General features: G+C 44.6%; 1 protein-coding gene across 1 annotated transcript; it reads left to right on the forward strand.

Moving 5' to 3' along the window:
* Nucleotides 1-19666: 19666 nt before the first annotated feature.
* Nucleotides 19667-54240, forward strand: LOC134413190 (vomeronasal type-2 receptor 26-like). Its single transcript, XM_063147319.1, has 6 exons — nt 19667-19893; nt 44358-44649; nt 45523-45759; nt 50258-50467; nt 51526-51652; nt 53336-54240. The coding sequence occupies exons 1-6, from the start codon at nt 19667-19669 to the stop codon at nt 54238-54240; spliced, it is 1998 nt and encodes a 665-aa protein (XP_063003389.1).
* The last annotated feature ends 17849 nt before the right edge of the window (nt 54241-72089 follow it).

The raw sequence follows: 72089 nt of genomic DNA on the forward strand, positions 1-72089 counted from the left end.
AACATACTCAACATTTTAGACTATTGAGAAAGCAAAGGAAGGAGACGCTTTTGCAACAGAATGCCGGCGTTTTATTATATTCACACAAACAAAATAAAAGTACCAACACAGGTTTCAGATGCTTTTATTAGGTTATGGTTTCAATAGTTTCTCAGGAGAGAAAAATTAAAGTACATAATAATAAAAAACAGTCTACCTTTCTATTTGATACCTATCCTCCCATTAATTTATCTTATTTTAAACCTGCCTAATAATTAATGTTAAATTCCTACTGGGTATTTATAGTGTCGGACTCTTTCTTTTAAATATATATAGCAATTTATTACTTATTCCTTGCTTTTAAGATTTCTGTATTATGGTGATATTTAAGTTTTATAATAAAATAATAAAATTCAATACGCAACAATGAAAACGTGCAATGAGGAAACTTGGTAAGGTGTATTTAACCCAATCACTGCCAACAGTTCCTCTAAAACACCTTTACCCAAGCTGGTCCCTCACCCACCATTTCACAGTTAAACACATTGTGATTTACTTCTGTCCACTTTGCAATAAACCCTTAAAAAATGACAAAAACTAACTCTTACAACAATGCTCTTCGGGCAATTCACAACCATTAAAACCCTCAAAACACATTGCAAAATAAAATGCAATACACAAGAATTAAAACCATAAAATGTTTTGCAATATAAAATGTAAAAGCGCAGTCCTGGTAAGGGATGTGTAACCCTATCACTGACAACCACTCAAGTTCTAATCCAAACTTCACCAATCCGGAGTCCTCGCATTCCACAGTTAAATGCATTGGGATTTACCTCTGAACAAACACAAATCGGACCTTGCGATAAACCCTAAAAAAAAATGACACAAACCAACTCTTACAACTAATTTCTTTGGGCAGTTCACAACAATTAAAACCACAAAATACTTTGTAAAATAAAATGCAGATCGCCAAATGCACATAAACAAATTTTGGAAGGATGCAAAACATTTCAACATAAGATGATACATTATAGCATGAAAAATGGCACTTTCAGAGAAACTTAATAAACTTTTTAGAGTAATGTGACAAAAGGAAAATGACACTTTTGCAACAGAATGCTTTTATTACATATACACAAGCAAAATAAATGCACACGGACAAAAATAAATACACCAACTCAGGTTTCAGATGCCTTTATTAGATTGTTATATTAATATCTCAGGAGAAAAATAAAATAAAATTCATAATAAAAACATTTCTTTTGATTTAATATCCTCTCTTTAATTTATATTTTAAATCTGCCTAATGACTAATGTTAAATGTGTACAGTAAATGCAATATACAACAATTAAAACCTCCATAATCCACGAAGAACATTACTAACCTGTGACGTCCCCATAAAAGGGGACACTGCCTGTGTGCAACACAGCACTTAGTCAGCCAACCCATGAAGAGATGGCAAGTAGACTGCTAAGTCCTTACACTTAGCGCATAACGTTCTCCATGGAGGGCCAGCCTTGCTTGCAAGTGACCATTGCTAACCTGTGATGTCCCCATAAAGGGAACGCTACCTGTGTGTAACACAGCACTTAGTCAGCCAACCCATGAAGAGATGGCAAGTAGACTGCTAAGTCCTTACACTTAGCGCATAACGTTCTCCATGGAGGGCCAGCCTTGCTTGCAAGTGACCATTGCTAACCTGTGACGTCCCCATAAAGGGAACGCTACCTGTGTGTAACACAGCACTTAGTCAGCCAACCCATGAAGAGATGGCAAGTAGACTGCTAAGTCCTTACACTTAGCGCATAACGTTCTCCATGGAGGGCCAGCCTTGCTTGCAAGTGACCATTGCTAACCTGTGATGTCCCCATAAAGGGAACGCTACCTGTGTGTAACACAGCACTTAGTCAGCCAACCCATGAAGAGATGGCAAGTAGACTGCTAAGTCCTTACACTTAGCGCATAACGTTCTCCATGGAGGGCCAGCCATGTTTGCAAGCGACCATTGCTAAACTGACACATCCCCATAAAGGGGACATTACCTGTGTATAACACAATCCAAAGTCCAGGTCTGGCCCAAGGTATTTTGCTGCCTGAAGCAATCCCAAAAACTGTGCCACCCCACACAACCCAATAAAACATGACTAGATATTTAAACAATTGCTAGTAAAGAAGCAACAGAACTAACAATGTCTGAGAAAAGATGTACGTAGGACTAAGCTAAGCTGAGTTTTTATCATTCTACTCTAACACAGGTACAGTCTTGCACTCACCTTGTCAGAAGTCTTCAACTGATGTTAATGATCCTGATGAGATGCATCATTCCTATGAACACTTACCTTGCAAAAAGCCTGTGGGCACAAACTCTTACAACCAGGCTCTTTGGGAAATTCACAACTATTAACCCCCCATGCATAATTATGTCGAATACATCGACATCTCTGGCCATTAAGCCAATTAACACCAGCTGTCTGATTGTATCCTGGTGTCAGGGCGATGATGTTATCATTTACCTTGTTTACTGATAATGCAGTTGCAGCTTTTTGCAGTTAAATTTATTTTGACCTCACTGTTTACAATTATCCCACTATCTGTATTGTTCTATGTTGTTCCCTGCCTCGATCCAGAGGGAGAGGCGGTTAAGAAATAAAATTATTATTATTATTATTATTATTATTATTATTATTATTATTTGGATTCCTGCATTGAGCAGGGGGTTGGACTTGATGGCCTTATAGGCCCCTTCCAACTCTACTATTCTATGATTCTATGAGCCTGGAATTATTTTTTTGTGAACTTCCCAGAGAGCCCCGGCTATGGGACAGTATAAAAATTTAAGAAATGAAATAAAACACAATAAATTGCAACACACAACAATTAACCCCCCAATTTGAATAGTAAAATCAAACACAATACATAACAATTAAATCCCCAAATTGCGTAGTAAAAAAACAAACACAATATACAATAATTAACCCCTCAAATTGCATAGTAAAATCAAACACAATACACAACAATTAACCCCTCAAATTGCAATACACAATACACAATTAAACCACCAAAATGCATAATAAAACACAACACACAACAATTAAAACCACAAAATATGGAATAAAATGCGCTTTTACATATTATATTGCAATTAGGAAGCAAGGAAGGAATCTTGAGTTTACATTTTATATTGCAATTAGGAACCAATCTTGCGATGTCCAGCCCTGTCTCTACCAATGACGCCCTTTGAGGAACTCACAACAATCAAAACCACACAACAATTGAACCTCCAAAATGCATGTTCAAATAACACGCAATACACAGTTAAAATCACAAAATCCATAACAAAAAATGCAATACAAACCACAAAATGCTTTATGAAATAAAATGTGCTTTTACATTTTATATTGTAATTAGGAAGCCAGGAAGGAATCTTGGTAAGGGGAGTTTAACCGTATCACAGCCAGCCATTGCTCCTCTAAACCACCATTCCCCAACCTGGTGCCCTCCCATTTCACAGTTAAACACATTGGGATTTACTTCTAATTAAACACACATAGGATTGTGTGATAAGCCCTAAAAAGGGGCACAAACCAACTCTTTGCAGTGAAGCACTTTGGGCAATTCGCAACAATTAAAACCACAAAATGCATGAATGCTGGCCATGCCTGCTAGGGCATCTTCACTTAACCTGAGACATTCCCATGAAGGGAACACTGCCTGTGTGTAACACAGTCCCAAGTCAGGTCCTCGTGAAGAGGAGGCAAAGAAGTCCGCTAAGTTCCAGCACTTAGACCATAACGCTCTCCGTGAAGGAGGGTCCTTGGAAGGGCACCATAGCTAACCTGAGACATCCCATAAAGGGGATGCAAACTGTGTCTAACACAGTTCTAAGTCCGGGTCTGGCCCAAGGAGTTTTGCTGCCTGAAGCAATCCCAAAAACTGTGCCACCCCACACAACCTAATAAAACATGACTAGGTAATGAAACAATTGCTAGCAAAGAAGTAAGAGTACCCACAATGTCTTACCTTGTCAGACGTGATGGGAGTGGGCCTGGTCCTCGAAGTCTGCAAGCGAGGAAGCTAGGAAGCAATCCCAACCGCACCATCGCTGCTCTAACCCACCCTTGCCCTGGTGCCCTTCCATTTCGCAGTTAAACACATTGGGATTTACTTCCAATTAAACACACATAGGATTGTGTGATAAATCCTAAAAATGGCACCATCAATTCAATTCTTTTTATTACAGTCAACAGACCAATAAAACACATGAAAACACATAATAAATATTTAAAATACATGGAATTAAAACAGAGTATGATTGCATGAAGCCTCCTTAAAGTTCTGTACTAGAAGCAAAAGGAAGTCCTGCTCCTCATTCCCTGCAAGGGGAAAGGGCAAAGTTGGCACTAACCAACTCTTACAATTGAGCTCTGTGGGCAATTCACAACAATTCAAACCACAAAACGCATCATTAAATAAAATGAAATACACAACAATTCAAACCACAGAATGCATCATCAAATAAAATACAATATAAAATGTGAAAGCACGTTTAGGAAGCCAGGAAGGAATCTTGGTAAGGGGTTTAAGTTTAACCCTATCAGTACCAATCATTCTTTCTCTAAACCAGACCCTATTGGCCCTGTTCAGAAGGCTCCTTAAACCCCACTGGTTCAGACTTTTTTGTTAACAAAAAAGCCTGAACCACCGTAGTTTAAGGCACCTCCTGAACAGGGTCATTGGGGTTTACTTCTGATTAAACACACGTAGGATTGCGTGATAAACGCTAAAAAAGTTACACAACCCAACTCTCACAATAATAACCATTCAAACCACAAAATTCATTACAAAATAAAATGCAACCCACAACAATTCCAACCCCAAATGCATCAGAATATAAAATGCAACCCACAATTCCAACCCCAAATGCATCAGAAAATAAAATGCAACCCACAACAATGCAAAACACAAGAAACATTATAAAATGAAATCCCAGGCACTTAGCTTTCTTTGATGCAAGTAGATCAAGCAGACAGACAAGCTGAGAAGAGAAGTGAAAACGTACAATTACACACAAGAACAAATAAAACACTTAAGACTAATGCAAACTAAAACTTACTAATTGCAATCTCCAAAGAGACACCTTTAGTTTTCAGATGTCCCTCAAACAGAAGCTGCATTTCAATAGGGCTTTGTTGGCTCATTTGCTGTTCAGGACAACCAGGAGGAGAAGGGGAGCAAAGCCACTGGCCAAGTAATTCTCTGACCATCCCGGCCATAACTACAGCAGACTAGCCAAGAGAGCAGAACCCTATTTTATTCCTTTATTATATATTTATACTGCCCAACAGCCAAGGCTCTCTGGGCAGCTCAAATCATAATACACAAAATCAAGAATAACGATTTTAAAATGTCATATAAAACCAATGCAAGTTATAGTCCAGGGAAAGCTTGTCTAAACAGGTACGTCTTCAGGAGGCGTTTGAAGGAAGTTACATTTTCCGCCACCCAAACTGCACGAGGGAGGGTTTTTCCAGAGGGTGGGAGCTGCTACAGAGAAGGCCCTGCCGTTGAGGATCTTCATGACGACAGTTTGTTCTTCTTGGAACGAGAAGCAGGGCCCCCCTCTGATGATCGTAAATGTCGCCCGCGTGTTGAGGCTTGCCCCCAAGTGGCAGGGCTGGTGGTGTTTTTTAAAATGAGCCTCTTCCAGGTGAGGCTCCGGCCCAATCCCCCCACCACACAGTCCCCAGAGGCCAACCCTTACCAGCCAAGCTGCAGATTGAAGCCGTCCAGGTCAGCAGGCAGGCCAAGCGAGAAGACACTCTTGCTAGCAGGTAAAACGCAGCTGAGGCAGAGGGCTGGGTGTCTCACGCTGCCAGTTGGGCCTTTGTGCTGCTCCCAGGAAGGAAGGACACGGCAGGGCTAGGTCTTTTATGAGCCACTTCCAAGTGAGGCTCTGGGCCAATCCAGCCACCACAGAGTCCCCAACAGCAAACCCTTAGTGGCCAGCTGCAGGTTGAAACAGTCCCGGTAAGCAGGCAGGCCAAGCAAGAAGGCGCTATGCCATGTGGTGGCTGTGCCCGGCTATGCCCCCTCGTGGTGACTGTGCCCGGCTATGCCCCCTCGCGGCGACTGTGCCCCCTCATGGTGGCTGTGCTCGGCTGTGCCCCTCGTGGCGGCTGTGCTCAGCTGTCCTCCCTCGTGGCAACGTGGCAGCTGTGCCCCCCCCACAAGGCGGCTATGCCCGGCTATGCCCCCACGAGGCGGCTATGCCCGGCTATGCCCCTATGAGGCGGCTATGCTCCTACGAGGTGGCTATGCCTGGCTATGCCCCTACAAGGCGGCTATGCCCCTACGAGGCGGCTATGCCCGGCTATGCCCCCACGAGGCGGCTATGCCCAGCTATGCCCCCACGAAGCGGCTATGCCCCCATGAGGCGGCTATGCCCAGCTATGCCCCTACGAGGCGGCTATGCCCAGCTATGCCCCCACGAGGCAGCTATGCCCAGCTATGCCCCCATGAGGCGGCTATGCCCCCACGAGGCGGCTATGCCCGGCTATGCCCCCACGAGGCAGCTCTGGTTTTTTTAAATGAGCCACTTCCAGGTGAGTCTCTGGCCCCACATGGCCAGTTGGGCCTTTGTGCTGCTGGCCACAGCAGGGCTGGTTCTTCGTTTGAGTCTCTCCCCTGCGCAAACTCTCCACCCAACTGAGGTCCTGGAGGAGACGGAGAGATTATGCACACGCTGGCTCTGTTGCTGCAGCTGAACGGAGTCTGGCTCGTTGGCATTCACAGCTGGTCCTTCCTTCTCTTGAGTAGACCCCTTCAGTCTCCGCCCATTCGATGCTTTGCAGCACTGAAAGCAGCTATTAAAAAAAGAAGGGGAAAAGAAACTTTAAAAGGACTGGTTCCTTCTCCTCATGAGCAGGCTTTTGCTCCTGAATAGAAATTTTCAGCCTCGAGCCTTTGTGTAGTCTGTAATGCTACAAAGTGGCATTAATATATAATATATATAGTGGGGAACTGGTTCTTCCAAAGCTGATTTGGAAGCGCTTTTATGTCGATGGATAGTTCAGGAAAAATGGTTTGGGAGACAGATTTGAAGGTACAAATAGGACAACAGAGCTGGGAGGGACTATGGCAACAAAGAGCGTTGAGAAACATGTCAGTGAGAATAAAAGAGAATTACTTTAAAATTGTATGGAGGTGGTACCTAACCCCGGTTAGATTAAATAAGATAAATAATCAGCATTCAGCAAATTGTTGGAGAGGATGTGGAGGAAAAGGAACGTATTTACATATGTGGTGGGAATGCAAATATGTACAAAAATTGTGGAAGATGGTGTTTTTGGAGATTGAAGAAATTGTGGGAATGAAGATAGAACGAACACCAAAAGTTGCATTACTGTCACTATTTGAAGATTTAAAATGTAAAAAAGAAATTAAGGAACTGATAACGAATTTGCTGACTGCAGCAAGATTGATTGTAGCTAGGAACTGGAAGATTCAAGGGGAATATTGTATTGAAGAATGGTACAAAGAAGTATGGGATATAGCTATTAATGATAAATTGACTTGTAATATTAAACTGAGAAGAGGTATAGCTAAAACAAATGATTTTGAAGGAATTTGGAAACAGTTCCTAATATTTGTGTTTTCTAAGGGAAGTGGGAAACCGCCAGCAGAAGAAAGTATGAGATTTTGGACTCCGGGATGAGATCCCGAGGTGGGGGGTGCACTTATATGTTAAGTTTGATGATGTTATATAGATATGATATTGATGTTATTCAACATTTATGTAGTATGTTGTTGTTTTTCAATTGTAATGGTGTATGTTGAAGTATTGTAGAAAATAAAAATATTTGTTTAAAAAAGAAAAGGAAGCGCTTTATAAGTTTTGACAACTGTTGGGCCCCAGGACACACTGCATATACAGGTTTCAAAACGTTTTCAAAGTGCTTTAAAGCGCTTTAAAAGCAATAGTGTAGATCCCGCCTTTCTCACACAAACTAGGTGCTTTTCCTACTGAAGCAATGCCCCAGTCCTTAAACCCCTTTACCTCTTGTGTTTGGGAAAGGGGGAGGATTGGGCCCCTTCTGTAGCTGAAAGCTCTAGATTGAGGAAAACCAGGACTTGTGCTCTTTTTCTGTTAACTTCATTATTTTATGACATTTAGATACTGCCCCATAGCCAAAGCTCTCTGGGCGGTTTACAAAAGTTATAAACAACGAACATTAAAAACAAATATACAAAATTTAAAACCACCAAAAGTTTTTTTTTTTAAAAAAAAAAAAACTTTGGGGTGCGTGATTTTGACTGGGTGATTTGTCTTAAAAGGGGACATGGAAGTTTTGGGGGTGGTGTGTGTGGGGGTCCCTGAGAAAGATTAAGGACTGAAAGTGTGGGGTGCAGGAGAAAGCAAGAACTCCAGACCTCAGGGGACCCTAATATTTACTATAGGATTTTCAAGATTGCTTGGTGGCAACTCTGAAGGACGACAAGCAGCAACAGTGATTTTTTAAAATCACTGATTAAATCGCTGATTAAAAATCCATGATTTAAAAAAAATCCCAAAAAATGGATTTTTTAAAATTTAAATTTGATGCTTTTGATATGTTTTTTGAGGAAAAATCTATCTAAAGATAGTTTTCTATTTAAGATACATTATAGTTCAAAGGTTATTCATCATGAAATAAGGATTCGTTTTTAACTACGTAGCATGAGGCATTTTTAATTTTTTGGTAAATGAATTCCATGAATCCATTCACAATGTCATGCTCTTCCAGAGGGTTCTGTAAGGTTATTTTTCACCTTCCAATAAAGTACAGCAGAAAAGTGGTCAAATATGAATGATTAACCTATTAAACTGGAGACAGTTTACCTCACAATAATTTCATAATTATCTATCTATGATGTGTTTCTAATAGTATCACCAAATATGATGCTGTTAGAAACTATTAGATACTATTTTTTTATATAACTGTAAAACTATTCTGAAAAGTTGCTATTCTAAAAATGAAACCTTCATCTGGTTGTAAATATTAAGCTTATACCAGCAAGAATGGGTCTTTGGTAACTCTGAGTTGTGTAAAATTTAGCAAGGAAGAGCGCACTTTTTTTGGGGGGGGGGTCACCTCAAAGTCTTTCTGAGTAGTGATTTAAATCATGATTTAAATCAAATCCACCTTACAAGCCTCTTAATAAATACTTTTTTCCCTTTCTTTTTTTTACTTAAGGCCATATTCCCTAAACCCTCACTCAGGTCCACCTCGCCTCCTTCTGGCTCCCAGCAATTGTGAGACTGAAGCCAGCTGTTATTAATTGCATTCTGATTATTATTATTATTATTTATTTATTTATTTATTTATTTATATAGCACCATCAATGTACATGGTGCTGTACAGAGTAAAACAATAAAATTCCTTCTGAGGGGATTTCTCTCTCTCTCCTCAGCACTGGGGTTTCTTATTCATGGCAAATGCCTCTTATTTAGGGTGCCCATATGAAAAGGAGGACAGGGCTCCTGCATCTTTAACAGTTGCATAGAAAAGGGAATTTCAGCAGGTGCCCTTTGTATATATGGAGAACCTGGTGAAATTCCCTCTTCATCACCACAATTAAAGCTGCAGGAGCTATACTAGAGTGACCAGATTTAAAAGTGGCCAGGGCTCCTGCAGCTTTCACTGGTGTGATGAAGAGGGAATTTCACCAGGTTCTCCATATATACAAATGACACCTGCTGAAAATCCCTTTTCAATACAAGTGTTAAAGATACAGGGGCCCAGTCCTCCTTTTCATAGGGTCACCCTACTCTTATTTCAGGGCTTAAGGAGCTCTCTTGTTCCAAAGCAGCTCTTTTGCAAGTGAGAAGTAGCGGCTCCATTTTGAGGCAGCCCAAAAGCCAAGGCGTCTCCGTCCCCCCTTGGGAGAAAAGCCCAGGGAACAGGGCTGAGAGGAATCAGGGAAGGCTGAACCAAGCAATTCAGTCCCTAACTGACCTCTTAAAAATGCATTCCCCAAAGGCAAAAGTGTGTGGTTTTATTTTAAATTTGAGCAGAATATGAATGCTGGATAGCCAGAGTGATCATTAGTGACACACCTGGTCAGTCTGCACACCTGTCTTTTAAGGCAGCCATTAGCATGTAAGGCCATCTTTTGTTAAAAGGAGGTTTCTGGCAACTACAGCTATTATTCCCTTTGCTTAGATGGGATGGAAAGGCAGCCCAGTCTTTCTCCCATATCAAGGAGCATCTTTTCCAGGGCTTAGGACCCATGGCACTGCACTTCTCTGAACTGTACAAGTACCCTCAGGTTTGGGAGAGTTCAGACTCCCCTTCTTCCCAGAGGCATTTTATTTATTTATTAAAACATTTACATCCCACCCTATATCACAAGGATCTCAGGGGCAGCGTACAGATAAAACCATACATATAAAATAGAATAAATATACAATCCTAAAACAAATTAAAACATTAACATGTTAAAACCAATATGAAATTTTAAAATCCAATTAAAAGAAGACAGTGTGCCTTACCCCACACACACACTCCCCAGGGCAAGGTGCAACACTGCTGCTGAAGTCACTGAGACTCTCTTCCCAGAGGAAAGGCTCCTGCTGAAAGCACTAGGCTTCTTGCTTGCCAGAGCAAAGTGCCATTGGTGGGTGTCTTGCCTCTTCTAGTCAGGCCACACACACACACACACACACACGTTTTCCTTCCTCTTCACTGGCCTGGCTCAGACAACACGCTAAACCATGCTGCTTAACCACAAAATGGTTAACGGAATTCCATTAACCATTTTGTGGTTAAGCAGCATGGTTTAGCGTTTTGTCTGAGCCAGGCCACTGAGCTGCAACACACAGTAGTTGCAGTCTATAGGAAAGGGCTTCAGCAAAGGGAAAGGTGTCTTGCTCTTTGGGGTTCCCTCCCCTCTTCCCCCTACATGGTGTGTGCATGAGTGTATGCTCTAAAAGTTCCATCACACCAGTTTGTGTTTGTTAACAAAGGACAGTACTTGCCCATAGAGAAACCATATTTGCCCATAAGGATCCAATACAAACCACTTGCCCATAGAAAACAATGGGACAGAATTCTCCATAGAGAAACCATACTTGCCCATAGGGATCCATTGCAAATTCTGTCCTATGTTTCCCTATGGGCAAGCATGGCTTCTCTATGGAGAATTCTGTCCTATGTTTACCTATGGGCAAGTGCTTCTCAATGGATCCCTATGGGCAAGCATGGCTTCTCTATGGAGAATTCTGTCCTATGTTTCCCTATGGGCAAGTGCTTTTCCATGGATCCCTATGGGCAAGCATGGCTTCTCTATGGACAATTCTGTCCTATGGATCCCTATGGGCAAGTGCTTCTCAATGGATCCCTATGGGCAAGCATGGCTTCTCTATGGAGAATTCAGTCCCATGTTTCCCTATGGGCAAGTGCTTTTCAATGGATCCCTATGGGCAAGCATGGCTTCTCTATGGAGAATTCTGTCCTATGTTTCCCTATGGGCAAGTGCTTCTCAATGGATCCCTATGGGCAAGCATGGCTTCTCTATGGAGAATTCTGTCCCATGTTTCCCTATGGGCAAGTGCTTTTCCATGGATCTCAATGGGCAAGCATGGCTTCTCTATGGACATTTCTGTCCTATGGATCCCTATGGGCAAGTGCTTCTCCATGGATCCCTATGGGCAAGCATGGCTTCTCTATGGAGAATTCTGTCCTATGTTTCCCTATGGGCAAGTGCTTCTCAAAGGATCCCTATGGGCAAGCATGGCTTCTCTATGGAGAATTCAGTCCCATGTTTCCCTATGGGCAAGTGCTTCTCAATGGATCCCTATGGGCAAGCATGGCTTCTCTATGGACATTTCTGTCCTATGGATCCCTATGGGCAAGTGCTTCTCAATGGATCCCTATGGGCAAGCATGGCTTCTCTATGGAGAATTCAGTCTCATGTTTCCCTATGGGCAAGTGCTTTTCAATCGATCCCTATGGGCAAGCATGGCTTCTCTATGGAGAATTCTGTCCTATGTTTCCCTATGGGCAAGTGCTTTTCAATGGATCCCTATGGGCAAGCATGGCTTCTCTATGGAGAATTCTGTCCCATGTTTCCCTATGTGCAAGTGCTTTTCAAAGGATCCCTATGGGCAAGCATGGTTTCTCTTTGGGCAAGTACTGTCCTTTGTTTTAGTACGTCCCTTTGTTAAACAGCTCTTGCTTCCTAATCAACTGCCTTTAGATAGAGGAAGGACTACAAAAGTGGAGCCTCCAACTGCTGGAAGTGTTTACCTGAGACCTGAATTAAGTTTAAACATTAACACTGTTCTGCCTCTAAACCAGCAAGTAATATCGGATTACAGTCACCAGAGAGTAGACAAAGAATTGGAAGCCCAGACACTTGCGCAAGCTGCCTGTGTGAAGCCAAATATTGGTACCACTGAACTTTTATTTTTAAATGCACCTTTGGCTTCTCAACATTACAGGTGAAACAAATCCAGACCAATCAGTTTGCAGACAGAATGCTCACCCATGCCAACACCCTAGGAGGCAGTGAGACAGTTATATTTTTGTGCTTTTAATAACCTTCCTTTGTTTAGAAAACCTTGTAGTCAGACTCAAGACTAGAAAGGTGTAAATCCTACTGATCTTAGTGGGGCTTACTTCTAAGTAGACATATTTAGGATTGTGCTGCAGCTCTGTTTTTAAGGTGACACAAGATATACACACACATACTCCATGTTTACCAAAAGAACAGTTTGCTGGTTGCTGCATCATTTTTGCTTGAAAAAAGGGGGGATTTAGACACCCTAATATAAGAAGGGGCAGATAAGAATTGTTTTAGGAAGCCCTCTGGAAAAGGTGCTACTGAATCCTTTTTAGCCAGGAAGGACCTAGGGCATTGCAATTTTCTCCTGATCCTGCTGGAGCTCAGATTTTGGGTGTGTGTGAGGAGAGAACACACAGAGGCCTGGTTCAGACAACACGCTAAACCATGCTGCAGCCAGAGACACACAGTATCTCTCTCTTTAACATTTGATTTTAGCAATCCTGTGTTGGTATCAGTCTTAATTATAGGGCTGATGGAAGGGACAAGTAATAACCCAGGCCAATGTTCCAGAAGACAAGTTTCAGAAGCTCTGGCAAATGCAGGAGGGATCTAGATAACAGGCACAGGGTCAAGACACAGGCAAGCAAGCCAAGATAATGGCCCTGTTCAGAAGACATGTTAAACCATGGCTTTAACCACAGTGCTTAAACCTGTGGTTTAAGGTATCTTCTGAACAGGGCCATAGAGTCAGGTAAAGCAGAAGTAGTCCAACAGAGTTAGGCAGCCCAATACATACACAATCCAATAGCAGGGTCAAGCAGAAGTCCAAGTTGGGTTCAAGATGGGCGAAGAAACCAGGAGAAGTTGGGGAGAGGCTGTTTCCAGCAGCTAGCAAATGCTGACTGCTGGGCTTTTCCTAATAAAGGCTGCTGAGCCACACCCAGACTCAGCTGCTGCTGAAATTCCCTCTTCATCCCAACAGTTAAAGCTGCAGGAGCTATACTAGAGTGACCAGATTTAAAAGAGGGCAGGGCTCCTGCAGCTTTAACTGTTGTGATGAAGAAGAAATTTCACCACGTTCTCCATATATACAAATGACACCTGCTAAAATTCTGTCTAATGTTTCCCTATGGGCAAGTGCTTTTCAATGGATCCCTATGGGCAAGCATGGCTTCTCTATGGAGAATTCTGCCCTATGTTTCCCTATGGGCAAGTGCTTTTCCATGGATCCCTATGGGCAAGCATGGCTTCTCTATGGAGAATTCTGCCCTATGTTTCTCTATGGGCAAGTGCTTTTCCATGGATCCCTATGGGCAAGCATGGCTTCTCTATGGAGAATTCTGTCCTATGTTTCCCTATGGGCAAGTGCTTTTCAATGGATCCCTATGGGCAAGTAGGGGTTCTCTGTGGAAAATTCTGCCCTATGTTTCCCTATGGGCAAGTGCTTCTCAATGGATCTCTATGGGCAAGCATGGCTTCCCTACGGAGAATTCTGTCCTATGTTTCCCTATGGGCAAGCATGGCTTCTCTATGGAGAATTCTGCCCTATGTTTCCCTATGGGCAAGTGCTTTTCCATGGATCCCTATGGGCAAGCATGGCTTCTCTATGGAGAATTCTGCCCTATGTTTCCCTATGGGCAAGTGCTTTGCCATGGATCCCTATGGGCAAGCATGGCTTCTCTATGGAGAATTCTGCCCTATGTTTCCCTATGGGCAAGTGCTTCTCAATGGATCTCTATGGGCAAGCATGGCTTCTCTACGGAGAATTCTGTCCTATGTTTCCCTATGGGCAAGCATGGCTTCTCTATGGAGAATTCTGCCCTATGTTTCCCTATGGGCAAGTGCTTTTCCATGGATCCCTATGGGCAAGCATGGCTTCTCTATGGAGAATTCTGCCCTATGTTTCCCTATGGGCAAGTGCTTTTCAATGGATCCCTATGGGCAAGCATGGCTTCTCTATGGAGAATTCTGTCCTATGTTTACCTATGGGCAAGTGCTTCTCAATGGATCCCTATGGGCAAGCATGGCTTCTCTATGGAGAATTCTGCCCTATGTTTCCCTATGGGCAAGTACTTCTCAATGGATCTCTATGGGCAAGCATGGCTTCTCTACAGAGAATTCTGTCCTATGTTTCCCTATGGGCAAGTGCTTTTCCATGGATCCCTATGGGCAAGCATGGCTTCTCTATGGAGAATTCTGCCCTATGTTTCCCTATGGGCAAGTGCTTCTCAATGGATCCCTATGGGCAAGCATGGCTTCTCTATGGAGAATTCTGCCCTATGTTTCCCTATGGGCAAGTGCTTTTCCATGGATCCCTGTGGGCAAGCATGGCTTCTCTCTGGAGAATTCTGTCCTATGTTTCCCTATGGGCAAGTATGGCTTCCCTATGGGCAAGTACTGTCCTTTGTTTTAGTACGTCCCTTTGTTAACCAGCTCTTGCTTCCTAATCAACTGCCTTTAGATAGAGGGAGGACTACAAAAGTAGAGCCTCCAGCTGCAGGAAGTGTTTACCTGAGACCTGAATTAAGTTTAAACATTAACACTGTTCTGCCTCTAAACCAGCAAGTAATATCGGCTTACAGTCACCAGAGAGTAGACAAAGATTTGGAAGCCCAGAATCCTGTGCAAGCTGCCTGTGTGAAGCCAAATATTGCTACCACTGAACTTTTGTTTTTAAATGCACCTTTGGCTTCTCAACATCACAGGTGAAACAAATCCAGACCAATCAGTTAGCAGACAGAATGCTCACCCATGCCAACGCCCTAGGAGGCAGTGAGACAGTTATATTTTTGTGCTTTTAATAACCTTCCTTTGTTTAGAAAACCTTGTAAGTAGACTCAAGACTAGAAAGGTGTAAATCCTACTGATCTTAGTGGGGCTTACTTCTGAGTAGACATATTTAGGATTGTGCTGCAGCTCTGTTTTTAAGGTGACACAAGATATACACACACATACCCCATGTTTACTAAAAGAACAGTTTGCTGATTACTGCATTATTTTGCATGAAAAAGGGGGGTTTAGACACCCTAATATAAGAAGGGGCAGATAGGAATTATTTTAGGAAGCCCTCTGGAAAAGGTGCCACTGAATCCTTTTTAGCCAGGAAGGACTTAGGTCATTGCAATTTTCTCCTGATCCTGCTGGAGCCCAGAGTTTGGGTGTGGGTGTGTGTGAGGAGAGAACACACAGAGGCCTGGTTCAGAGAACATGATAAACCATGCTGCAGCCAGAGACACACAGTATCTCTCTCTTTAACATTTGATTTTAGCAGTCCTGTGTTGGTAGCAGTCTTAGTTATAGGGCTGATGGAAGGGACAAGTAATAACCCAGGCCAATGTTCCAGAAGATCTGGCAAATGCAGGAGGGATCTAGATAACAGGCACAGGGTCAAGACACAGGGAAGCAAGCCAAGATAATGGCCCTGTTCAGAAGACATGTTAAACCATGGCTTTAACCACAGTGCTTAAACCTGTGGTTTAAGGTATCTTCTGAACAGGGCCATAGAGTCAGGTAAAGCAGAAGTAGTCCAACAGAGTTAGGCAGCCCAATACATACACAATCCAATAGCAGGGTCAAGCAGGAGTCCAAGTTGGGTTCAAGATGGGCGAAGAAACCAGGAGAAGTTGGGGAGAGGCTGTTTCCAGCAGCTAGCAAATGCTGACTGCTTGGCTTTTCCTAATAAAGGCTGCTGAGCCACACCCAGACTCAGCTGCTGCTGAAATTCCCTCTTCATCCCAACAGTTAAAGCTGCAGGAGCTATACTAGAGTGACCAGATTTAAAAGAGGGCAGGGCTCCTGCAGCTTTAACTGTTGTGATGAAGAAGAAATTTCACCACGTTCTCCATATATACAAATGACACCTGCTAAAATTCTGTCCTATGTTTCCCTATGGGCAAGTGCTTTTCAATGGATCCCTGTGGGCAAGCATGGCTTCTCTATGGAGAATTCTGCCCTATGTTTCCCTATGGGCAAGTGCTTCTCAATGGATCCCTATGGGCAAGCATGGCTTCTCTATGGAGAATTCTGCCCTATGTTTCTCTATGGGCAAGTGCTTTTCCATGAATCCCTATGGGCAAGCGTGGCTTCTCTATGGAGAATTCTGTCCTATGTTTCCCTATGGGCAAGTGCTTTTCAATGGATCCCTATGGGCAAGCATGGCTTCTCTATGGAGAATTCTGCCCTATGTTTCCCTATGGGCAAGTGCTTCTCAATGGATCCCTATGGGCAAGCATGGCTTCTCTATGGAGAATTCTGCCCTATGTTTCTCTATGGGCAAGTGCTTTTCCATGGATCCCTATGGGCAAGCATGGCTTCTCTATGGAGAATTCTGCCCTATGTTTCTCTATGGGCAAGTGCTTTTCCATGAATCCCTATGGGCAAGCATGGCTTCTCTATGGAGAATTCTGTCCTATGTTTCCCTATGGGCAAGTGCTTTTCAATGGATCCCTATGGGCAAGTAGGGGTTCTCTATGGAAAATTCTGCCCTATGTTTCCCTATGGGCAAGTGCTTCTCAATGGATCTCTATGGGCAAGCATGGCTTCCCTACGGAGAATTCTGTCCTATGTTTCCCTATGGGCAAGCATGGCTTCTCTATGGAGAATTCTGCCCTATGTTTCCCTATGGGCAAGTGCTTTTCCATGGATCCCTATGGGCAAGCATGGCTTCTCTATGGAGAATTCTGCCCTATGTTTCCCTATGGGCAAGTGCTTTTCCATGGATCCCTATGGGCAAGCATGGCTTCTCTATGGAGAATTCTGTCCTATGTTTCCCTATGGGCAAGTGCTTTTCAATGGATCCCTATGGGCAAGTAGGGGTTCTCTATGGAAAATTCTGCCCTATGTTTCCCTATGGGCAAGTGCTTCTCAATGGATCTCTATGGGCAAGCATGGCTTCCCTACGGAGAATTCTGTCCTATGTTTCCCTATGGGCAAGCATGGCTTCTCTATGGAGAATTCTGCCCTATGTTTCCCTATGGGCAAGTGCTTTTTCATGGATCCCTATGGGCAAGCATGGCTTCTCTATGGAGAATTCTGCCCTATGTTTCCCTATGGGCAAGTGCTTTTCCATGGATCCCTATGGGCAAGCATGGCTTCTCTATGGAGAATTCTGTCCTATGTTTCCCTATGGGCAAGTATGGCTTCCCTATGGGCAAGTACTGTCCTTTGTTTTAGTACGCCCCTTTGTTAAACAGCTCTTGCTTCCTAATCAACTGCCTTTAGATAGAGGAAGGACTACAAAAGTAGAGCCTCCAGCTGCAGGAAGTGTTTACCTGAAACCTGAATTAAGTTTTAACATTAACACTGTTCTGCCTCTAAACCAGCAAGTAATATCGGCTTACAGTCACCAGAGAGTAGACAAAGAATTGGAAGCCCAGAATCCTGCGCAAGCTGCCTGTGTGAAGCCAAATATTGCTACCACTGAACTTTTATTTTTAAATGCACCTTTGGCTTCTCAACATCACAGGTGAAACAAATCCAGACCAATCAGTTTGCAGACAGAATGCTCACCCATGCCAACGCCCTAGGAGGCAGTGAGACAGTTATATTTTTGTGCTTGAATAACATTCCTTTGTTTAGAAAACCTTGCAGTCAGACTCAAGACTAGAAAGGTGTAAATCCTACTGATCTTAGTGGGGCTTACTTCTGAGTAGACATATTTAGGATTGTGCTGCAGCTCTGTTTTTAAGGTGACACAAGATATACACACATATACCCCATGTTTACCAAAAGAACAGTTTGCTGGTTACTTCATCATTTTTGCTTGAAAAAAAGGGGGGTTTAGACACCCTAATATAAGAAGGGGCAGATAAGAATTGTTTTAGGAAGCCCTCTGGAAAAGGTGCTACTGAATCCTTTTTAGCCAGGAAGGACCTAGGGCATTACAATTTTCTCCTGATCCTGCTGGAGCTCAGATTTTGGGTGTGGGTGTGGGTGAGGAGAGAACACACAGAGGCCTGGTTCAGACAACACGCTAAACCATGCTGCAGCCAGAGACACACAGTATCTCTCTCTTTAACATTTGATTTTAGCAGTCCTGTGTTGGTAGCAATCTTAATTATAGGGCTGATGGAAGGGACAAGTAATAACCCAGGCCAATGTTCCAGAAGACAAGTTTCAGAAGCTCTGGCAAATGCAGCAGGGATCTAGATAACAGGCACAGGGTCTAGACACAGGGAAGCAAGCCAAGATAATGGCTCTGTTTAGAAGACATGTTAAACCATGGCTTTAACCACAGTGCTTAAACCTGTGGTTTAAGGTATCTTCTGAACAGGGCCATAGAGTAAGGAAAAGCAGAAAAAGTCCAACAGAGTTAGGCAGCCCAATACATACACAATCCAATAGCAGGGTCAAGCAGGAGTCCAAGTTGGGTTCAAGATGGGCGAAGAAACCAGGAGAAGTTGGGGAGAGGCTGTTTCCAGCAGCTAGCAAATGCTGCCTGCTTGGCTTTTCCTAATAAAGGTTGCTGAGCCACACCCAGACTCAGCTGCTGCTGAAATTCCCTCTTCATCCCAACAGTTAAAGCTGCAGGAGCTATACTAGAGTGACCAGATTTAAAAGAGGGCAGGGCTCCTGCAGCTTTAACTGTTGGGATGAAGAGGACAGACAGCCCAGTGGCTTCATTGGGCGCTTGCTGGGCCAGTCAGAAGGTTGTGCGGCACTTCAAGCAAGGGCGGGTGGCAGCGGCAGGCACAGCTGAACCCATCCCTTGCACTGCTCTAGCCAGGCACCAACTCCTCCCTTCCTGACTCCATCAATCCAGGCCCATGAACTTCGGCACAGATCTGGAATCCATCTTGGATGTCAGTGCTCAGAGGTACACAGGCCAAAGGGCTGAAGCTGGCAAGTCAAGTCAAGTCCAACTGGCCCATGGAGAAACAAAGAGTGATGCAAGCCTGTTTTTGTCCCTCTGACGTGTGAATGGAGCTCAGTGCTTTGGGGCTGTGGTTATTTTGCTACCCTGGGAGGATCAAACCGACAGTAATTGTTCAGGAACCCCCCATGGATTTGATCTAGCAAGTCAATAACAAAGAAATCCAGGGGAAAATATGTTTTAAATACGTTCGCTCCGAGCCTTTCCACGTGGTGTCATATCACTTGGTTCCTTCGTTGCTAAGACTGAGTACCCCTGTGCCACCGATGATTGTGCGGCTGTTGCTGCTCCTGTTTGGGAACCTGCCTCGGGCCGCCCAGAAGATGCTGAGGACCACGTGCACCGAGATCCGGCCTTTCATCATCCAGAATAGCGATTATTACAGGCCGGGAGACCTCACTGTCGGTGGGAATTTACTGCTGGGTAGTTATTTTTATGACAAGGCACAAGACTTCCGTAGTTCAGCCCCACCAAAAACCTCCACGATTCCGGTGTAAGTTTCCACGAGAGGAATGTAGGATGGATGCTTTCCTGCTTTGATGTCAGGTTATTTATTTATTTATTTCTGTATTTCTTACATTTATAGCCCACCTTCTTTCCTCCTGCAAGGAACCAAAGGCGGCATACATGATCCTCCTCCTCTCCATGCTCTCCTCACAACAACCCTGTGAGGTAGGTTAGGCTGAGAATCAGTGTCTGGCCCAAAGTCACCCAGTGAGCTTCCATGCGCCATGCAAAAACCTAGCTCCTTGCACTCACTTCTCAATCTCAGGGTTTCCTTTTCAGAAAGAACAGCTCCCCCATCCTGAGTCCCCCTGTGTTCTTGGTATTCCCCCCTCCCCCCCCAAAAAAATGCAATTTGAAGATTAAGTGTGAAATGACACTTGCTGCCCCTGAGTTCTTTCCTACTTAATTTTTGCGAACCGCCCAGAGAGCTTCGGCAATTGGGCGGTATAAAAATGCAATAAATAAATAATAAATAAATAAATGGCTGAGTGGGGACTAGAACCTGGATCTCCCGAGTCCCAGTCCGACACTCTAACCACTACCTCACACTATCTCCCCTTGGAGTAGAGGGTTCCTTCCAGGGATATGCAAATATGGGCTCTGATTAAAAAAAAAGACAGAAAGTATTAACAGTTAGTAGTATATTGATTGCAAGGAACAAATTTACAGCAGGGGGGCTTCAAACATAGTGAAAAATGCAATAATTGCAACAATCACAGCTTAGCTCCCATCTCCATGAAGAAAATACCAGAAGAGAAAAGAAAATCTCTATATGTGACTATTCTTGCTCACTTCTTTATTTCTATATGACAAGGCTTTTCCAAAATTGACTCCCAAATACTTCTTTCTGCTCTACTGCACTGAGTGGCAGTGGCTTTTGTTCCGTGTTCTACCTAGAAATTCTGCGGGAGTTTAAACCTGGGAGCTTCCGAGTGTTCTTTTGGTTCTTTGCATAAAAACAAAGCAAAATGTCAATCCACATAGCTCTGGATAAAGCAGGAACACTGGGAGGTAAAAACTAGGGATGTGCTCCGCTTCTAATCGGACCGTAGAAGCAGGAGCGGAGCGGGGGGCTTCGCCTGCCCTTAAGGCGGAGGCGAAGAGGATTGGGGGGCCGGCGGAGCGTGGCGAAGAGGATCGAGGTGAAGGCGGATCCTTCACCTCGATCTGGAGCTCCGCCGGAAAGGTAAGTGGGGTTTACCGGGCCCTGCGGCCCAGACTTCCTGGTGGAACCGCGGGCTCAATTGAAGACGCCGACGGACCACGGATGGAGGCAGGTAAGGTCCCCCTCTCCCTTGGTCCCTTACCGGGCTCTGCCACCGTTGCCGCATGGGCGGCGATGGCGGCAGGGCCCGGTAACCCCCCCCATGGGGGGGGGGAACGGAGCTCCGATCCGGATCCGGAGCTCCGAGCGGAGCGGAGTGGGCATAGGCGGAGTGGGGGCAGGGCAGAGCGGCCCGATCCAAAAATGGCGGATCTGAAAGTGAAGCGGAGTGGGGGGTCCGTGCACACCCCTAGTAAAAACATAAGAACCTCAGAAGAGCCATGCTCAATCAGACCAAGGGTCCATCAAGTCCAGCACTCTGTTCACACAGTGGCCAACCACCTGTTCACAAGGAACCCATGAGCAGGACATGAGTGAAACAGTACTATCCCACCCATGTTCTCCAGCAACTGGTGTGCACAAGCCCCCTGCCTCCAATACTGGAGGTACCACATAGACATCACAACTAGTAGCCACTGATAGCCTTCTCCTCCAGGAATTTCTCCAACCCCCTTTTAAAGCCATCCAGATTGGTGGCCACCACTACACCTTGTGGTAGTGAGTCCCATAATTTAACTCTGCGCTGTGTGAAGAAGTCCTTCCTTTTATTTGTCCTGATCTCCCACCAATCAGTTTCATGGGAGGACCCCGATGGGTTCTAGTATTTTGAGAGAGGGAGGACAATGTCTCCCTATCCACATCTCCACACCATGCATCATTTTGTCCACCTCTGTCATGTCTCCCCTCAGCCTCCTTTTTTCCAAGCTAAACCATCCCAGCGGTTGTAACCTTCCCTCGTAGGGGAGATGCTCCACATGCCCTTTTGTACACTTTTCCCAGCTCTACAATATCTTTTTTTAGATGTGGTGACCAAAACTGAACACAGTATTCCAAGGGCTTTGCTAGACCTGCCGGGATAAGCCGGCAGGGAAGCGGGGCGACAGCACGCTGATGTTAGCGCGCGCCGCCCGGGCTTCCAGATGCGGAACGCGCAGGGACGTCGGATCCCTGCAGCGTCCGCCATTTTTTTTAAAGTTTAAAGGGGCCACGTGCGGCCCGAAGACTGCGGAGAAGGTAAGGGTTTTTTTTAGTTAACCCCCCCATCCGCTCCTGTGTCGTCTCTCCTTCTCCCTCCGTGTGTGTGTGTGTCTGTGCTGTGTCGTCTCCCCTTCTCCCTGTGTGTGTGTGTGTCTGTCCTGTGTCATCTCCCCTTCTCCCTGCGTGTGTGTGTGTCTGTCCTGTGTCGTCTTCCCTTCACCCTACCGGGATCTCCCCCGGCCGATGGGCACAGCGCTCAGCGCTGTGGCCAGTCCGCGGCTTTTTGCGGCTACTCACGAGTAAGCGAGTAGCCGCAAAAAGCCACGGAAGTAGCTAGACGTTCCCCAGCCCCTGCCTCAGGCCGGGGCTGGGGAAAAGGCGCGCCATAAGTGACTTCGCTTATGGCGCGTTAGAGGAGGCTTCAGTGCGGTCTGGAGCCGGATTCCCCTGTGCGTCATGTGGAAGCACAGCAGGGAAACCGGCTCTCAAGGCGCGCTAAGGCCTCGTCTAGGAACGCCCCATGTGTGGTCACACCATAGGTTTGTATGAAGGAAATATTATCCTTGCAGTTTTATTCTCAATCCCTTTTCTAATAATGCGTATCATGGAGTTTGCCTTCTTCATAGCGGACACATGCTGGGATGACGTTTTCATTGAGCTGTCCACCGCAAAACCAAGATCTCTTTCTGGGTCGGTCACTTCCAGTTCAGATCCCACCAGGTTTCACTTGGTTGTTGTTGTTTTGCTCCAGCATGCATCACCTTACACTTGCTTACATTGAACTACATCTGCCATTTGGATGTCCACTTTCCCAGCTTGGAGAGTTCCCTTTGGAGCTCTTCACAATCCCTTTTTATTTAAACTACCTTAAATAATTTGGTGTAAACTTCCAACTTGGTCACTTCACTACTCACTCCTAACGCCAGATCATTTATGAACGAGTTGAAAAAACTGATCCTAAAATAGAGCCTTGTGAGACCCCACTATTTACTTCCCTCCATCAGGAGAATGGACCATTTATTTCTACTCTCTGCTTTCTGTTCTTTAACCAGTTACTGATCCATAATGGGACCTCTCCTCTTATTCCACTAACTGCTCAAGAGTTTGGTGAGGAACTTAATCAAATGCTTTTTGAAAGTCCAAGTAAACAATGCCCACTACATCTCATGTGTCTACATATCCATTGACATTCTTGTTTCACTATGGAGATATTTTGAGTATGTAGTAATGGATGCTGACAAGTTCCTGAAGGACAGGTCTACAGGCAGTTATTAGTAGTGCTGTGCACAGACACACACACACACACCCGATCCGCTCTGGATCCTGATCCGCAAATTCCAGATCAGGTCCACTCTGCCCCACGTCAATCCGCCTATGGTCCGCTCCGCTTCGCTGCGGAGCTCCAGATCCGAATCGGAGCTCCATCCACCCCCCCTTAGACTTGCATTGAAATCCAAATGCCTATAACATTTTCTCTGTTAATGTTAGAAACCTCTAAATCGCCACCATGAGAGCTTATCCATGTATCCACCTTCATGCCCAGTTGGAAGCAAATCCAAGGCGCCAGTGATTTTGGGGGGATTTTTGAAAATATTTGAAAATCCCCCACCCCATTTTCAGAAATCCAAATATCTCAGGGATTTTTAAAGCTGCAGACAGCTAAATGGGCTTTCCTTATTCATGGCCATTTCAAAGGAAATCCCAACATGCCATGAATTGGGGACTATTTAATGATAAACCTAAATATGAATATTCTTCCACACTTCAAAAATTTACTTGGAACTTCAAGAAGTCTAAACAGGGTGAGTGCAGGAAGGACTAATTCCCTGAGTTAAAGCATGTTCAGTTCCTTTATTGTTTGTAGCCAATGGCCATTACAATGTCATATGAACCATTAAAACATTAGTCTAATTGGTACAATTAAATGGTTAAAACAAGTTAAAACATTAAAACTAAACAAGGCCTCAGATAGTTGCCTTCGTCTTAAATCAGTAGAGTATACCCTTTATGATATTATCAGCCTTAACTGGGATCAAGGTCTAGGCCTGCCACAAAATCACTTCTTAGCTTCAATGCTGCTAAAGCGAATAGAGCCACCCAATAATAATAATAATAATAATAATAATAATAATAATAATAATAATAATAATAATAATAATAATTCATTTCTTACCCGCCTCTCCCTTTGGATTGTGGCCGGGGAACAACATTAGAACAGGAGTCAATACATCTTTAAAATTCTTGATTTTACATTGATCTGGATAGGCCTGCCGGAAAAGGCTAGTCTTTAAAGCTGCCTTAAAATCACACAGAGAGTTAATTTTACGAATCTCCTCCTGCAGGCCATTCCACGATCTGGGGGCAACAGAAGAAAAGGTCCTCTGGGAAACTGATGTCAACCTAGTTTTAGCTGATTGAAGTAAGTTCACCCCAGAGGACCTGAGTGTGCGGGGCGGACTATATGGGAGAAGGCGATCCCGCAGGTAACCTGGACCCAAACCATTTAGGGCTTTAAAGGTGATGACCAACACTTTGTACTTTGCCCAGAAACTAATTGGCAGCCAGTGGAGTGATTTTAATGTTGGGGTAATATGCTCACCCCTAGATGTGCCAGCTGCCATATTTTGAACTAGTAGAAGTTTCCGAACTAGGTACAATGGTAGCATTTCTTAAATGCTAAAACACTGTTAAGTTGATGAATCTCCTCCCTCAGGCCATTCCACAGTCTGGGAGCAGCAGAAGAGAAGGTCCTCTGGGTAATACCTGTCAGTCTGTAATTTTTACCACAAACACTATATCCTACATTTTAATCAATCGTTCTTCCAAGGTCATCCAACATTAGGGCTTGCACTGTTTCGCCCCAATTACAGGATATTGTTAACTGAAGTGCAGGTAGCAAATATGGAACCATTTCCATAACCTGAAAAGTGGAACAGCAATAATGAAAAGTCATAACAAATAGCAACATTATAAGTGTGCTGAATTAGGGCTATTCTCCAGCGGGGCTCTTCACGTGTACCTATGACTGTGAAATGCATCTAGCAAAACTCTGTGTGCTGGGCTGGATGGAACCCCACCCCCCCGGGTCTCACCCAGCCGTTGTTCATCTGTGTTCTTTCTACTAGATTTTTCAATGACAAACTGATGGAGGAGGCTGCTTATAATTAATAAGCCTGTTAGTGGAAGGATCCTGGCAAACTTTTCTTTGTTAAAAAACAAAAAACAAAACTGTCTTATTTGTATTGTTGCATGTTGGTTAACCTGTAATCCTGTGCATCCTGAAAGATGGAACACTTAAAAAAATTAAGATAATAAATAAATCATAAATGTGCTGAATTAGATCTCTGATCTAGTCGAGCTCTTCAGATGTTCCTATGAAATGAATCTAGCAAGACTCTTGTGACTCTGTGTGTCAATAAAACAGTCTATGAATCCTTGGAGTAAATGGCTTTGGTCTAGAAGGTTTTGTGTCTGTAAAAAAAGGGGTTGAACAAGATGGACTTTTTAACACTCTGCTTCTCACCAGTTCCATTAGGATCCTCACCCACATCCCAATCTCACTTTCAGAACAGTAGTCAAGAATTACCAGCACATCCTGGCCTTGACATTTGCCATCACTGAGATCAACAAGGATCCATCTCTCCTTCCCAACACAACGCTCGGCTTCCGCATCTTTGAACACATGAACCTTGTCAGAGTGATTCATGAGAATAGTCTCTCTCTGCTTTCCACTCGGGGGCAAATGTTACCCAATTATAAATGTGACAGGCAAGATCAACTGCTCTCTGTTGTTGGGGGTCTCAACTCCAGAACCTCAAAGGAGATTGCCTCCTTAACAGGCATCTACAAGATCCCACAGGTAAGGGGATTCAACTGGAGATACTGTAGGTGTCGGGGACCACCAGAGCTGAGGTCCACTAAGGTGGACAAGGCAATCTTTGAAAACAGATCTGTCCATGCTGTGGATGTGCACCCTTCATTTTGTATGGCAGGAGTGGAGGGCCTCCTGATTTTGCTATAGTTAGGGTACCCCCCCCTCCTATAGTTAGGGTACCCCCCCCCATGAAATTTGTCAGTCTTCATGTATTGAGCTATTGGCAGTACTAGTCCTAATGGCCATATGCTACCTCTGGCAGGTTCAGAGGAATGCACATGAGTTGGTGATGAACACTGGGAGGATGTGATGGCATTCATGTCCTCGCTGTGAGTTTTGCAGGCAGCGGGTTGGCCACTGTGTGAACAGAACGCTGGACTACATGGACTTCTGTCTGATCCAGGAAGGCTCTTCTAATGTTCTTACGTTCCTATTTCCATTTTTAATAGCCTTTGTTTCAGCCACTTAAACAGAACGTTTTTGGAACGAAAGTTATTATGTTGATATCCAAACTAATGGAGGGCCTTAAAGACTTAGGGCGTTGCTAGACGAGGCCTTAGCGCGCTTTGAGACCTGGTTTCCCTGCTGTGCGTCCAGATGACGCACAGGGGGATCTGGGCCCAGGCTGCACTGAGGCCTCCTCTAACGCGCCATAAGCGAAGTCGCTTATGGCACGCCTTTTTCAGCCGGGGCTGCGGAACGTCTAGAAAGGTCCGTGGCTTTTTGCGGCTACTTGCTTACTCGCGAGTAGCCACGAAAACCCACGGACTTGGCACAGTGCTCATATGAGCGCTGTGCCCATCGCGCCAGGGGGGGTTGATCCTGGGGGGGGAGATGGGGGAGGGAAGGCCGGACCGGCAGGAGAGGGGGATGGCGGAGGGCGACACACGGGGGACGGCAAGGGGATGGTGGAGGGCGACACACGGGAGATGGCGAGGGGGGCGGAGGACGACACACGGGAGACGGTGAGGGGGGCGGAGGGCGACACACGGGAGACGGCGAGGGGATCGTGGAGGGCGACGACGGGGACAGCAAGGGAGGGTGGATGGGGGGGCTTAAGTAAAAAAAATCCTTACCTTCTCCGGCGGCTTCGGGCCCCACGTGGCCCCTTTAAAAAAAAAATGGCCGACGCTGCAGGGCTTCCGTCGTCCCTGCGCGTCGGCCGTCTAGGAGGCTGGGCGGCGCGTGTTAAAGTTAGCGTGCCGTAGCCCCGCCTCCTGGCCGGCTCAGCCGGCCTGGTCTAGCAAGGCCCTTAGAGCCTCACTTTATATTTAGATACCCATTTTTTTTAAAAAGATGTCATCCTTCAGGGTAATACTTCATGCATCTGAAGTTGGCTGTAATAGTCCAAGGGAGTATATTTATATTCATTTTATATTCCTCCTTGGTAGCACTTTATGTATATGAAGTCAGCTGCTGTAGTCCAGGGAAGCTTATGACATTTAAAACAAAAACTGTTATTCTTTAAAATGCCACCAAATTCTGCTGAAACAGACCAAAAATAAATTCCTTCCTTCAGCTCGGTTATGGCTTATTTGACCCTGTTCAAGGAGAGAAAAGGGTGTTTCCTTCCTTCTACCGGATCGATCCCAATGAGATTCCTCAGTATGTGGGATTAGTTCAGCTGCTCCTGCATTTCCAATGGAACTGGATTAGTCTGGTAGCTCCCAGTGATGAGCATGGTGAAAATTTCATCCAGACTCTGACACCAATGCTCAAGCAGAAAGACATCTGTGTGGCCTGCACCAAAATGTTCGAGATGATGAACCCACTACATTGGCTTCGAATAAAATTTGGCTTCATTCCTCTTTCTTGGTTGGAGTCTCAAGTGATGATTGTTTTTGGGGACTTCACTCTTATAGGACAATTAACCATGTTGTTGGATAGCTATAAACAAAAAAACAGGACCCCATTTAGGAGGGTTTGGGTTATGACATCCCATTGGGAAATGGCTGCAGTGGGATACCCCAAAGGCATGCCATTTGTCAAAACCCTCCATGGGGCTTTGCACTTCAGAGTCCACAGAAGGGATGTGCCAGAATTCAAGCATGTCCTCAAAACCTTAAATCCATTCCGGCCACAAGGAGACGTCTTTCTCCCATTCTGGTGGGAATGGGTATTTCGCTGTAAGCTCCGGATATCTGGCCTAGCTTCTCCAAGAGGAAAGTGTACTGGGAAGGAGAAGCTAGAGGACGTGCCAGATTCTGTGTTCGAAATGAGCATGTCCGATCGCAGCTACAGCGTGTACAATGCTGCTTATTCTCTGGCACATGCACTACATGCCGTGTCCTCATCTGGATCCAAACGTGGACTGATGGACAAAGGCAAGAGTCTTTGGAATGTTCAGCCTTGGCAGGTAATGTCCTCCTCCAGATTTGCTGATTTTATGAGATGTGGCTTGGTGGCTTATCAGTGGTTCTAACCTAGAAGTAATGGCTGATCCAGGGAGAAGGGCTATTAGTACATTCTAGACACATTGTGTGGCTGCAAAAAAAAAGCAAATGCTATTTTGAGATGCATTAATAGAAGTATAGCATGAGGTACTGGTTCCCCTCTATTCAGCACTGGTTGGCCTCATCTTGGGTATTGCATCAAGTTCTAGGTAATTGATTCCATTGTCACACTGCTCTTAACAGTCAGGAAGTTTTTCTGATGTCCACACAGAATCTGGCTTCCTGTAACTTGAGCCCGTTATTCCGTGTCCTGCACCCTGGGAGGATCGAGAAGAGATCCTGGCCCTCCTCTGTGGGACAACCTTTCAAGTATTTCATAGAATCATAGAATAGTAGAGTTGGAAGGGGCCTACAAGGCCATCGAGTCCAACCCCCTACTCAATGCAAGAATCCACCCTAAAGCATCCCCGACAGATGGTTGTCCAGCTGCCTCTTGAAGGCCTCTAGTGTGGCCTCCCTAGGTAACTGATTCCATTGTCGTACTGCTCTAACAGTCAGGAAGTTTTTCCTGATGTCCAGCCGGAATCTGGCTTCCTTTAACTTGAGACCATGATTCCATGTCCTGCACTCTGGGAGGATCGAGAAGAGATCCTGTCCCTCCTTGGTGTGACAACCTTTCAGGTATTTGAAGAGTGCTATCATGTCTCCCTTCAGTCTTCTTTTTTCAAGTCTAAATATGCCCAATTTTTTCTGTTACTCCTGATAGGGCTTTGTTTCCAGACCCCTCATCATCCTCGTTGCCCTTCTCTAAACCCCCTCTAGATTGTCTGTGTAGTGGAATCGCTCTGTTTGACTCAGCGATTCCCCGGCCAGAGAAGGGGGGTCTGACTTAACCAGCCCAGACACACACACCTTCACTGCCGCTTGTTAACCCATTAGAGTCTAGGTTCTCAAGGAAATCATGCCACACTCCAGAAATACGGACCAAAATACTTTTATTCTTCACACAAATGCACTCCCATAAGGGTCCACACATTAAGGTAAACACATAAGATGTTTGGGGGAAGAACACGGACAGAGGAATAACACACTCAGGGCAGTATGGACTTAATACCTCCCCCTCCCCCAATCTAACCAAATTGGATTCGCACTCACTTCCTACTAGCCACCCCCAGCTGTAACTCTGGCAAGGTCCCTTGCCCCTTGTACCCAAACTTATTCTAAAACAAAACACTTAACTCTGCAACTCAACCTCTTGTTGCTTTATGCCACTCGAGCTAAACTCTTTCCCTCAGCACCCACGTGGGGGTTCAGCCATGGAGTACTGACAAAGAAGAGGGACTCCGAACAATGACAGTCACAGCATGTTAGGGGACACCAAAATGCACCCACAAATATCTCATTTTCTATGTCTCTCTTCCGTTTCAGATTCTTGCTTCTTTGAGGAAAATCCGATTTAACAACAGTGCTGGGGAGGAGGTCTCTTTCTCTGAAAATGGCAAGAGATATGATATCCTGAACTGGATCTCCTTCCCAAATGGATCTTTTCAGCCTTTGAAAGTTGGAGGAGTGCATTCTGGGGCTCCCCCAGGCCAAGACTTCACCATTCACTCTAATATGATTTTGTGGGCTACAAAGGTGAGGTTTAAGTGAATGTTTTGGGTTCATGAGGGAACTAAAGAACGATCCATTTCTATCACTTAAGGACCGATGTTGTTTTTCTAGATGAGATGAGACCAAAGTCCCATTGAGTCAAGGGAGGGCTCATTGTTCAGTGGTAAAAAACCATCTTTGGATGCAAATGTCCTAGATTCAGTCCATGGCAGCTCTGCAGGTAGGGATGGGAAATGTCCCCTGTATGAAACCCTGGAGAGTTGCTGCCACTCGCTGCAGACGGTACTGAGCTAGGTGGACCAAGGGATGTGCAAATCAGCAAAATCAGAGCCTGTCGAAATCCTCCAAATTCCACCCCGAAGCTCATTCCATCTCATGTCCATATCAGACTGAGAGCTTTGCTTTTGCGTGTAATGCATTATTATTATTATTTATTTATATAGCACCATCAATGTACATGGTGCTGTACAGAGTAAAACAGTAAATAGCAAGACCCTGCCGCATAGGCTTACATTCTAATAAAATCATCATAAAACAGTAAGGAGGGGAAGAGAATGCACCAAACAGGCAGTATAAAAGTCAGAACAAAATCAAGTTTTAAAAGCTTTAGGAAAAAGAAAAGTTATTAGCTGAGCTTTAAAAGCTGCGATTGAACTTGTAGTTCTCAAATGTTCTGGAAGAGCGTTCCAGGCGTAAGGGGCAGCAGAAGAAAATGGATGAAGCCGAGCAAGGGAAGTAGAGACCCTTGGGCAGGTGAGAAACATGGCATCAGAGGAGCGAAGAGCACGAGCGGGGGAATAGTGTGAGATGAGAGAGGAAAGATAGGAAGGAGCTAGACAGTGAAAAGCTTTGTAGGTCAACAGGAGAAGGTTATATTGGATTCTGAAGTGAATTGGAAGCCAATGAAGAGATTTCAAAAGTGGAGTAACATGGTCAGAGCGGCGAGCCAAGAAGATGATCTTAGCAGCAGAGTGGTGAACAGAAACCAACGGACTGATGTGAGAAGAGGGAATGCATGTTTGATTCATCCCTAGGTGGACCAAGCATTGGATTCAGTAGAAGGGAGTCTACAAACTTCTTTTTGCCCCTGCCTTGGACTATCTTTTAGATCAGCCTTTATACACCAATTCAGGAATGAGCATGGAGGGAAGAGGCACCCAACTTGGATGGAATTGCTTGGCCATGTTCCGTTCTCCGTGCAGAGAGAGTGATGGCATGTCATGCTTCCCTCTGAATGGGGCGGTGGTGTTGTGGAGTGGATGGGGTGGGTCCCTGGAGTTATAAAAGCAGCAGGGGATTATATCTGACATCCTGAGTTCCATGTTCCAATTTCTGTCTCCCATAATCCACTTTGATAATGGTTCCAGGGTACCTGCAGACATGTGGAATACCTTCAGCCCTCCTACATTGGTGAACCCATCCATCATGTAAAGGGAAACTCTGTTGAGTAACTCTTATTCCTGTGATTTCTGTCTCTGGTTATTCTTACCTGTTTGCCTTTTCTTTTTTAGAAGAAGCCTTTTGCGAGGTGTGTAAGGAGGTGCTCTCTGGGGCATCAGAAAAAAGTCCTGGAGGGGAAGCCGGTTTGCTGCTACACATGTGACCTCTGTCCGGAAGGGACCATTTCTAACTGGACAGGTACCTCTAATGTTGAGAGCCATTTAAAAGAGCAGGATGTATTTAGGGATGTATGAGAAATTGGCAGTAGAATCAAATAAGACTGGATTCTTATGACTCTGAACCATGGATTCTGCAGCAAACTGGCTTTTTCCCAGTTGGGCAACTTTTCTAATTTTCCCAAATTTTGTGCACATTTAGTGATAGAAAAATATGCATTTTAAAAGGCCAGCTGAAAATGCACAATTCCCCCATAAACTAAAGCATGAAATTGTACATTTGGGGGAGGATTTGCGCATTTTTGTGAGTGCAAATTTGCACAAATTTGGAAACTCAAAAAGAATCGTATTCCATTGATGAGCAGATGACGGCACCTGACATCTCTGAAATGCACACAGATGGGATTGTTACATAATCTGTACATGTCAGAGTATTGGGAGGGTGAAAAATCATACAAAAGTCCACCATATGCCGCAGGAAAAAATTGGATCGATACTACGCATTGACAAATGGGTTGCCTATATTTCTAGAGTGCTTCCTGTAACTGTTTGTCCATCCTCTGCACTAAACATCTCCTCAGAGGACAATCTATAATCTCAAGAATATTATAATAATCTCTTTATTTATTTGCTTATTCCGAAACAGCTGCAGGTTACAGATTTTTAAACACACCTGGGTTTCATTTCTAGTTGCAGAGTTTGTGTGTTTTCCCTCCATGCATAATACCAAACATAAATCTGGTACAATAATTTTGTGCCATTTCTGACAAAGGTCTTATTAAATGAATTGTCAAAGCTTTAATGGAGAGCAATCAAACGGAAGTTATCCCATTAGTTGTACATAGGGGTGGACGGACTCACTTCCATCTGGGTTCTCTGGGCTCTTGAGAGATGACCCCCTGCTTGCTCCCCCCTTGGACCCTCCCATGAGCCCACAGCCCTAACCGGGACCTTTTACGCCTGTAATGTGGCTAAAAATGCTGCTTTATAGCCACCACTTGCATAAGAAACACACAAGTCACCACTGTTATGGCAAATGGTGACTCATTGAAGGAATGAGTGCATTCACGGATGGATCCGATAAGGGCTGGAGGTCAGGCACAGGGGAGTCAGCTAGAATCCCAGACCCGGTCAAGCAATGGTGTCATCTCTAGTTGCAAAATAAGCTAAAGAATGGATCTCAAATTGTCTTTTTGTGGGCTGAACTGGACCACAGAAAGAAAATCTATATCATTTATGAGATCCTTCAGTAGCTGTTGCTCATTCCAGATGCAAATCGTTGTGTCCCATGTCCAGAAGATCATCATCCAAATAAGAACCAAGACCAATGCATCTCCAAGACGATTCATTTCCTTTCCTATCAAGAGGCACTGGGGTTCATTTTAGTGTCTCTAGCACTGTTCCTGTCTCTGATCACATCTCTCGTGTTGGCAATCTTCGTAAGACACTATGACACCCCAATTGTCAAAGCCAACAACCGAGACCTCACCTACATCCTCCTCTTCTCCCTCCTCCTCGTATTCCTCTGCTCCTTTCTGTTCATTGGTAGACCAACGAAACTCACTTGTCTTCTACGACAAACTGCTTTCAGCATCACTTTCACTGTTGCAGTTTCTTCCATTTTGGCAAAAACCATCATGGTGGTTCTGGCCTTCATGGGCACCAAACCAGGAAACATGGCAAGGAAACTTTTGGGGAGACAGCTGGAATACTCCATTGTCCTGGCTTGTCCATTCATCCAAGGTGTTTTTTGTACTGTCTGGCTGGTGATCGCTCCTCCATTCCCAAATCTGGATTTCCATTCCCTGGCTGGAGAGATCCTAGTGGAATGTAATGAAGGCTCTATCACCATGTTTTTCACTGTCCTGGGCTACATGGGTTTCCTGTCCCTCGTTAGCTTTACTGTGGCTTTCCTAGCAAGGAAACTGCCTGACAGCTTTAACGAAGCCAAGTTCATCACCTTCAGCATGCTGGTGTTTTGCAGTGTTTGGATCTCTTTTGTGCCCGCTTACCTGAGCACCAAGGGGAAGTCCATGGTGGCCGTGGAGGTCTTCTCCATCTTGGCTTCTGGGGCTGGTCTCCTGGGTTGCATCTTTCTCCCCAAATGCTACATTATTGTTCTCCGGCCCAGTCTCAACACCAGAGATCTTCTCATAAGGAAAAAAGAAGGAAGATTCTAACACTTTGCACCATGGCCTGCTTCTTTAGTTTGCTTTCAAGTATAGCTATTTAACAAGGCAAATATTATCAGATGTTAATATCCTTCCCAAACTGGGCTTTTGCCCATTATTGTGGCATTCCTTTTTCCCAGTCAAGTGCATTCTTGTCTCTTTGTCTGTGGCCATAGCTAGACCTAAGGTTTATCCCTGGATCGTACCGGGGTCAAACCTGTTCATCTAGGTGACACACAGGGGATCCAGTGCTCAGGCAGGGGCGAACCCTGGATGATCCCAGGATAAACCTTAGGTCTAGCTGTGGCCTGTATAGAAGTATATTCCCCATAAATATGTTTCAAATTTAGAGTTATTTTTAAATCTTTCCAGTGTAGGAATTAGTGATCTATGTCTGTTTCGATAGATACATACATAGATAAGTTTAGATACATATCCCCTGGCACCTGAAATAGTGTGATGCAATGTATCCTTCACTGCTAAAGTTTAGGGATTCCTGCTTTATTCTTGGATATTATAAATCGTATCAAGCTCAATGCTATTGCAGGGAGAGCATGACAGTTTCCTCATAAACCAACAATTTTCTGTTTTTCTCTTCCAACTAAAACATGTACATTGATGGTGCTATATAAATAAATAAATAAATAAATAATAATAATAATAATAATTTTGTGGGTATTGAGCATTCTCCATTCCCACTGGATTGATTGTTCATTTGTTTGCTTTGGAGGGGGGTGTCCGGGTTTTTATTTTTAAATATCCGTATTTTCTGTTCAGCCCAGCTAGAGGCAAGAATTGCCTGGTGTTGCATCAGTCACTCTAAAGGTCAAAGTGATAATTGTTTAATTGGTTAACGGCCTGACAGGAGTGATTGATTGTCAATCATGTTGTAAATTGTTAGAGACAGATAGTGCTGTGTATATAAGTCTTGTGTAGAAGCTGCAGTAGAAGCTGCATTTTGGGCTGCATTAATAGAAGTATAGCTTCCAAATCACGTGAGGTATTGGTTCCTCTCTATTCGGCCCTGGTTAGGCCTCATCTAGAGTATTGCGTCCAGTTCTGGGCTCCACAATTCAAGAAGGACGCAGACAAGCTGGAGCGTGTTCAGAAGAGGGCAACCAGGATGATCAGAGGTCTAGAAACAAAGCCCTATGAAGAGAGACTGAAAGAACTGGGCATGTTTAGCCTGGAGAAGAGAAGATTGAGGGGAGACATGATAGCAGTCTTCAAATACTTAAAAGGTTGTCACACAGAGGAGGGCCAGGATCTCTTCTCGATCCTCCCAGAGTGCAGGACACGGAATAACGGGCTCAAGTTAAAGGAAGCCAGATTCCGGCTGGACATCAGGAAAAACTTCCTGACTGTTAGAGCAGTGCGACAATGGAATCAGCTACCTAGGGAGGTTGTGGGCTCTCCCACACTAGAGGCATTCAAGAGGCAGCTGGACAACCATCTGTCAGGGATGCTTTAGGGTGGATTCCTGCCTTGAGCAGGGGGTTGGACTCGATGGCCTTGTAGGCCCCTTCCAACTCTGCTATTCTATGATTCTATGATATCTGCTCTCTCTCCTGTGTGACAAGTGACGTTCTGTGAGTATATCTGTATGATATTGTAAATAAGATCTCTAAGTCTATGCCTCAGTAAAAGCGTTGCTGAAGAACTATCTGTTGCTGTTGTTTATGTTCCTGGCTGTATTCCGTTTCTCTGAAATCTATCAGAAACCGCTGTATGCTCTGCTAATCTCTCTTAGCTTGGAGAGGAATTTTATCATAGACCCAACGGGGATAGGTTTCTTTTGTTTGTTATTATTGGTGGTGACTTCTGCAAACATCAGTGTTGCCCAATGAATACTGATAACTCCCTTGTGTTTCTCAGTAGCCACAATTTGGCACAGTTTCCATCGGCACCTCAACACAAGAGGTAACAATTAGAAGGAGTGGTACTAACAGCAAGAAGGTATTATGTCAATTATGAAAAATGTCAGCTACCTCCTTATTTGTATGGTGACAACATAAAATATATGGACATGCTATCATGAGAAACCTGGATAATTAGGTTGAAAGAAGAGGCAAGAGCATAATCATTTTCTTCAAAATTGGGATCCTTTTAATGAATATTACAGGGTGGGGGAGCCAATGCAATCCATATTTTTTGTGAACTGCCCAGAGAGTTTTGGCTATTGGGTGGTATAGAACTGAAATAAATAAAATAGATAAATCCAGAAAAGTTTATTCAGAAATAGGTCTTATTGAGTTTCATCTGGCAAACTGCCTGGGAAGTGGGTATAGAATTGTGGCACAATTCTATCAGGGTGGAAAATTTATCTCCAGAAAGACAAGCTCTGGAAAGAAAACTGGACTTGGCACAGAGCTTCACGCAGATGTTGCTCATCAGTGCTGGAACTGTGGAGGTCGAAAATAAGGAATGTGTATGAAATGTGTGTGTGTATATATATATATACTAGCTGTACGCTGCCACGCATTGCTGTGGCTCAGTCTGGTTAAATTGAAAAGAAAGAAAAGACAAAGCGGATGTTTCTAATATGTTTAATTTCACAATGCTTGTGGATATACAATATTTTTAGTTGTTCCATTGTCTGTGTAGATATAGAGATTGTCTGGTTTGCCGACTCTGGAACACGCAACATATAATTGTCCATGTGAGAAGCAATCTGTGTCTAGATCTAAACCGCACAATTCTAAAGATTGGCCCTGAGCTTTGTTGACGGTGATTGCAAACGCCAATTGAATTGGGAACTGCAATCTCTTAAATTGAAATGGCATATCTGTTGGAATCATAGGAATGCGAGGAATGAGGACATCTTCACCTTTGAAAGGTCCTGTCAAGATTGTTCCTTCTATGACGTTGCTCAGTAATTTTTTTACTGCAAGCCGCGTGCCATTGCAAAGTTTTGTGAGAGAACATGCAAATAGGAGAGGAGGCAGAGGCGGTGGATTGGCCTACTGTTTGGTTTTTTAAAAAGGATGTTTTTACGGTGAGGAGGTTAGTGGAAACTCCTGGCAGTTACCTTTCTTCAGAACGTGTAACTGTCACAGGTGTGACATCTATATTCACTCAGCCAATTGTGAGAGAACATGCAAATAGGAGAGGAGGCAGAGGCAGTGGATTGGCCTGCTGTTTGGTTTTTTAAAAAGGATGTTTTTACGGTGAGGAGGTTATTGGAAACTCCTGGCAGTTACCTTTCTTCAGAACGTGTAACTGTCACAGGTGTGACATCTATATTCACTCAGCCAATTGTGAGAGAACATGCAAATAGGAGAGGAGACAGAGGCAGTGGATTGGCCTACTGGTTGGCGATGTCACAATGACCTATAAGAGCAAATAGGAGAGAAGGCAGAGGCAGTGGATTGGCCTACTGGTTGGCGATGTCACAATGATCAGCAGGACTGGTTTTTAGGAGGCCTATTTCTTCGATTTTAAGACAAACTTTTGACCCCATATAGAACATAGTTATATAACAACACTCGCATATTCGAATGCAACGTTGTGTCAAAATTTCAAAGCAATCGGTGAAGAACTTTCGGAAATATAACGTCTGTTTCGAACGAACATTTACATTTTTATTTATATAGATATATATGAATGTGGAATGTTTTGCCTGCTGGTCATTGATGGTTGTGGTGTGTGTGTCTCGCTGTTGAAAGAAAATTTTCTTTCCTCCCCTTCCCTTCATTTTGCCTGACAATTACATTTTGTGGACTATCTGACAAACATAGCAACATTTCAGGATTCGCATGCACCTTTTCCCAGTTGTGTTCTTCAAAGTCAGCAGACCTTGACACAATAACTTTTCCGTGCCCCAAGGAAAAATTCCAAGACTTGTTTGTCATTCCCTGGTAACCTACAAACCTCAGCTTGAGGGCTTTGGGTTCACCTTTTCTCCTTTGGTTTTTTGGAACATGCACATAAGCGCATGATCCCCAGAAACATTTCTCTCATCTATTTGTCTAACATAACTTGGTCTAGCATTATAGACAATACTCCTTTCTATATGTTATTTGGTAAGCAACCTGATCTGTCCCATCTGCGTACCTGGGGATCATGCGCTTATGTGCATGTTCCAAAAAAGTGTTGTCGCAAAAAGTCAAATGCATGTTCATCATTTTGACTTTGATACTGCATATCTAAATGCAGAGATTGAAGAAGAACCACCTGGTTTTCAGAAACAGCCAGATAAGGTTTGGTTACTGAAGAAAGCTGTGAATGGTCTGAATCAAAGTGCCAGATTCTGGAAAAATTGCCTAAATTCCACATTACTTGGGTGTAGAAATAACAAAAACTGATGATGGAAGTTATTTGCTCAATCAAAAGCAAAAAATTGTAAACCTGCTAGATTTCTGTGGAATGCAAGATTGTAAAGGTGTACAAGCCGGCCGGCGAGGAGGTAGGTGGGTGGCGGGGGCAAGGACGCCTCTTCCTCGTCTCTTCGCCAGGCAAGTTACACGATCACTTTGGGGTCGCACTGGGGCCGCATGGAAGCGCCCTCAGTACGACGTGTGGAATCCCCCTGGATTTGATTTCTTCAATCAAAATCTTGATGAATTTTGGTGCTCTCAAATGGCTGCATATCCTGTTCTGGCAAAGAAAGCTATTTCATCATTAATTCCATTTCCAACCACCTCTCTGTATGAATCTGGATTTTTATTTATTTATTTATTACATTTATATACCGCCCCACAGCCGAAGCTCACTGGGCGGTTCGCAAAAGTTAAAACAGTAAACTTTACAAAGTATACAAAATTTAAAAACCATCAGAGACGTAAAAAACAACAGTATAAAAACATCAGTATCCATTTAAAAACAACAGTTCTGGGGTCCGTTAGAAAACAAACTTAGCGTTGTTAAATGCTGTTAACTCTTAAATGCTTTTCAACTCTTGTCAGCATAAAAACCAAAGCTAGAAATCGGTTGGATGCCAGAGATGAGATGCGCCTAGCATTGTCTAACATTGTCCCTTGAATAACTACTCTCGCTGAGCACAAACAGCAACAGCGATCACATTGAAGTTACTTTGAAATTATCCTTCTTTTATGTCTAGCTATTAGAAATACTTTCTTTAAATACAGGTTTTATTTCCACAAAACTGTTCATTGCTTGTGTTTGTGTTCATTTAATTGAATATGCATTTTTTAATCCAGAGACAGAAATAAAAAAATGCACTCGTCCTGCCTAAGCCTACATTTTGGGCTGTTAACACATGGGTCATAAGATTTTTCACAAGGGAGGTGTGACACCAAAAAGGTTAAGAACCACTGGATTAGAAAGACATTGAATTCACATTTACTTTATTTATTTATTTATTTATTTATTTATTTATTACATTTTTATACCGCCCAATAGCCGAAGCTCTCTCCCAATAGCCGATACTTTCAGGAATGCACTATGGTGACTCTACTCACATGTTGGAAAATGGCATAAAAGTCTATCAGTAAAATATACTTTAGATCAATAATTTTAATAAGGAATGAAAGAACTAATTATGCTGGGAATCTTACACAGAAAACTGAAACAACCCCCCCCCACACACATATACATACATGGCTTCATTATTTCCAGACAGTTTAAATATTTAGTCATTATTTAAAAATCTTATTACTAGGGATGTGCTCCGCTTCTAATCGGACCGGCGAATTAGAAGCGGAGCGGGGTGCTTCACCTCCCCTTAAGGTGGAGGCGAAGAGGATTGGGGGGCCGGCGGAGCGTGGCGAAGAGGATCGAGGTGAAGGCGGATCCTTCGCCTCGATCCGAAGCTCTGCCGGAAAGGTAAGTGGGGTTTATCGGGCCCAGTAAACCCCCCTCCTCTCCCTTACCTGCCTCCATCCGCGGTCCATCGGCTTCTTCAATTGAGCTCGCGGCTCAACCAGGAAGTCTAGGCTGAACCACGGGCTCAATTGAAGAAGCCGACGGACTGCGGACAGAAGCAGGTAAGGCCCCCCTCCCCCTTGGTCCCTTACCTGGTAAACCCCCCCCTCCTCTCCCAGCCTTACCTGGCGCCACTCCCCTCCACTGCAGAGCTCCGATTCGGAGCCGGAGCTCCGCGGCGAAGAGGAGCCGAGTATGGGCGGAGCGGGCCGATCCGAAATTTTCGGATCGGCCCGCGGTGTGGAGCGGGGGGTTTCCACATGCTGCTGCTGCCAAGCACTCAATGGGGCTTGCTCAGGCTGAACCCTGCACCCCCCAAACCACCCCAAAGCACACCTGGGACCAGGAAACCCCTGGTGGCCTCCCCGAGAAACCTTGACCCTGCTCGGCGCTCAGGCAGAAATGCTCAACAGAAGAAAGGAGACAGTGCAGAGAACTTACGGTTGTCTCCTGATTCTCCTCACTGCTGCAACTCCTTTGTATACCTATTTGGGTCCTCCTGCAACTGGGCCGATTGCTTGGAAATGAGGCTGGGGAAGCAGGCACCGCTAGGGCTGACCACCTAGGGTGACCATATTTGGGAAACCAAAAAAGAGGACACCTAGTGTGTGTGGGGGGGGGGAAGCAGCTTTCTGAGTCCTGCAGAAAGTACGTTATTCCCCCCCCCCACCTTAAAGAACCCGATTGGAGTGGAGGAGGGGAAAGGATTTCATTCTGCACCACCACCATCCACTCCAATTGGGGCCTTTTCTATAATGTCCACGAATGACCCACTTTCCCCTTTAAGACCTCAATTGGAGCTCGGGGTGGGGGAATGATGTGCCTCAAGAACGCATGTCATTCCTCCTGCCATGCTAATGGCAGCCTTAAAGAGGAAGGTGTGTCATTCCAGGACATTATTGAAAATGATAGAAAATCCCCCCTGACACCATGGAAAGAATAAAAACCAGGACAAATCCGGGGAAATCCTGACAGTTGGTCACCCTATGACCACCAACCCATCTGGAAAGAAGGGAAGCCGGAGCCCTGGCTGCCTCTTCGCCACAGCGGCTGCGCCTTCCCCAACACGAGGTCTCAGATTCAGCTGCAGCAGCCAAAAGAGGAAAGGGGGGAGGGAGGGGAGCGGTCAATGGCTGCACTGGCCCGTCCAGCTTCCTGGCTCCTCTGCTAGGAAAGACATGCTTTACCCTTTAAGGCCCAGATTGGAGCAGTGAGTGGATGGAGGCCTTAAGGGGCTGAGACTGCAATTGGAAAGCAAGCCAACCGGAAATGATGATGCCGGGGCACCTGTTTTCCCGGTAGATTGACCCCATCTCCTGTTGCTCTGGAGTGGCTTCACTTTGGAGGAGGTCTCTGGAATTTTCCTGGTGGTCTGGTCAGGCTAACTCAGGTGCTCAGCGTCACACAGGTCAAAGGGCAGAACCTGAGAACTAAAGTCCAACCGGCCCATGGAGACGCAAACTTGTTTTTCTTCCTCCAAAGTGCAGAGTGAGCTGAGCACTCTGGGGCTGTGGTTCTTTCTCTAGCCTGGGATTTTCAAAATGACTGTAATTCTTCATGAATTCCCAATGGAGTTCTATCCAGTATCTCAATAACAAAGAAAAAAACCTGCAGAAAATCTGCTGAATATACATATGCCCTTCTTGGGTGGTCTGTGATCACTTGATGTCTATTTATTTCTCGCTGAGATTCCCCTGTCGGAGCCTGTAAAGTTCGCACTTTTCCAGGTTCTGTTTCTCTCTGACCTGGGAGGGAAGGTCTCTCGCTGCCACTGATGATTTTGCTGTTGCTGCTGATTTTCTTGCCTCAGGCCACTCAGAGGATGCTGAGCACCCAATGCTCTGTGACGAGGTTGTCTGAATGGGCAGACTACTACAGGCCAGGAGACCTCATTGTTGGTGGGAATTTACCTCTTGGAAGTTATCAGATTAAAAATACAGGAGACTTCCGTAGTTCAGTCCCACCAGCGTATAGTGCTCTGGAGGCGTAAGTTTCCACAAGAGGGATTGGAGGTAGATGCTTGCCTGCTTTGCTTTCAAATTGGAGGGCCCCTTCCAGGGATGTGCATCACTGATGCTGCTGATGTTCAAAATGCCATAGTTTGATATATAACTCATGTTTGGCTTCAACCCATAAAGATAATCATAGACTTCAGGGTTCTTCTCTTGCTTCGTTCTCAGGGATTTTCTGAAAGGAGCAGAGGCAGGGCAGACCGACAGTTTTGCTTTCCGGTTGACAATCTGGTGGTGACTCAGAAAAATGTCCCTCTGCGTCTACCCCAAGCAGACTTCTTCTAAGACAGGGGTAGTGAAGGTAGGTCTGCATCTACTGTGAGATCTCTGGTTGATCTGCATGAGATTTGCAAACATTTCTTACTCCCAATTATGTAATGAAAGCAGCAACAAATGAGTCCTCCAGCCCTAATTTATACCGCTGTAATTATTATTATTATTATTATTATTATTTATTTATATAGCACCATCAATGTACATGGTGCTGTACAGAGTAAAACAGTAAATAGCAAGACCCTGCCGCATAGGCTTACAATCTAATAAAATCATAGTAAAACAATAAGGAGGGGAAGAGAATGCCAACAGGTACAGGGAAGGGTAAGCAGGCACAGGGTAGGACACTTGCGGGTAACCAGGATATGTTCTGGGCAAATTAATGGAGGAGGCTGATTCAATAAAGAATGAGAAGCCATTTTTGGCCCGTTAAACGTGCCCTGTTGGAAGGATCCTGGCAAGCTTTTACTTCTTAAAAAACATTGCCTTATTTTGTTTTCATTACTGAGTTTTCATTTTATGTGTAAGCTACCATGGAGTTATTTATTTATTTTATTACATTTATATACCGCCACACAGCCAAAGCTCTCTGGGAGGCTTACGAAAGCTAAAAACAGTAAACATTAAAAGTATACAAAATTTAAAAACCATCAGAGACACAAAAACAACAGTATAAAAACAGCAGCATCCATTTAAAACAACAATTCTAGAGTCCATTAAAAAAAAAACTTAGCGTTCAATGCCATTAAATGCCTGGGAGAAGAGGAAAGTCTTGACCTGGCACCTGAAAGATAACAATGTTGGCACCAGGTGAGCCTCGTCGGGGAGATAATTCCATAATTGGGGGCCACCACTGAAAAGGCCCTCTCCCTTTTTGCCACCCTCCGAGCTTCCCTCGGAGGAGGCACTCAGAGGAGGACCTTAGATGTTGAACGCAGTGTACGGGTAGGTTCATGTCGGGAGAAGCGTTCCATCAGGTATTGCGGTCCCAAGCCATGTAGGGCTTTATAGGTTAAAACCAGCACCTTGAATCGGGCTCGGAAATGTATAGGCAGCCAATGAAAGCGGGCCAGTATATGCTCAAACCTCCCTGTGCCAGCTATCAATCTGGATGCTGCATTTTGCACAAGCTGCAGCTTCCGAACCATCTTCAAAGGCTGCCCCATGTAGAGGGCATTGCAGTAATCTAATTTGGAGGTTACCAGAGTATGGACAACTGAAGCTAGGTTATTCCTGTCCAGATAGGGGGTTAGCTGGGCCACCAACCGGAGTTGGTAGAAAGCACTCCGTGCCACCGAGGCCACCTGGGCCTCAAGTGACAGAGATGGTTCTAGGAGAAGCCCCAAGCTACGAACCTGCTCCTTCAGGGGGAGTGCAACCCCATCCAGAACTGGTAGAACACCCCCCATCCTGTCAGCAGAATCACCTACTAACAGCATCTCAGTCTTGTCTGGATTGAGTTTCAGTTTATCAGCCCTCATCCAGTCCATTGTCACGGCCAGGCACCGGTTCAGCACTTCCACAGCCACCCCTGATGAAGATGAAAAGGAGAAGGATGTGTTTGCATTCTGAAAGGCAGAATAAAAATAATGAAAATAGATGAAAGATAAATAAATCGTAAATGTGCTGAATTTAATCTCTGAACCAGTAGGGTGTTTCAGAGGTTCTATGAAATATAACTAGCAAGACTTTGGGCTTTTCTACACAAGTCATTCATTGTGCACTCATCATTCCCTACTCATGGGAGCTTATGGGTTCTTTAGGAAATGTCTTTACCTGCCCTTTCACTTCAGTATGTGAAGGATCCTTTCTGTGAGGTATTTGTTTGGTTTTTTTAAAGATCAGGTGAAATGTCATATTCAGTTGTGAAATCGAAGGTAACTGTTTTTTTCTTTTTCTTTTTTGCATCATTTTACTATACCACAGTGCTACCTAGAGGTTATTCAGGAAAAGAAACACTCCTTGTGTACTGCTCAGATCTAAATTCTGCACCAAATCTAAATACAGCAGATTAACAGCCTTGTATTTTAAAAAAAGCCCTTTGTATCCCTGAGTGGCAACAGAAAAATCTGAATTTCTCTATTTCCTCTGCATAGACTGATGTCTTTAGTTTGGAAGGTTTTGCCTTTCTTCAAAGAGGGTTGAACCAGGAGGACATTTTATCCCTCCATAGAATCATAGAATCATAGAATAGCAGAGTTGGAAGGGGCCTACAAGGCCATCGAGTCCAACCCCCTGCTCAATGCAGGAATCCACCCTAAAGCATCCCTGACAGATCCATTTCCCATCAATTCTCACACTTATCATTGCAGATCAGTAATCAAGAACTACCAGCATTTCCTGGCCTTGGTGTTTGCCATCACTGAGATCAACATGGATCCGACTCTCCTTCCCAACACGACGCTCGGCTTCCGCCTCTATCAGCACCTGGACGTTTTCAGAGTGATGCATGAAATCTGCCTCTCTCTGCTTTCTACTCGTGGACAAGTGGTTCCCAATTATAAATGTGACAGGCAAGATCAACTGCTCTCTGTTATTGGGGGTCTCGACTCTACATCCTCAAGAGAGATTGCATCCTTAATGGGCATCTACAAGATCCCACAGGTAGGGGCGATTCATCTGGGGAGAGATGTGGGGGACCTAAACAGCTCTGGAATGCTAAGACAAATAGGCCAATCTCTGAACACAGATTTGCCCATGCAGTGAGTGTGTTGCCTTGATTCTGTATGGCAGGAGTAGGAGGCCATCGGACTTTGGCTGACCTGCCACACAGTAGCCTTGGTAGTAGCCAGGAAACTCAGGTGGCTCTTGGGTGACTAATCCCAGCCACGGATGGGTCTGATATGTCAGAAAAGGTTTTGGATTGAGCCAAATAACAGGTAGTCTTGCAACACTGGAAAAGTTCCTCAAGACTCCTGGTTGTTCACTGTGATATCAACTAACTGAGCTCTCTCTCCAGGGACTGGGAGAAAGAAATCCTTCATAGAATGATTTTGTCAGTCTTATATGTTTTGCTCTCTGAATATTGTCTTTGGGGAGGGGCTAGAAAACCCCCCATTCTCTGGACAAATACTGTACTTACAATTCTTGAATGAAGACACACAGGCCTATTTATTCCAATGTGCCCTAATTTTTTGAGATTTTTAAAATGGCGGAATAAACATAAAGCACTGGACATTTACAAGTCAAGAAATTGCCCCAGGAATGTCCTTGAATGAACAATTACGAGCACACAATAAATGCCTAATATAAAAATATCCTTAAGGAAATCATAGAGCTCCATTTGATATTGAGATATCCATTTTTAAACTGGACATCTTCCTTCCTTCATTTGAAGTCAGCAGTATTAGTCCAGGGAACCTTATCTTATTAGAAAATAAAAAGGTGCTAACTTTTAAAATGCTCAACGTCTTCTGCAAAAGACTAACAAGAAATTCCTTCCTTCAGCTTGGTTATGGCTTTCTTGAATCTGTTCAGGGAGGGGAAAAGGTCTTTCCTTCCTTCTACCAGATTGACCAAAACAGAACTTCTCAGTATGTGGGCTTAGTCCGGTTGCTCCTGCATTTCCACTGGAACTGGATTGGGCTGTTAGCTTCCAAGGATGACCGGAGTGAGAATTTCATCCAGACCCTGACACCAATGCTGAAGCAGGAGGACATCTGTGTGGCCATCACTGAAATGATCAACCCATTGGATCCACTTCATAAGCAAAGAGTAAAATCTGGTTCTATTCCTAGTTCTTGGTTTGAGCCCCAAGTGATGATTTTCGTTGGAGACTACACCGCTGTACTACACTTAACCGTGCTGTTCTATTATCATAAAAAACACACTAAATCCCCATTTCAGAAGGTTTGGATCATGACATCCTATTCAGAAATCCCTTTGACGGGATACATCCAGGGTTGGGAAGATCTGAAACACATTCATGGTGCTTTGCAGTTCAGAGTCTACAGAAGGGATATGCCAGAATTCAAGCATTTTCAGAAAACTTTAAATCCGCTCCGACCACAAGGAGACATCTTTCTCCGTGACTGGTGGGAACGAGTCTTTTGGTGTCATTTTCTGAAATCAGGCCACATTTCTAAACAGCAGGAGAAAAAATGTACTGGGAAGGAGGAGGTAGGAAGGCTGCCAGCCTACAAGTTTGATTTCGGCATGTCCAGTCGCAGCTACAGCATCTACAATGCTGTCTATTCCTTGGCACACACATTACATGTTGTGGCCTCCTCTGGATCTGAACGCACAAATGTGAGGGAAGGCAAGAGGCGTCTGAATATTCAGCCATGGCAGGTAAAGTCTCCCTTCAACTTTGACAATCTTAGAAAAAGGCCTTGGTGGTTTCTCAAACATATTTCTCCCTCTGTCATAACATTAGAACCCAAAAGGGTCATCCCTGGAAGCTAATTGATGGGAGATTCAGGACAGATCGAAGGAAGGACTTCTTCACACAGTACATAGTTCAATTATGGAACTCACTACCACAAGATGTAGTGAGGGCCACCAAATAGGATGGCTTCAAAAGGGGGTTGGATAAATTCCTGGAGGAGAAGGTTATCAATGGCTACTAGTCCTGATGGCTAAGGGCAACCTCCAGTATCAGAGGCAGTAAGTCTGTATATACTAGTTTTTGGGCAACGTGGGCGGGGTGCTGCTGTTGTGCCATGCTCTGCTTGTGGTTTCCGGGTTGATAGCTGTTTGGCCACTGCGTGAACAGAGTGCTGGACTAGATGGGCCTGATCAAGCACGGCTCTAAACATGTTGTAATGACTCTAAAAGTGTGAGCCTGGGAGAAGGGCTGTGAGCCCATTCTAATTATCCTAAGTCAGCGGTTCTCAACCTGTGGGTCGCGACCCCTTTGGGGGTCGAACGGCCCTTTCACAGGGGTCGCCTAAGACCATCGGAAAACACATATTTCCGATGGTCTTAGGAACCGAGACACCGCTCCTCTATCCGTCTCCAGGAGGGTCCGCCCACATTCAGATAAGCCCACATATGAGTGCCCGGCGTGATGACACCATCACGCCAACCCTATCACATACAAGCAGCTACTCTGTTAAAAGCGTCTACTTTGTTGAAAGCAGCAATCTCAACCTTCGCACTGACGTTGGCTTTTTACACATGCTGTCGCAAACTGTAGCAATGTAGTTTACTGTTGTTATATTATCATAGAATCATAGAATAGCAGAGTTGGAAGGGGCACACAAGGCCATCGAGTCCAACCCCCTGCTCAATGCAGGAATCCACCCTAAAGCATCCCTGACAGAGGGTTGTCCAGCTGCCTCTTGAAGGCCTCTAGTGTGGGAGAGCCCACCACCTTCCTAGGTCACTGGTTCCATTGTCGCACTGCTCTAACAGTCAGGAAGTTTTTCCTGATGTCCAGCCGGAATCTGGCTTCCTTTAACTTGAGCCCGTTATTCCGTGTCCTGCACTCTGGGAGGATCGAGAAGAGATCCTGGCCCTCTGTGTTTATTTCACCCCATTCCCCCCCCCCATTCTCCCCATCCCCAATGGAATTCCTCCTCTGTCTTCAAAACATCCAGAAATGTAAGAGATCCTGGCCCTCCTCTGTGTGACAACCTTTTAAGTATTTCATAGAATCATAGAATAGCAGAGTTGGAAGGGGCCTACAAGGCCATCGAGTCCAACCCCCTGCTCAATGCAGGAATCCACCCTAAAGCATCCCTGACAGATGGTTGTCCAGCTGCTTCTTGAAGGCCTCTAGTGTGGGAGAGCCCTCAACCTCCCTAGGTAACTGATTCCACATTAAGAGTGTTACCCATGCTACACCATGCTTCAAGACAAAATTTCATTTATTTGTAATTAGAAATACATATTTCACAATATATAATTACATATTGTTTTGGTGATTAATCCCTATGCTTTAATTATGTTCAATTTGTAACCATGAAAATACATCCTGCACATCAGATATTTACATTACGATTCATAACAGTAGCAAAATTGCAGTTATGAAGTAGCGACGAAAACAATTTTAGGGTTGGGGGTCACCACAACATGAGGAACTGTATTAAAGGGTCGTTGCATTAGGAAGGTTAAGAACCACTGTCCTAAGTAATGGAATCCATGGCTTCCATTTCCCTAAAAGAGCATAAAGTAGTGAGTAAACTGCCCGGAGAGCTTTGGCTATTGGGCAGTATAAAAATGTAATAAATAAATAAATAAAATGTAGAGGAGACTTATAGTGTTTCTGTAATAATTCTGTATTTGCAGCTATGGATATTGAGGAAGAAGTTGTCAGGCAGGCCTCTATCCCAAATAAGTAGTTTCAGTAAAAAGCAATTTTGGTCCCTTGTGGCATTACCCCACAATTGAGTATCTTGTATACATCTAGATTAGTATGTCTGGTGAGTATGGAATGTTAGAACTGAGTGGGTGTGGTTTGTGATGTAATAAGTGGGGTGGGGGGAAGGCGTATATAAAGAGTGACTGAGCGGAGGAGCAGGGTTATTGTAGTTGTTGTGGTATGTGTTGAGTTGTTGTGTGGGAATTTCTGTGGAGTGAGAGGTGATTAATTGCTAGGGACTTAGGACTGGTGTAGAAAGAGAGGTGGTTGGTGAATGGGGAGTTTGGATTAAGCATTATATTTTTATTCGAAGCCTTTAACGTTACAATAAACTTATTATTATTTTGTTAGCTACCAATTACCATGTGTCAACTTGGCATTATTCTCCTGCCTCACAGTTATCAAACACCCTCACCAGAATATACCCACAGTACATTTAAAAACAGATCCTATATTTAACCTGTTTCCCTCATAGCTAGGGGAAAGGTTTTATTTAACCCTCTCTCAGGTTTTCATAAGCCTCGTGTGGCGCAGAGCGGTAAAGCAGCAGTTTCTGCAGCTGAAACTCTCCCCACGGCCTGAGTTCGATCCCAGCGGAAGCTGGTTTCAGGCAGCCGGCTCGGGTCGACTCAGCCTTCCATCCTCCCGAGGTCGGTAAAATGAGGACCCAGTTACCTGGGGGAAAGGTAATAACGGCCGGGGAAGGCAACAGCGAACCACCCCGCTATAAGGCCTGCCAAGAAAATGTCAACGAAAGCTGGTGTCCCTCCAAGAGTCAGTAATGACTCAGTGCTTGTACGAGAGGTTCCTTTCCTTCCTTTCCAGGTTTTCAAGTGGTGATGCTTGGCCTGAGAAGGGTTTATGCAGTGGGCCTAGTATAGGTGTAATGTCGCAGTCCCCCTCCAAATCTCAGAAGTCCAAATCAGGCATCTCCCCTTGCACCATGTTCCTTCTTGCCAGCCAGCTGAAGACTCTCCGACATTGGTCTCTGGGCTGCTATGAGCAAACTGCCTCCAGCTGCCACTTAAAGATATGAGGGTGTGTTGTATCAAGTGGACACCACCAGCCAAAATAAGCCAAAACCACTGGGCAAGCATATTGGAGCAGAAAGTGCCCAAACGAAGGTGCACATAGGGATAGAATTGTAGAATAGTAGAATTCTTGTGCTTTGCTTCCCTTACTCACGAGGTGGCTGAGTGAGGAGTGTTCACAAGTGCCCAGCCTTTCACTGTACAATCATCTCTAGGGCAGCTGGCAGCTTCCTCAGCATCTGACATCAGGAAAAACTTCCTGACTGTTAGAGCAGTATGACAATGGAATCAGTTACCTAGGGAGGTTGTGGGCTCTCCCACACTAGGGGCCTTCAAGAGGCAGCAGGACAACCACCTGTCAGGGATGCTTTAGGGTGGATTCCTGCATTGAGCAGGGAGTTGGACTCGATGGCCTGCTATTCTATGATTCTGTGACACTTAGAATCATGGAATCATAGAACAGTAGAATTGGAAGGGGCCTATAAGGCCATATAGTCCAACCCCCTGCTCAATGCAGGAATCCACCTCTAAAGGTGTGTAAATGACCCCTGTATGGCCACCATTTCCATAGCATTACATTTACAGGGGGAAAACTAAGCTGCCATTTTTTTGCAACATGGCGGGTCAGTCAGGTGCCTTCAGACCATGGGGTGGCTCATGTGGTTCAGCAAACAGTGGTAGCTGGCAGGCGTTCATCAAGCCCTGCACCCTGAAAACCGAGGTGTGTCCCTCCATCCCTTTGGCATCGGAAGCATTAAAGTAAACAAGGTCATCCAGGGAAAAGCAGTCTTCTACCTTCATGGCAGCCTCAGTAGGCTAGAATGTGCCAGAACTCACTCACATTCACCCCTTTTACTAAATCTCTCTTCCATGTCAGATCCTTGCCTCTTTGCGGAGCATCCGGTTTAACAACAGCGCTGGAGATGAAGTCTCTTCCACTGCACAGGGCAAGCATTATGATATCCTGAACTGGGTCTACTTCCCAAATGGATCTTTTTATCCAGTGAAAGTTGGAAGAGTGGATTTAGAAGCTCCCCCAGGCCAAGACTTCACAATCCGCACAGATGTGATCACATGGGGAACAGAGGTGGGCTTGAAATGAATGTTCTACCATCATGGCAGAACTAAAGGATGCTGCCATTCTCTCCCTTGAGAAGAGAAGTCGTCTTTTTAGACGATACCAAAGGTCCAGGGAGGGATTATTATTAACTTTCAAAGCAAAAATTCCCACGTTCAGTCCCAGGATCTCCAGGTAGGGCTGGAAAAGAGTCCTGTGCCTGAAACCCTGGGAAGACCCTGTCTGAAGACCCAGAGAATAGCTGCTAGTCAGTGTAAACAATACTGGGCTAGCAGCACCAAGGGCAAAAAAAGGTCCCCACTTTCCTGTTTTGCACAAACGGGATATATATTTTGATATATTTTACATCAACCTCACACCCCAACTGACTGTAGAATGAAGTACCTGCCCAATCAAGTCACTTTCTCTGTGCAGATAGAGGTATAGTGTTCCTTGAAACTCTCTGCATGGAGGAGGAAAATTGGATGAGCCTGGCTCCGGGGGTCTTCCACACGTCGTACCGAGACCGCTTCTAAGCGACCCCAAACCGATCGTCTAGCTTACCTTTGGAAGAGACGATGAAGAGGCGTCGTTGCCGCCGCTGCCACCCACCTTCCTCCTCGCCGCCGGCTCGGAGAGCTCTTTTTGAAGAAGGCGGGGTGGAGAGCTTCTTCCGCTCTCCACCCCGCATTCTTCCCCCGAGCTCTCCGTCCCAGCCGGCGAAGAGGTCTGTGGGTGACGGCGGCGGCAGTGGCGGCAACGACACCTCTTCTTCGTCTCTTCCAGGTAAGCTTGACAATCAGTTTGGGGTCACACTGGGGTCGCTTAGAAGCGGTCTCGGTACGATGTGTGGATCCGCCCCTGATGTCATAGGAGTGGAGAGGATTTGCCAAGGAAGAGTTTTTCATCCCCTTGATATCATCGGGATACAGTAGCTTCCTCTTTTAGGATGGTTCTATCTAGAAAATGTTTTGCCCCCCTGCATTAGAAATCCAATCCATCATGTAGTGAAAAACACAGTTGAGGAACTCTGTTTTGCACCATTTTAGTCACTGGAGATCCTCAACTGTTCATCTTTTACTTTTTAGAAGCGACCATCTGCAAGGTGTGTGAAGAGGTGCTTTCCAGGGCAGCGGAAGAAAGTTCCAGAGGGGAAGCCGGTTTGCTGCTACACCTGTGATCCTTGTCCAGAAGGGACCTTCTCTAACTCAACAGGTACCTCAGTCTTGGAGAGCCATAGAAAAGAGCAGGATGTCCTGAGGTAAGAGTGGAGCGGTCATGCATCATGATTTAAAGACCAGGCCTCCATCTTCAGATGTTTTGGCATCAAAGCTGAAGCTGTGTGGGCTGAACATTGATCAGCGCAGGTGGTTGGTTCTGTCTCTAACCATTGGAGCATGTTACCCCAATGCCAAGGAGATTACAGTGGGGTTTTTTTTTAAATCTATTTACTGGTTTCTGTGACCTCTTCCTCAGCCTACATACCAACACTTCTATTAACTGAACAGGGGGGATTCCACACGTCGTACTGAGGCTGCTTCCATGCGGCCCCAGTGCGACCCCAAAGCGATCGTGTAACTTGCCTGGAGAAGCGATGAGGAAGAGGCGTCCTTGCCTCCTCCACCGCCGCCACCCACCTACCTCCGACCCGGCTCTCCACCCCACCTTCTTCCGCCAAGCTCTCCCACCCAGCCGGTGAGGAAGTAGGTGTTAGAAGCTGTGAGGTATCTGATGAGGAGGAGTCTGGGGAGGAAGAGCCGCAGGCTGGACCCAGTACCAGCATGACTGGGCAGCAGACAGCAGAGGCTTCCTCCAGCTCAGCCTTAGAGGAAGAGCAAACAAACATCTTACCGGTGCCATCGTTCAAACAACAAAGGGTGGAGAAGGAGGCGTTACGCAGAGCCAAGTGTATTGCTACTAAACGCCAGATAAACAGGGAACAGCTGTGATTCTGGGCTTGGGTATTTAAGTAACCGTGCGCAGGCCAGGATCTTGTCCGACTTAATCTGGTTTGCCTGAGAAAGCTCTGGACCTTGAAACCTTGGCCTTGTTGTGTTTCTGCTATACCGGTTGGACTACGGACTTCTTGGACTCTGTGACTCCTGCCCTTTGGAACTCGGACTGGCTTTGTGGGCTTTCGTGACCCTCTCTCCCGGACCCTTTATGACAACTGGATGGATTTATGGACTGGCTTTGACTTCGGCGTAAGCACAGGAAGACTGTTCTGTTTCTTTATGTTTTGAACTGTGTGAGAAATACAAATTAAGTGTTATCTCTTCATTTGGTGTGCTTGCTGGTACCTGGCGGCCTTCCCAGTCTGGGCACACAGCCCATGTAGATAAGTTAAAAAGTGGCTGGTTGCAAAGCCACTTCCTCAGGACAGAAGGTGGGCGGCGGCGGCGGCAAGGACGCCTCTTCCTCATCGCTTCTCCAGGCAAGTTACACGATCGCTTTGGGGGCGCACTGGGGGCGCATGGAAGCAGCCTCAGTACGACGTGTGGAATCCCCCCTGTTCATAATCTTTGGGAAATATCCGACATTGATTTATTAATTTGTTTATTTGCTGATTCATTTCAGTCTAGGTGACATAGCATGATCCGTTTTCTTCAGGTTTACCAGGATTGAATTTCAAGTGACACTCTAGAGGTTTTTGTCCTTTCAGAATACTGAACATGAATCTGGTACAGGGGGCCTTCCCATGAGAACAAACGAACATATATTTTTATACCGTTTCTGACTCAAGTCTTATAACTGGTGAACCTAAAAGACAAAATGATTAACAGTGTAAAGTAAGCATGTAAGCATGTTTCCATCCCATTCTTTGAGGTCCCAACTACCCCTAACAAAAGCACATCTGTCTCATATTTAAGATGTTTCAATACCTGTTGCTCATTCCAGATGCAGATCACTGTTCATCATGCCCAGAAGATCAATACCCAAACAAGGACCAAGATGGGTGTATCCCCAAGCGGATCCACTTCCTTCCGTATGAAGAGACAGTGGGTTCCATTTTAGCTTCTCTAGCCCTTTTCCTCTCTCTGATCACATCTCTAGTGCTGACAACCTTCATTCAACACCGTGACACACCAATTGTCAAAGCCAACAACCGAGACCTCACCTACGTCCTCCTCATCTCCCTCCTGCTCTGCTTCCTCTGCTCCTTCTTCTTCATCGGCCAACCCACAAAGGCCACCTGTCTTCTGCGACAAACTGCTTTCAGCATCACCTTCTCTGTTGCAGTTTCTTCCATTTTGGCAAAAACTGTAACAGTGGCTGTGGCTTTCATGGCCACCAAGCCAGGAAACATGGCAAGGAAACTCTTGGGGAGACAACTAGCTAATTCCATTGTCCTGGCCTGTCCCCTCATCCAAGTTTTGATCTGTGCTGTCTGGCTGGTGACCTCTCCTCCATTCCCAAACTTGGACTTCTATTCCCTGGCTGGAGAGGTCATTGTGGAATGTAATGAAGGCTCAGTCACCATGTTCTACACTGTCTTGGGCTACATGGGTTTCCTCTCTTTTGTTAGTTTCGTGGTGGCTTTCCTAGCGAGGAAATTGCCCGACAGCTTTAACGAAGCCAAGTTCATCACCTTCAGCATGCTGGTGTTTTGCAGCGTTTGGGTCACCTTTGTGCCCACTTACCTGAGCACCAAGGGGAAGTCCATGGTGGCTGTGGAGGTCTTCTCCATCTTGGCCTCTGGTGCTGGTCTCCTGGGTTGCATCTTTCTCCCCAAGTGCTACATTATTGTGCTGAGACCCAATCTCAATTGTAAAGACCATCTAATAAGGAGAAAGAATCTGTGATTATATGGTAGAACAGGGCAGGGTAAAATGTCAAAAGTATTAGCATAGTTTAAATTAAACCACTTCCTGCTAGTAACGGAGGAGAAGCGGTTCAACCTTTCAGAATGTGGTGGTGGGATCGAGCTGGGAAAACACTAAACAATCAGAGAATTGGGTCAGTTGCCATTTGGGGAACCTCAGATGTCTTTATTGGGACCCCAGGAGGTTTGGAATTGCCCCCTGAGCTTGAGTTTCTGCATCACTCCATGATGACTTGCTGGAACTCTCCAGGGTTAAGATGGGGCTCTTTCCCTGCCCTGGGCTGTAGTTGCTGAGGATTGATCCTGAGTTCTCCTGCAGGCAAAGAACCTTCTCTACCACTGAGCTGCAGTCCTGGAAGGAGAAGGCTGCCCTGGATCAACCTTCATTATAACTGAGCAGGGTTCTGGATATATCTTTAATTGTCTTCATTTAGGCATGCACAAGCCTCGTGTGGCGCAGAGCAGTAAAGCAGCAGTTTCTGCAGCCGAAACTCTCCCCACGGCCTGAGTTCGATCCCAGAGGAAGGTGGTTTCAGGCAGCCGGCTCAGGTCGACTCAGCCTTCCATCCTCCCAAGGTTGGTAAAATGAGTACCCAGCTAGCTGGGGGAAAGGTAATAACGGCCGGGGAAGGCAACGGCAAACCACCCCGCTATAAGGCCTGTCAAGAAAATGTCAACGAAAGCTGGCGTCCCTCCAAGAGTCAGTAATGACTCAGTGCTTGCACGAGAGGTTCCTTTCCTTTTCCCTAGGCATGCAGGGTGCCTTAGGCTGATTGGTTGGCAAATTCTCTCTCTTTCCCTGGCTTTCCCAACTGAGAACCAGCCTTTCAATTATCTGGCTCTGTAGAATTTCAGCATGAGCACTGTGACGTTGCACATCTGTCCATATAGAGTGTGTGTTTAGAACTGTATATTCTTGTTATAAATCTATGGTTTGGTAATTATCTCTAGGGTCAGATGGGTGGAAATGCATGTGTGAGTTGATTGGCTGAGAGTGAGAAGGAGGGGGTGAAGTGTGTGTGCTATATAAACTAGGGGGGAATTCGCACGTCGTTCTCAGGGTGCTTCCATCTGCCCCCAGTGCACCCCGAAAATGATTGTGTAACTCGCCTGTAAAAGAGCCGAGGAAGAGGCGTCCTTGCCGCCACCCAACTCCCTCCTCGCCGGCTGGGACAGAGAGCTCAGGGGAAGAAGGCGGAGTGGAGAGCTTCTTCCGCTCTCCACCCCGCCTTCTTCTGCCGAGCTCTCCAAGCCGGCCGGCGAGGAGGGAGTTGGGTGGCGGCAAGGACGCCTCTTCCTCGGCTCTTTTATAGGCGAGTTACACGGTCGTTTTCGGGGTGCACTGGGGGCGGATGGAAGCACCCTGAGAACGACGTGTGGATTCCCCCAATGTGCTGTGCCTTTGAGAAGCAGAACAGGGTTTGATCTGAGATGGTTTAGATCAAGATAGGATGGGAGAAGGACAGGACAAGATTGGGTTGAGGTCAGAGATAGGATTTTAGGAGAAAGAGAGAGAGAGGTCTGGGCTGATTGTGCAAAACTGTTCAAGAGGGTGATTTGGGAGTGCAATCTATGAGAGAACCTATATTGAGAAAGCCATTTAAGAGTTACTTGTTTACTATTCAACGACTTATTTTGTCGTCGTCCCCTTTTAATTTTCTTTTTTTCTCCTGGAAATATTTTTATTTCTCTTTCGTTCTGGTTACATAAGTCAAATAAAAAGTCATTCATTTATATTTCCAGTTCCTGTCTGGTTTTAATATTGATTAATCCCTGACTTGCTTGATACACCTTATTTCATTATTTGCAACTCTTAATCCCTTGATGTCCCATTTACCGACCAAGTTTTCTTTCATACATGTTGCAAAGGGAACCTCATTTCCTTAGATCTGTGCTCTCCATAGCCCTATGTATATAGACAGAGGCATTCTCCTATGCTCTGCTGTATTTACAAATTCAATGAATTTCCTCCATACCCCTTCAAAGATGTTCTTTTTATAGCCCTTGTGCTATTCTTAACTTTTCTGTCAATTTCACCAAGGAGAGTGACCTGCAATACTCTCTGGTACCTGCTTTCAATGTAAAGCCCTCTTCAATCTTTCCAACGTTGGGCTATCAGCCATCTTGCCAATGACAATAGATCACTCACTAATTCCTTTCTTAGCAGCTTAATGTCTAGTCCTGTATATACATTTAGCAAGGCTAAATGAGGAGATGATGAACCCATTGTCCTGTTACTGAATTTGTCTCCTGAAACACTGATATCCAGAAATTATTTCCCTTAGGGCACACCCACCACATATGTATATATGTTCCTGTGCTTGAGCTTCCCCTCCAACACTCCAGGGATATTGGGCTCATCATTGATCATTTCCTTGGTGTGAGATACCATATGTGGGTCAGTTTTAACATTCATTCCTCTTTTTGAATGGACACCTGTCCTACAATGCATTCCAACATGAATTACAATATCTCTTTCCCATACCATCCAGAGTCGGTCACTTATACCTGCTTATAAGTGACCACTATCCATTTATATAAATTAGATGTTGTAAGGGATGGGTGAATGGAACTGGGGCTGGCCTGTCTTTTAACGTGTTAATTTTAGTGTTATGGTTCATAGGAAGAGGGAGATAAGCAGCCCAGCTGCATGGGGGAGAATGGTGAAGCCAGGAACCGCCTGAGGCATGTCCACTTGGCCTTGAGAGACATTAACATCTCAGGCGGAGGTGTGAAAGATCTACGTATGAAAAGCCAAGGGGAGGGGGGAAGGAGTTGGAAAAAAGAAACTATAACATATACTTTGTGGGGGGAGTTCAGCGTGGCTGGCTGACTCCAAGGCTGGGTGATGTATGAACTGTAGTTTTAGTTTTCTGGCTTGCTTTTTCTTGGTTCTTATATATATATTATATATGACGAAGGGCTTGACATCTGTAAAGGAAGCACGCACCAGCAGAAGCTGGCCCTTAGACTGGATTTAGCACAGATCCCCAGAACAAACGCTCACAGCTCACAATTTTGAGGTTTAAGACCATTTATTTGGAAACGGGTAGGTTACATGGGATTAGCATACTAATGTTTTAATAGTTTTTAGTATGCTAATCCCATGTAACCTACCCGTTTCCAAATAAATGGTCCTAAACCTCAAAATTGTGAGCTGTGAGCGTTTGTTCTGGGGATCTGTGCTAAATCCAGTCTAAGGGCCAGCTTCTGCTGGTGCGTGCTTCCTTTACAGATGTCAAGCCCTTCGTCATTCCTATATTTCTCACCACCTCCCATTCGAATGCAGCTAATTTCCTGGTAGCCACAATCCGTATTGCTGACTGAGAAAGGAAAGAGCATAGTTGCACAATGGTTAACCACTGTACCCTTCCCTGGCCTAATTTTTCTTTCAATTGATCCTGAGTGATCCATTGTCCATTTTTAAAGAAATCTATGAGATGATAAATTCCTCTGGATTTCCACTTAGCCACTTCCACTGATGTTAATCAGCCTTCAAAGGATGGATGGTGAGTGATTGGAATTAACAGTGAGAGCCCTGGGGTTAATATTTCTAAACTCAATTACCTACCCTGTGCCTGCTTACCCTACCCTGTACCTGTTTGCATTCTCTTCCCCTCCTTATTGTTTTACTATGATTTTATTAGATTGTAAGCCTATGCGGCAGGGTCTTGCTATTTACTGTTTTACTCTGTACAGCACCATGTACATTGATGGTGCTATATAAATAAATAAATAATAATAATAATAATAATAATAATAATAATAATAATAATAATTTCCACACTTTCAATGTAGTCAATTATTGTTGTAATTAATAAAGCTTGCTTTCTTTATAAAATCCTTTGCCTTCTGCTCTTGGCCACATAAGAGGGTGTAAATAAAGGGAGAATATAAGGTTAAAGTGTAAAGTCTTCATGTCCTGGCAGAGAGAGGACTAAGTGATGGGTTAGGCCTGCACCTTAAAGGTCCTGGTTGCAGTGAAACCCAGAGAAGGTGGTTCCTACTTGGGGTGTATGTGTGTGAGAAAGGCCTTAAAGAAAAGGAATTCTCATTGGGGCAAGCACTCATGTGCTGTTGTTGCATTCATGTGCTGTTTGTGGATTCCTGTTCAAGAGCTGGTTGACCACTGCATGAACAGAATGCTGGATCAGACCCTTGGTCTGGTCCAGCAGAGCTCTTCCTATGTTCTTATTTAACACCACACAAACCTTTTTGGAAGGCACTTTGAGCTTTTGGAAGATCAAAGTGCCAACAGCATTTTCTAAGGGCCCCGATGCTGAGATCCAGGCTGAAACATCCCCCTTTGACAGTTTCTATTGGCTGCAGGAGGACGGTGGTGGACATTTCCAAGCCCACCTTAGACATTTCCACACCTCATAATGCCTCATAATACCTGTCGACTGAATCACAATTCACATGACAACCAGCCCTGTGGCTGAGATTCCCTCCCCAAACAGGTCAAAAGCAGTTCATTGCCCTCCTCAGCTGTTCCCAGAGCAGGTCCACATTACTGGCAAAGTTGCAGCAGTGGGTGTGCAGCAGTGAGCCCGGCCATGGGCAGATAATCTGCTAGCAAACAGGCACAGGGCTGGCTGAAAGTGACTGGTGGCTACCAAGCAGGAGCAACAAGAGGTAAATCCTCTTGGCCCACCAGACAGTGGCTTGATTGAAGACAGATGCCTCCAGAGCCACATTGATATGCCAGAATCACCTCCATGTTCCTTGTGAGCCATTCTTCTGAAACTGATGAACAGAATATTAATATTATTATTTATTTATATAGCACCATCAACGTACATGGTGCTGTACAGAGTAAAACAATAAAATAGCAAAACCCTGCCACATAGGCTTACATTCTAATAAAATCATAATAAAACAATAAGAAGGGGAAGAGAATGCACCAAACAGGCACAGGGTAGAGTAAAACTAACAGTATAAAAGTCAGAACAAAATCAAGTTTTAAAAGCTTTAGAAAAAAGATTTTTTTTAGCTGAGCTTTAAAAGCTGCGATTGAACTTGTAGTTCTCAAATGTTCTGGAAGAGCGTTCCAGGCGTAAGGGGCAGAAGAAGAAAATGGACGAAGCCGAGCAAGGGAAGTAGAGACCCTTGGGCAGGTGAGAAACATGACATCAGATCAATATATTGGGGGCCAAATTACACACGATATTGCATGTAGCAGCTGATGGGGGTGGGGACAAGTAAGATTCTGACCGTGATCAGCAGGGAGGGGTGACCATTTTCTCAAATAACAGGATGCTAATGAAAAATAGTCCCCCTAAATCTAGCATTGCACCAGAAGAGAAGCTCCCACTGTGAACAATGGAAACTTTAATTGCACAGCAAAGAGCAGTTTCCAATCCAAACCAGGGAAAGGATGAAATGGTTTTGATCCACCGCCACCCTGGTTCGTATTTATTTGCAGTAATGTAAGGACACAACTGCAAGTCCCATGAACATCTCCTCTGGTTTGACCCTTAAACCAAAGGTTGTTTGATCTTGGAATACTTCATAAGCTGAGATGGTGGAAGACAGTAAGAGGAGCAAGAATTCAGCAAAGTCCCCGTCCAAGTAATGCCAAATTCTTCATGAATTCAGCATATCCAGACACTTAAGGTAATATGGAACAAAAGGCAAGCAATGATTTAGCCCACCGGCTTTTAAAACAATCCAGACTGGTGGCCATCACTACATCTGGAGGTAATGAATTCCATAGTTTTACTCTACAATGTGTGAAGAAATAAACTGAAGAATGGGATTGTCCATTGGCTTCTAAGGAATATTGTGAAATAGGACAACTAGCCCAACAGCTATACTTTTCAAAAAAACAAAAATAAATCACTAATGAATTATTACCTTCTAATGATTTTTAATACACAACATGGGAGCAGTTTACAAGATATGCCCTCTGGATTTTCGGGCTTCTTTAGTAAAAAGATAATACATGAAATCAATAAATAAAGTTACATACCACAACTTTGGATTTGATTGGTCAGATTAATTTTAAAGTAATACAGACAGGATCAGATTAGCTCTTCTATTGATAAGTATGATGGGGAACTATGATTGAATGGCTAGCAAATAAATTACAAGGAAATTTGCCAAATAATAAATTACACGGATAACTTCTTCCGCATGAGACTATCCCTGCAATTGAGATTGGGCCTCAGCACAATAATATAACATTTGGGGGAAAAGATGCAACCCAGGAGACCAGCCCCAGAGGCCAGGATGGAGAAGACCTCCACAGCTACCATGGACTTCCCCTTGGTGCTCAGGTAAGTGGGCACAAAGGAGACCCAAACGCTGCAAAACACCAGCATGCTGAAGGTGATGAACTTGGCCTCATTGAAGCTCTCTGGTAATTTCCTTGCTTGGAAAGCCACTGTGAGGCTGATGAGAGCCAAATACCCCATGTAGCCCAAGACAGTGTAAAACATGGCGACCGATCCTTCATTACATTCCACTATGATGTCTCCAGCCAGGGAATGGAAGTCCAAGTTTGGGAATGGGGGAGAGGTCACAAGCCAGACAGCACAGACCATTGCTTGGATGAGGGGACAGGACAGGACAATAGAGTTTGTCAGTTTCCTCCCCAAAAGTTTTCTTGCCATGTTTCCTGGCTTGGTGGCCATGAAGGCCAGAACCACTGTGACAGTTTTTGCCAGAATGGAAGAAATCACAATAGAGAAGATAATGCCAAAAGTAGTTTGCCTGAGAAGACAGGTGACTGTTGTGGGTCGGCCGATGAAGAGGAAGGAGCAGAGGAAGCAGAGCAGGAGGGAGACGAGGAGGACGTAGGTGAGGTCTCGGTTGTTGGCTTTGACAATCGGCGTCTTGCGGTGTTGAATGAAAGTTGCCAGCACTACAGATGTGATTAGAGAGAGGAAAAGGGCCAGAGAAGCTAAAATGATCCCTAGTGTCTCTTGAAAGGACAGGAAGTGGACCTTCTTGGGGATACACCGGTCTTGTTTCATGTTTGGGTGTTGATCTTCTGGGCAAGCCACACAGTGAGCCGCATCTGGAATGAGCAACAACTATTAGAGGGATGTTCTTTGTTTGGGGGCAATTTCAGTCCCCTTTTCAAAATTAATTTTACCCCTTTGATTCACATTGGGATATATAAGACCAAAGTCAGGGAAAATACATTTTTAACCTCCTATATCTGATTTATGTTCAACATATCACAAGGATGACATTTCTGAAATCTGTAATTGGGAATGAAAACCGCATATGAATGTGACTATATGAAAATCCTTCTGAATGAAAAAGTGCACTTCTGTGCCACCTGTCTGTACTCTTCTTTTGTAGCCTGGCCTTCCTTCCACTTCCTATATGTTTTCAGGTCATGTTTTCCACTTCCTTTTTTGTTTTCAGGTCATCTCTAAGCTTTTTGTGGAGCCACATTGGTTTCCTCTGTTGTCTTCTATCTTTTCTCCTTGTTGGAATGGTTTGTAACTGTGCCTTTAAAATTTCCTTTTTTAAATACTCCCACCCATCCTGCACTCCTTTTCTCATTAGGCTCCCTTGCCACGGGACCTTACTTATCATAGTTCTGAGTTTATTAAAATCAGCTTTCCTAAAATCCAGAGTACGTGTATGGCTACACTCAACTTTTGTCTCCTTCATATTATGTTCTATCCTCTAAGGAGATGTGTTGGCGCTGAGGATGGATTACACATCAAATATCAGTATGGATAAAAAGGGCAATTTGTTTGACCTTGGGCTAACATGATGCAGTTGTTCCAAGGAGAACCAACCATCTGCCCTGATCTATCTCCTGACCAAATTGTAACAGACCTGATGCTAAAACTAACATTTTCGAAAATGAGAAAGAAGTGTTATTATTTTATTATTAAAGATTCTCTAGGAAATGGCGAATGCTTTACAGTCCAGGAAACCACAGGCGTATGCAATCAAAAATGGAATTCACTGGGGAGGTGGAAATTCCTAGTGGAAACGGTGGACTTTTCTCTTGAAAATCTTCTTTTTGATCCTCTTCCTCTCCTTCACCAATATGTTCTAAACTTTTAGTTGGCTCCCAAAGTTTGAAGTACCTGTCTGATTAGAAATGGTCCCTTCCGGACAGTGATCACATCTGTAGCAGCAAATTGGCTTCTCTTCTGGAACTTTTTTCCAGTGCCCTGGAGAACACCTCTCCACACATCTGGCAAAGGGTATCTTCTAAAAGGGAAAGGACAAACGGTTGAGGAAATCCAGTGACAACAATTGCTCTAAATGGAGCTACTCCACAGAGTTTCCCATTGCATGATGGACCACCAATTTAGGAGGGCCAATATCTAATGGATGCCTGGAAGTTACTTGAACCATCATATAAGAAGCTGATATAACATCTATTCTGGGGTAGAAACAAGAACATTGAAAGGTGCGTTCTTCTGAGTTAGACCCTTGGACTACCTAGCCCAGTATTGCCTGCACTGACAGGCAGCCTTCCTCCAATGTTCTAGGCAGGGACTGTTTTCCAGCCCTACCTGGAATTTCCAAGGACTGAAACTTGGATTTTTTGCAAGGAAAGGTTTTCTTGGAAATTGGGCAATACACACTCTCTCCAAGATTCAGGAGGCCTTTCACCCTCTCAAGGAAGACACCTGCAGTTTGCAAAGGAGAATACTGTGATATTCTTTTATTCTCCCACAAGCCCAGAATGTTCATTCATCCCTACCTTTGTAGCCCACACAATAGCATCACTTTGAATAGTAAAGTCTTGGTTTCGGAGAGCTCCTGAATCCACTCCTCCTACTTTTGCTGCATAAAAAGATTGATTTGGGAAGTAGATCCAGTTGAAGATATCATATTTCTTGCCATTTTCAGTTAAATAGATTTCTTCTCCAGCAGTGTTGTTAAAGCGGATGCTCCACAAAGAGGCAAGAAGCTGCAATGGAAGAGAAAACCCAGAAAACGGGGTAACTGTGAGGGAGATCTGGTGTCTCGTAACGTATTGTGTCTGCCATCAAGTTTGGACACTGCTTTTTTCTTCTTATTATTATTATTATTTAGTTATATAGCGCCATCAATGTACATGGTGCTGTACAGAGTAAAACAATAAATAACAAGACCCTGCCGCATAGGCTTACATTCTACTAAAATCATAATAAAACAATAAGGAGGGGAAGAGAATGCACCAAACAGGCAGTATAAAAGTCAGAACAAAATCAAGTTTTAAAAGCTTTAGGAAAAAGAAAAGTTTTTAGCGGAGCTTTAAAAGCTGCGGTTGAACTTGTAGTTCTCAAATGTTCTGGAAGAGCGTTCCAGGCGTAAGGGGCAGCGGAAGAAAATGGACGAAGCCGAGCAAGGGAAGGAGAGACCCTTGGGCAGGCGAGAAACATGGCATCAGAGGAGCGAAGAGCACGAGCGGGGCGATAGTGTGAGATGAGAGAGGAAAGATAGGAAGGAGCTAGACTGTGAAAAGCTTTGTAGGTCAACAGGAGAAGTTTATATTGGATTCTGAAGTGAATTGGAAGCCAATGAAGAGATTTCAGAAGTGGAGTAACATGGTACTCTGTACTCTGTTCTTTAATTAGGGATGTCCGAATGTATTGATGTTCATGCTGCACACCCAGCCCTGTTTGCCATATGTGGTGGGCATTTGGTGGTCGTAGCTGCATGGTGAGTGGCACATGGCTGCCCAATCCCTTGCTGAGTGGCCATTTTGCTGAGTTGTCAAAAGTTTGAATGACTCAGACTTTTTCATAAATGCTCATTGATGCAAATGATTTCTGTAAAGCAACCATTTTGGTATGATTACAGGTTTAAATTGTCCATTTATACCGGTAAACTCAAAAGCACGCCTGCTATACAGGTCCAATAGCACAAAAAGAGGATGGACAACAGCAATTACTGCTATACAGCTCTTTACAAAAATGGCCAAGCCAGCATTTTTATGGAAAATAGTAGCTTGGTGGGCCAATGGATACTACTCGGTTTGCTTGGTTTGCACCAAGCAGAGCAAGAATGGTGGTCCATGAACAGGACTCCCTTAATGTGCCTAGCTTTAAAACACAATAATCAACTTCTTTGGGGATTATCAGCTGAAATATGCTTCCTCAGTGGTTAGGCGCTTTTTGGCTCATGAACACACCCTCTTATTTTTCTGGGAACTGCAGGGGATTTGCTTCTAGCTGGAAAGGGATCAACTTCTGGATTTGCAGATGACACAAAATTGGGTGCGATAGCTAATACCCTGGAAGACAGAAACAAACTTCAAAGTGATCTTGATAGGCTGGAGTGCTGGGCTGAAAACAACAGAATGAAATTTAATAGGGATAAATGCCAAGTTCTACATTAGGGAATAGAAACCAAATGCACAGTTACAAGATGGGGGATACTTGGTTCAGCAATACTACAAACGAGAAGGATCTTGGAATTGTTGTAGATCGCAAGCTGAATATGAGCCAACAGTGCGATATGGCTGCAAGAAAGGCAAATGCTATTTTGGGCTGCATTAATAGAAGTATAGCTTTCAAATCATGTGAGGTACTGGTTCCTCTCTATTCGGCCCTGGTTAGGCCTCATCTAGAGTATTGCGTCCAGTTCTGGGCTCCACAATTCAAGAAAGACGCAGACAAGCTGGAGCGTGTTCAGAGGAGGGCAACCAGGATGATCAGGGGTCTGGAAACAAAGCCCTATGAAGAGAGACTGAAAGAACTGGGCATGTTTAGCCTGGAGAAGAGAAGATGGAGGGGAGACATGATAGCACTCTTCAAATACTTGAAAGGTTCTCACACAGAGGAGGGCCAAGATCTCTTCTCGATCCTCTCACAGTGCAGGACACGGAATAACGGGCTCAAGTTAAAGGAAGCCAGATTCCAGCTGGACATCAGGAAAAACTTCCTGACTGTTAGAGCAGTGCGACAATGGAATCAGTTACCTAGGGAGGTGGTGGGCTCTCCCACACTAGAGGCCTTCAAGAGGCAGCTGGACAAGCATCTATCGGGGATGCTTTAGGGTGGATTCCTGCATTGAGCAGGGGGTTGGACTCGATGGCCTTGTAGGCCCCTTCCAACTCCGCTATTCTATGATTCTATGATTCTATGTCATCAGTTGATTGTCAAGAAGGAACATAGTCCTGGGGGATCTGTTTGCCTTTCGGGTAGGGGCATGCCTGATTCCAATCTCCTGAATATTCCGTTTTAAATGCATAATTATTATGGAAGTTCTAGAAATCCCCTCTATTTGTTACACATAGAATCCATTGAAACCATTGAAAAACTACCATGTCTTTTTTTATAAGATTGCCAAATCTGAAAGAGGACGTTACCTGCCATGGCTCAATATTCAGACACCTCTTGCCATCTCCCCTCATTGCATGTTTGGGTCCAGATGAGCACAAAGTATGTAACGCATGTGCCACAGAATAGATAGCATTGTAGAAGCTGTAGCTGTAATCGAACATGCTGACTTCCATCCGAAAGTATGGCAGCTCCTCTAGCTTCTCCTTCCCAGTGCAAATTCTTGCCCTCCATTGAAGGGTTCGGCCTGATCTCAGAAACTGACAGCTAAATGCCGTTTCCCACCAGTCACAGAGAAAGATGTCTCCTTGTGGTTGGAGTGGGTCTAAAGCCCTGTGAAATTTTTTGAATTCTGGCACATCCTTTCTGTGGATTCGGAACTGCAAAGCACCATGAATGGTTGGTGGCAGCCTATAAAATATGATATGAGATGTCAGGATCCAAACTGTTGAAAAAGGGGACTTGGTCTTTTCTTCGTGAGCTGCCAACATGTTTGCTAATTTTTCTATAACAATGGGGATTGCAAACACAATTATCACTTGGGGCTCAAACCACGAATTTGGAATTGAGCCAGACAGGACTCGAAGCTGATGCAGTCGGTCCGTTGGCTTGAACATTTCTTTGAAGGCCACACAGATGCCGTTGTGCTTGAACATTGGTGTCAGGATCTGGATGAAGTTTTCACCACTGTCGTCACTGATAGCAATCAACCCAATCCAGTTCCAGTGGAAATGCAGGAGAAGCCGGATTAAGCCCACATACTGAGGAATTTCATTGGGATTGATCTGGAAGAATGAAGGCAACTCCCTGTTCTCTCTCTGAGCATGGTCGAACAAGCGATAACTGAGCTAGAGGAATGAATTTCCTGTTAGTCTGTTCTGGCAGAATTTTCTGGAGCTTTAAAGATTAGCATGTTTATTTATGGCACAGGCATACCTGGACTACTAGAACAGACTTCAGGTGATGGAGGATTACTGAGAAGGAAGATGCCAATTTTAGAAATGGATGTATAATAAAATATGACCCCATACATTAGTGTAGATTTCACCTTCAAAAGACAGGGGTACCATGTAGCTAACCCAGAAACAATTCTTCACATTTGCAATGAATGTTTCTATGTGTTTTTATTCAAGAAATGCCATCCTTTCTACCCATATTGAATCATAGAATCATAGAATAGCAGAGTTGGAAGGGGCCTACAAGGCCATCGAGTCCAACCCCCTGCTCAATGCAGGAATCCACCCTAAAGCATCCCTGACAGATGGTTGTCCAGCTGCCTCTTGAAGGCCTCTAGTGTGGGAGAGCCCACAACCTCCCTAGGTAACTGATTCCACCGTCGCACTGCTCTAACAGTCAGGAAGTTTTTCCTGATGTCCAGCTGGAATCTGGCTTCCTTTAACTTGAGCCCGTTATTCCGTGTCCTGCACTCTGGGAGGATGGAGAAGAGATCCTGGCCCTCCTCTGTGTGACAACCTTTTAAGTATTTGAAGAGTGCTATCATGTCCCCCCTCAATCTTCTCTAATTGGGAGCTTTCTGGATTGAGGGACCCTTCTTAAAGACAGTAGTTTGGTCAAATCACTGCTATCCTGTGTGGAAATTGATCAGGACACAGAAAATAGAAACAAGTGACCCATTGCAAGTGAGTCTGAATAAAACACTCCTGATGTACCCCCCATTTCAAACATGTTTAAGTTTGGATTCTACGGCATGTGGCGAAAACAGCCAATTTTATATGGGAATTAAACATAAGGAGAGACCTGCTGGATCAGACCAAAGGTCTACCTAGTCAGGAATTCAGGTTAACCCAGTGCTCATCCAGCTGCCTCCCAGTGTCGTTCCCCACTAACTGGTGTACATGACCATACTGGTTCTGATATTGCTGGAGGTTCCATATGATTATAGGAACAAGAGGCCAATGCATAAAAAATGGATAAATGCTTCATCGCTGTTCGTCCAGACTTCCCCGTTCCTCAGAACAGAAGCTGCATTAGTTGTTCGTAGCATCTTGTTCATTTGTGAGTTTTTAAGGCAAAGCAAACATGCTTGTAATTTCTCCCAGTACAAATCCTTTTCTTACACAAGCCACCCATTACTGAATAGTGTGAATCATGCCATATGAACCTGAGATTCCTGGATACCCACCAAGATTATTGGGTGGGAGGTAGGCCAGTCAGAAGCCCCCCGACTCTTGCCCTTTGGAATCGAGGCAACACACCATTGCGTGGGGGAAATTTGCAGACATCAGCCTGTCCATTTTAGCCTCAACTCTGCAGGACCCCACATCTCTCCCAACAGGAATCCCCTCACCTGTGGGATCTTGAAGATGTCGATTAAGGAGCCAATCTCTCTTGAGGGTTTTGAGTCGGGACCCTCAATAATGGAGACCAGTTGATCTTGCCTGTCACATTTATAATTGGGCACCACTTGTCCCCGAGTAGAAAGCAGAGCGAGGCTGTTCACATGCATCATTCTGACAAAGTCCCCATGTTCATAGATGCGGAAACCGAGCGTTGTGTTGGGAAGGAGGGTCGGATCCTTGTTGATCTCAGTGATGGTGAACACCAAGGCCAAGAAGTGCTGGTAGTTCGTGTAGACTGTTCTGTAAATATGAGAGTGACAGTGGGAGTTGGTTGGGGATCACAATGAATCTGATGAGAAGTGGAGGTTTAAACAGCCCATCTGGTTCAACCCGCTCAAAGCAAAGATGTATATTTCTAGACCAATGAAAACTTTCCCAGAGAACTTGTTCTATTGACACTCGGAGACTCAGCATCTTGCCAGAAGCATTTTGTAGGGACATCTGAGGAGCCCTGCTGGATCGGAGATTTGCTTCACAAGAGTAATACTTCATTTCTTATCAACTGAGAAATGATGATGATAATGATTTTTTTTTTAAAAAAAGTGTTTGCTGTGAAAGCTCAATTGGGATTCTCCCCCACAGAACAACTCCTTTTCGGTGGTAGACTGCCTTTCAAAATGGAATAGCTATTTAGCTATCATGGTTAATATCTTCCAAAAGATCTGTCCTCCAGGAATTGCTCTGATTGTTTTTAAAGCAAACTTAACCGAGGATCCAATCAGTGCAGGAGTTATTGATCTAATTGCACCAAATCACTGAGGTCATATGAATCAGCTTCCTAGTTAAATCATCCCCATAGTTGGAAAGATGAGGACAATAAACTTGTTCTGTTTTTACAGGAGGGACCATAGTTCAGTGACTGAATGCTATCAGTTCCTGGCATATACAGCCAACCCCAGGAGAAAGAGAGAGAAAGAGAGAGAGATCCTGTCTCACCCTGGAGAGCTGCTGTTTTACACTGATCTACTAGATGGTCTGACCCAGGAGGAGGTAGCTCCCTGTGTTTCTGTTCAAAGCAGCCATTTTTCCAGAACCATGAGGACTGGTATCTTTATATTTTTGCCAGCACATTACTCTGTGCATGAAATATTCTAGCTACTAATAAGAAATTGTTGCAGTATTTTATTAACAGAGCCTACAAAAAGCAAACAATTATTGAATATTATAGAATCTCATCTGCACGCTACAAAAGTCATGAAGCATCCAGCCATGGGAATGCTTTTAGTGTTTCCTAACCATGAGTCCCCAGTACAAGTCCTATAGTCCCCAGCATTTTCTCATGGATGATGGGCAATGTAGTCCAAAGTACATCTGATAATACTAGGGCATGAGATCCAGATCTCACAAATTTTCAGCTTACAGGATCTATTCATTTAAAAACGGAGTTTTCCCCAGCCTGAAACTACTGTTTGAAATAGGGATGTGTACTTTGAATTGAACTCCTCAGAGCTCAGGGGTTTCTTTTGAGTTGCACAACTGAACAGAGCAAACAGTCAGTTACCCCCAGGGTTTCCTCATTTCATCTATATCATTTAAGGTGGGACAGAGTCATGTGTTGCTGCTGTTAGTGCACAATAGGGAGTCAGAAAGTCCTGAGGATCCACCAAAGTCCACCCAGAGATGTACCAGTACATCAAGACCTACCTTTGCCACCCCTGTGTTAGATGAGGTCTGCTTTGGGCACAGATTATGCGACATTTCTTAGTCATTCCCAAGAGAGCCAGTATGGTGTTGTGGTTAGAGTGTAGGCCTGGGAGTTGGGAGATCCAGGTTCTTGCCCCCACCCAGCCATTATTAATATTTAGTCCATTTCTCTAGCACCCTATAGCCGATGTACCAGTAGATCAAGACCTACCTTTGTCCACCCTGTGTCAGATGAGGTCTGCTTTGGGCACAGACTGTGGGGCATTTACATTTCTATACCGCCCAATAGCCGGAGCTCTCTGGGCGGTTCACATTTCTTAGTCATTACTAAAAGCGAGGTGGATAACGTTAGGCCAATCACTGAATCTCAGCCTAACCAACTGCACAGGATTGTTGTTATTATTATTATTAACATTTCCATACTGCCCCATTGCTAAAGCTCTGTGGGCAGTTTGCAAAAGATTAAAACATTAAAAACAACATACACAATATAAAACCATAATGACATACAACAGACAGTATATATCTAGGAAGAACTTTGAGCTGTGAGCCAACCTTAAAAAGATATCTGGGATTGACTAAAACCCATCCCTTGCTGCTAAATGCCTCGAAACAGAGGGCTGTTGTTGTTGTGACGACAAAATGGAGAGGAGGAGGACCATGTGGGCCAGCTTGGATTCCTTGTGAGAAGGAAACAGGTCGGATATAAATCAAAATAGTAGGAATCATCATCATAATAAGAGTGTCCACCACTCTGCTGCTAAGATCATCTTCCTGGCTCGCCGCTCTGACCATGTTACTCCACTTCTGAAATCTCTTCATTGGCTTCCAATTCACTTCAGAATCCAATATAAACTTCTCCTGTTGACCTACAAAGCTTTTCACTGTCTAGCTCCTTCCTATCTTTCCTCTCTCATCTCACACTATTGCCCCACTCGTGCTCTTCGCTCCTCTGATGCCATGTTTCTCGCCTGCCCAAGGGCCTCTACTTCCCTTGCTCGGCTTCGCCCATTTTCTTCCGCTGCCCCTTATGCCTGGAACGCTCTTCCAGAACATTTGAGAACTACAAGTTCAATCGCAGCTTTTAAAGCTCAGCTAAAAACTTTTCTTTTTCCTAAAGCTTTTAAAACTTGATTTTGTTCTGACTTTTATACTGCCTGTTTGGTGCATTCTCTTCCCCTCCTTATTGTTTTTTTTTATGATTTTATTAGAATGTAAGCCTTTGCGGCAGGGTCTTGCTATTTATTGTTTTACTCTGTACAGCACCATGTACATTGATGGTGCTATATAAATAAATAATAATAATAAATAATAATAAGGCGACAAGTCTCTGAGACTTGTATTTCAAACCTGCATATATTTAATGTCTGTTGAATTGCTGCTACAATTCCCGGGAAGGAGCCTTCCAATCTGAGAGCAAAGCAGGCAAGAACCTATCCCAGATGCTATTTGGGGAAACTTACACTGGATTATGGGCCATCTGTAATTGGGGTAAACTATGAAAGTCCGCTGTCTCTTCATAGGAATAACTTCCAAGTAGTAAATTCCCACCGACAATGAGGTCTCCTGGCCTGTAATAGTCTTCTTGCAGTTCATATGGCACGGTCATCCGACACATGGTCCCCAGCATCCTCTGGGTCACCTGAGGCAGGATGCAAAATAGCAAGAGCAGCAGCCAAATTGTCAGTGGCCAAAACATCCCTCCTTGATCAGTGAGAAACAGAACCTGAAGTAGGGTGGATTTTACATGTTCTAGAAGGGGAATTCAACCTTAGCGAGAAATAAATGTCCCTGAAGTCATCACACACCACCCCAGCCCCACATGGAAGGGCTCAGGGCATATTTATATGAAACATGTTTTCTTCAAGTTCTCTTTGTTATTAACTTGCTGGGTGGAAATCCATGGAGATTCCTGAAGAATTACTGTCATTATAATAATCCCAAGATTCTGAATGAAGCACAGCCCAAGAACATTGGGTTCCCTTTGCTCTTTGGATGGAGAAAAACAGGTTTGCATCATTCTTTGTTCCTTTGTGGACCAGTTGGACTTGACTAACTTCTAAACTAAGTTGGACAGAACAGGCTGTATAATGGTGAGCGTTCAAGTGGAGCGAGGATCTGAACAAATGCGAAGGAGCACACATAAGAAGCCATTATCGTGCGAACTGTGTGATGGTGGCAATGAAGAAGGCCTTGATCTTGGCCACCATGGCACCCTCAAGTTTAGACTTTTGTCATCAGGTGAACACCCTTGGGCCTCTGTGAAGCTCAACAGCTAAACTCAACATTTTCATCGCAGGAGTCCAGGTAGCACCATCCTTACCTAGGGTGACCATGGCACCCTGGGAGGTTCACAACATTGATGGTGCTATATTAATAATAATAATAATAATAATAATAATAATAATAATAATAATAATAATAATAATAATAACTTGTTCTTAATGATAGCATGGAAAGCGCCCAGCTATACTTTGAATGGCTTTAATTGTTGTGAACCGCCCAGAGAGCTTCAGCTATTGGGCAGTATAAAAATGCAATAAATAAATAAATAAATAAATCAGTTCCTGGAGGAG

Source organism: Elgaria multicarinata, chromosome 23, assembly GCF_023053635.1.
Source record: "Elgaria multicarinata webbii isolate HBS135686 ecotype San Diego chromosome 23, rElgMul1.1.pri, whole genome shotgun sequence".
Lineage (NCBI taxonomy): Eukaryota > Metazoa > Chordata > Lepidosauria > Squamata > Anguidae > Elgaria > Elgaria multicarinata.

What these genes read in the sequence shown, in the direction of transcription:
- LOC134413190 (XM_063147319.1), top strand. Translation starts at nt 19,667, where the DNA reads ATGATTGTGCGGCTGTTGCTGCTCCTGTTTGGGAACCTGCCTCGGGCC. An exon ending in AAAACCTCCACGATTCCGGT is followed by an intron (nt 19,894 to 44,357) that starts GTAAGTTTCCAC and finishes TTATCATTGCAG; the next exon opens with ATCAGTAATCAAGAACTACC. An exon ending in TGATCACATGGGGAACAGAG is followed by an intron (nt 50,468 to 51,525) that starts GTGGGCTTGAAA and finishes TTTACTTTTTAG; the next exon opens with AAGCGACCATCTGCAAGGTG.